This window comes from Coffea eugenioides, chromosome 2 (genome assembly GCF_003713205.1).
Source record: "Coffea eugenioides isolate CCC68of chromosome 2, Ceug_1.0, whole genome shotgun sequence".
In the NCBI taxonomy this organism is placed as follows: domain Eukaryota; kingdom Viridiplantae; phylum Streptophyta; class Magnoliopsida; order Gentianales; family Rubiaceae; genus Coffea; species Coffea eugenioides.
Window position 1 is genome coordinate 63,177,689 of NC_040036.1, and position 72,089 is coordinate 63,249,777.

Genomic DNA, 72,089 nt, shown 5'->3' on the forward strand with positions numbered 1-72,089 from the left:
AATTGGTGCCCAAATATGAGCTAGCCGTAGACAGATTGTGGAAAAGGTTTCTTCTAAGAAATTATAGCTTTATGAATCTAGTTTTCAACGCCACCAACCACGCTCAATTTCGAGTTGAATTGAGTGATTGATGACCAGATTTCGAAACCAACTTTGTGGGAGAAAACCCTCATGTTGGACAGATTTGTAACCAATCTTGATTTGAGAGTTTCTATTCGAAATTCTTGGATTAAATAACCTATCAAATGTATCTTGGATCTTTATTAGACCTGGTTAGCATAAATGAGACATGTTTTAAGCATTTTATTGGCCAAAGGTTTGAGAAAAAGAAAACTAGAGGTGCAAGGCAGCTTTGCCTTGGAGATTTAGAAACTTTGATGGTTTTGTTAACCAAATTCCCGAATGAATTTTCCTATGAAATTTGGTATAGGAATAGCCCTTATATGGTAGGATAATAATACCAAACTTGGTGCCATTCTGAGTCCAATTCGATGTTCAACCAACGTCTCAAAGTCTGCGATTTAAATCTGGAAAATTGACCCAACGGTCTCATTTTTCAGCAACTTTGAGCCGTCATATCTTGGTGCTCAGAACTCCAATTCTTGTTCCGCTTGTTTTGTTTTAAACTTTGATTTAACTCTATTTGAGTTTCAAATCTGAGAGGTTAGTTCAAATTCTGTGAATTTTGCAGAATTTCCAAATTTGGTGAAAAATCAACCTCAAAACTGTCTTGCAAGCCTAAAACAGTGACTTTGAGCCAATTTTTGAATGCCTTCCGTTGGGAATCATGGGAAAGTGTATTCTAGGAACTTTTAGTATTTTGGTAGTAATTTTCAACGGTACCGAATTTTCCAATTTTGGACTTGTAGAGAGTGAGATACAATTTTTCAAAATAAGTGTAGCAAATCTGAAAATTCATAACGTAAAGGAAATGGAGTTTTTTTTCAAACTCTCTCTTTTCCTTTGATATCACTTGATTGTTTTACACTCGATTTCAAAGATGGAAATCAGATTTCACTTGTGTTTTAAAACCTCACTTTTGAGTCTCGATTTACGAATAATTAAGGCTCATTTTCGTGAAATTTTCTTAGATTGCACAAGTGTGCAATCTTCCTTAATAATTGGGGTTTATAAGTAAAAGTTTATTATTAAATGCTCAGGCACTCAAGAGGACCCTCAAGAGGATCACACGGGAGACGCCTAAACCCTCGTTTGTACTTGCTGCTTGAATCACTCGGTGAGTGTCAAGTGTGTAAAGATGTGTTAATTGTTTTGATAAATGAATATTTTAGAAATGCTGGATCGAGTGTGTACTTTATCGCACTCGTTCTCATTTAAGTGGATTGTACTTGAATTTCGTGACATGAAATACTTGATAGCTTGAAGTGACTTGTTAAGTGAATTTAAGTGAAGTGTTTAAATGATTATTTATGCTATGGCTGCATAAGTCGATAGGAGTGAATCTCCTCGACCCTTAAGTGTTAAGTGGGGGACGCCCAAATCTCACTGGCAAACCCTGGACTCGAGCCGGCATGGGCTTGGTCGAACGCCTTGGTGAACTATGAGATCATATAAGCTTGACCTATTGAGAGGTTTTACTTGGCATACTCGTGGAGTATCGCCTTATAAATGAATTGCGGGCCCGGTGTGGTATGTAAGGTGAAAAGGGGAAGTATAAGTGAAGTTCTACGGACTAAACCTACCCGATTGACGGAGTGTCAATTCGTGGAGGTTCGTGATCATGCAAGTGAAAAATAACTCTTGAGAGCTCCTATATCCTTGAACTGTTTCTGGTTACTTTTCTAGCTTGAATTGTCATTTATTGAAATATTATCGCTCTACTTGTTAAATTGGGAGTGTTACTTGAACAACGTGCCTGCATGTGTGTTCTTGGCCTCACGAGCATTTTGCTCACCCTATAGATTTGTTTTCCTTAACAGGAAAGGATCTGGAATGATCGTCAGAGAAATCCCTTTTGAATGTACTTTTGTATTAGGGTTTCAATGTAATTGACTAGACATCTTGGTTGTTGTATATTTTGGGAAATGATGTATCTTTTGAGAACCCGATGTAAGAATTGAATGATTGTTATATTTTGTTAAGTTCGAACAATCCGCATTTTCTAACCTTACGTCGTGATATTGGCTAGTGTTGTATTAAGATCGATTGGATTTTGTACCGAGTCCTGGCGAGAGTTGGGCAGGCGTCCCGTGGATACCATTTGGTTCACCTTAGGGAGAAGTGGGGGCGTCACAGTTATGGCCGAAATTGTTAGTTTGCTTGACAGGTACTTCTTGATTAACTATCTATTCACTTTTAGAAGTATCTCATCTTTGCAAGTATTAACCATTATGCTTCCTATCAAAAGGGCCAAATGATGATATCAATTTCTAAATACTACTAACTAATACTACAGGAACCTCACGATCCGTGTCAAGTCTTGACTGATTTGCTATAGATTTTTTTTTATGCAGGAGAAGTAACATTAAAACCTTACAAATAATAAACAATAAGAAAGCCACAAGAGGAAACAAAATATTTTCTTCAATGCGTTAATTTTCCTCAACTATAAACCTAGGATTTCAAGTGCTTAAATAGAGAAATATAATCACAAATTCTATTTTAATTATAACACAAAAAATATGACTCAACTTATTTCCTAAACCAACGGTGACACCAAGCCTAATATAGTTACCAAATAAAAAATATAATTCTGAAATTACTAAATTTTCAAATATTGCTTAGTTTAAAATATGTCAACAATGCCTTCCTTCAACCAAGCTCTTGATCTTGTCATCTCCAATGCTATCACGAGTTTTAATCGCCTTTTGCAATCTTTATAGCAGTGTAACTCAAATGCAACTTCAATTTGCAACTGATAACCATCTACACATTTACGCATGGAAGTGGACTATCTACATACGATTTTGCTGCAAATTCTCCACGATCAAAAAAATTATCTATATTGACCCTTTCGCAATTAGAGCTACCATATTTTCTTGAATAACAATCCACATAACTTTTAACAAATAAATCATGCCTTTCATAATCTTCTTTATGGTAATAATTTTCACTATTGACATATTCTCTCTCCATGGCAACTCAAAATAATTTACGTACCTTCACAAAACTTTTCTTCCCTGCTTGAATTTATTGGTCACCCTAGCTTCAGATTTGATCAAACACCATTGTGACAATCAATAATTTGGCAGGACCTTTTTTCCTTGACCACTACACAACACCAAAACCTCAATAGAATCCCTTTTTTTTAGACCTTTTTCCAATTAAGGTCACTTTTTCCTAATTCCAATCGACAAATGAGTACTCTAAAACTAATTCTCGTGGTCCAATTTATAATGTACGAGTATTCTACCACAACCTCTACATCTTTCTATGGTGCAGGCTTCTCTATCACAAACTCTGCATACCCATCAAACACCATAGATACCCTAGGATCAAACTCTTCAATCTAGAACTTTGGTACTACTTGTTAGCACAAAAAATTATGCAGCGGAAGTAACATTATAACCTTACAAATAATAAATAATAAGAAATGTACGGGAGGAAACAAAATATTCTACTTCAATTCAATTATTTCCCTCAACTACAAATCTAGGACTCCAAGTGCTTAAGTGGAGAAACATAACCACAAATCTTATTCTAATTATAACACAAAAATATAACTCAACTTATTTTCTAAACCAACTATGACACCAAACCTAATATAGTTATGAAATAAAAATTATAATTCTAAAACTACTAAATTTTGAAATATTGCCTGGTTTAAAATATATCAACAATTTTGAGTTGTATGTAAAACACAAGAACATTCAAAATTACTTCAGGGAGAAAACTCTTGATGCTTAAGTCAGAAACAAGTTATGTTGTGGCCGAGTTTAATTTACACTTCGTCAAGTTAAATAATAGAGAGAGTAGAGAGAGTGAGAGAAAAGATCACTTATCAAATGAAGGTAATGAATATTTACAGTTTTTTGAGCAAAGACATTGTCCAATTTTAACTAGTAATACAGCTGTTCTCAATTAATTAGCTATTAAATGATAGGTTAAGATCAAGACATATAATTTAATAGACTGAGTTGCGTGTAATTTTAGAGTAGCTTGTGATAAAATGACGAGGTGGAATGACCATTATCAGTTAACAACCTAAATATGAATCCAATTGTATATTTGTATTCATTGGTACTCTTCTTAGCCTGAGTCTAGTAGAACCAACTATGACATCAAATCCATGCAATTTAGAACCAACAAACCAATTTTGACTTTACATACATTTGTTGCCACCTAAGTACCTCAAGGACTATATTGCGTATATGTATATCTCACAATATCCATCACTATGATCCATCATTTAAACTTGCAATGGACCTCTCATTAGTAATTGTGCTATTATTATCTTTAGTTTCTCCAGCTATTTCCAGCTATCCTCTTGTAGCAATAAAACCATGGTGTGACCAAAGTCTCTACCCAGAGCTATGTAAATATTTCTTCACTCACACCTCAAAATTTGGCAATAATCCAATCCACAGCAAGTCTGATTTTCTTAAAATGTCCCTACAGCTTGTTTTTCATCGTGCCATCAATGCAACAGGAAATGCTTTACAAATGGGACCAAAATGTCAGAACAATGGAGAAAAAGGCTGCATGGATAGATTGTGTGAATTTTTAGAGAGAAACAATGGGTAATTCCAAAAAATGCACTCCATCTAATATACAAACATGGCTCAGCACAACTCTAACCAAACTTCAAACTTGCGAACAAGGGTTTATTGAATCTGGGATCAAAGATCATGTGATGCCTTCGATTGTAGGCATTGTGTTAATGAATTTGATTATCAATACCTTAGCGTTGAATTATGGCCTTGACGCATGAGGTGGAAATAGTAAGACTAGTTAACATCAGCATGAATTTCCAGCTTGGGTCTTGCCTAGTGAGCGCAAACTCTTGCAATCTACAAATCCAACTAGATGGATCAGGGGACTCTACAATAGTAAAAGATGCAATTGAAGAAGCATCACATAGACTAGGACTGATAGGTTTATAATTTACCTAAAAAGGGTCCACACAAAGAGTGTATTCGAATAGAGCCATGCAATATTGCCTTGGTGGGAGATGGCAATGGGAAGACGATTATCACCGGAGATAAGTACGGTGATCAAGATGGCAAAACTATTGCAACAACATCAGCCACAATTAGTCAGTCCAATGAATACTCTGTTGGTAAAAACTCTCTGTCCATTTACTAATCGAATTTCTCCAAACGGCCCAAACTGGTTTGGAAGAAGAGGAGTTTGGCATCAAGTTGGATATCATAAATTAATGCAACCATCACTCTTCAATAACCAAAGTTAGTATGTTGAAGTGTATAAGATGATTTGAATATATAAATTATTTCATACCTTGTCAAAACCAGAATTTAGCACCTAGAATTTACGTTAAAAAACTTTTTGGGTGAACCATACGATATATATGGACCTACCTATGAACCAAACCATCATCAAACATCCAAAATTTCTGGCTTCTTAAATCCAGTAGGTACCATAGCGCACCAGTTTAATTCGAAGATAGTTTAATGCATTCTGATTTCCAATGATTCCGTTCCTGTCCCCTTCTCTCATAATATAGGACTAGTTGTAGATTGTTGCTATCGAACAAGGAAAAAAAAGTAACGAGTATTTCTTCTATTACCATAATCTGAAAATAAAGTTCAATTACAGTTAATATTCACCTTTTAGTTATTTTAAATGTTGACTAAATAGAAATTGTAGTTCAACATAAAAAGAAAAACAAACCAAGCTAATAAGCTTGAACATACTTTGGAATTCCAATTCTTTCCTATTTGAACCCATGTTTACAATATGAAGAATACTGAATTGAATTCTTTTCTCATGGTTTCAATTTCAATTGTTTAAGGGGAACTTTTTGTTGCTTATAACATTAAAAAAATGCAGCTGGGTTTGAAAAGGATCCGGCAGTAGCTTTTTTATCAGATCCCAAATTTTTGACATTTTATCAATGCAGCTTTGAGGGGTATCAAGACACTCTTTTGTCCGGGATGGTAAGCAAGTTTTTAGGGCATGTCATATCTGTGGTACAGTAGATTCTATAATGGAAGATGCTACTATTGTATTCCAAAAAATACACTATTCATGCCAGAAGATCTAGTGGCATCATAAAGGATCACAACCCAGAGTAGAGATCATTTTCTCAAATGCAGTCGAATGTCATTCCACAACTGCCAGGTTATAGTAGCTCCTGATTTGGAAAGGGAACAAATTCAATCAAGACATATCTCGGAAGGCCATGGAAGGCTTATGCTCAAGTTGTATTCTTGACCACATTTCTTGGAAGTCTAATTCACCCAGAAGGTTGGTTACCTTGGAATACCCCTCTAGACGCCATATACTACGGGTAATACCATAAGAAAGGCCCTGGTTCACCAATGGGTTAAAGGTATGGTTCAAAGACTCGGCCAAGACCAACACGACTCGACCGAGTCATCACCGGAACGGGACTCCCTGTTTCGATACCGTGACGCGATAACGGCGGGATATCTAGACCGCAGAAAATTCGGCCGAGTCACCAAGAAATCGGCCGAGACGTCACCGATAAGAATAGAAATCACCGAATCACACCAAGTCGCCCCAGTTATCACAAGTCAATTCGAATCCAACTAAAAAACAATAAAAAACAAAGCAAGAGAAAACAAAGGATGAAATTGTTGGGTGATCTTGACTCTTGGTTTGAACCATCACAAAAACAAGTCCGAGAATCTAAAAGAAATATCAGGAAACATGTTATTCAAATAATAGACAATAAGCAAAGTGTGGTTATCATCTGTGTGTTGATAGGTGTCGAGCCTGTACAATAATAATTACCTACTCAAGAAAAATATAAATTTTTGAATATAGCAGTGAGCAAGGTCGAATCTACAGGGATTGGAAATAATTCATTTCTTCTAGAGTCCTGAATAGGGGAAATTTTAGAAAATATAAAAACAACTAATAAAACAACTAACGAAAATAAATAGGAATTAATCAACAGTAGATACGACTCTAGTCAAAGGTGCAGCTTTTTATATACGGTCCATTCAACTGATCATCGATATAAAGATAATTTAATTACTCATTAATAGATTAGTTATAGCCATGAACAAGCTCTGACAACCAACTTTTTCTTACTTTATCGATAATCAAAGTACAACCGTTGACTATTTTTCTAACCAAGAAACAACCCTAGGTACGACCTTAAGATTTAATTCCTCGATTGTATTAAGAATTACAAAAGCCCAACCCTAACCAACAAAATACGCTACGAGGGTTTATTTAATTTAGATCATATGTTTTCCTACCATAGGACCAGTCACGCTAGTCGCCACTGGCATTAACCAATCAAACAATTACGGATTCAACCGATTAATCTGGCAGTAGACTATTAGGTTAATTTGAATATCGGGCCATTGACATTCAAATAACAAAACAATCACAAGAAATTAAACTAGAAAAATTATGGATACTAATAAATAAAAGAAATAGATGAAAATAATTCGATCTCATAGATTTTGGCACCGCGTCTTCAAGTTGACCTTCGACTAGAAAAGAAGATTAATGACTCATCATTGGGAAAAATTCCAATGCCAAAGCTTTTACAATGTCGCAAAATATTCGGCCACAGCGAAAGCAAAAGAACAAGGAGGCTGTTGTCTCCTTCAAGGAGAAAAAACTACACCACTTTTGTTTTTTGCCTCAGATATATAAAGTCACGATACTATTATGTTACCTTTTAAGAAGTACTAATCACTCGAGAAACTAGCCGATCACTCCAATTTTGTAGATTCTTAAATAAAATAAACTTCCTACTAGATAAAAAGATTGTTTCAAAAAGTCAAGATAGCTAACTATACTAGTGTCCTAATAGGAATAGGAGACTAGTCTTGCGGTGTAGAGCCTGACTTCCATGACTTCAAACCAACTCCAATTCAAAATTGAAAATCACTTGCCAAATCCCGAGTTCTCGGACATGCAAAGTGGACCTTGACGCGCCCTTGTCGAATTGCATAAAAGTCTAGTTAAAATCGCGTTTTTAACTGCTTTTCGCTCCGAATCCCTACAACCAATGATAATTACCAAAAATAAGTAGAATCCACAAATTAACGCAATATTTAGTAAAATAAAAGAGGAAAATAATCATAAAATTAATGAAAAAAATGCAACTTATCAATTTCTCCCACACCTAAACCATACTTATCCTTAAGCATGAGAATAACTAATCAAACAATTGAGTTCAAACAATGGCTATTATTCAAGTCATCTATTACCAAAATATAATTAAAATACATGTCAAGCATTAATGGCTAATTTTCAAGAAATATATCTCCGATTAACTTTTAAAAGCAAAGACTTTTCCAATTCTTAACTAACTAATCTAGGAATATAAAATATTCAATCAGCATTTTTCAACAAATGGTTCGACTATTAAGCAAAATCTTGACATTAAAACTCATGGATCAGCGGGCCAGCAATTCATTCACACACTTTTCACTTTTTCACCATTAGCACAATTTTTTTTCTTTTCTAAGATGTTCCCCACACCTGAATTTTTTTTTTCCAAGGGAAAATGCTGAGTCCTTAGCAATTTAAGCCTTTTGACGCGAATTCCAACATCTACCAAATGAAGGAGCCTAGTTACTCAGTTTTCATCACTTAAAAACTACATATTCATAACTATCGCCACTTATTGACGCGAAAGTTGACATTTTCGGTGAGAACCCCTGGTTACTAGGTACCGATAATTATTAGAGTATAGCCAAATACTATTCATAAATAAGTATCAAATTACAATTAAAAACCACATAAATCCGGTTCATTTCTTAAACATGGAGAACTAAAATTAATAGTTGAACCAATTTGCACAAAAAATGTTAGACAAATATTTACAATACTTAGAGAAATTAACCAAAAAGTGCAAAAGTCACAAAATTTCAAATATTCATGAAAAGACATTATTAGATTTAACCAAGTTATACTTAACACCTTAGAGTATAAAGCTTAGCAATAGAAAATTTTGAAAATTTAACCATCGTTTATTAGAGATAACCATAAATATGCACAAAAATAGGCAAAAAGTGGATAAATTTGAAAAAAAAATTGAACAAAAAATTCCTACAAAAAATGCCTACACTTGCACTTTTCCAATATACTACTCCTCCCATACCTAAATCTTATATTGTTCCTAATGTAAGTGATAAAGAATCAAAAGAGAAGGAAAGCAGACAGCGAAACTTCCCTGATCAATGAGGGGGCATGGACGAGTATGAGTCAGGAGCAAAAGATGGGTTGAATCTTACGTGATGAAAGAACGCTGCCAGATTTTGCGTCATCTTGAAAATATAGAGTTCGTGCGGCAGAGAAGAGTAAAGAAAGAAAGAAAGAAAAAGAAAGGAAAGAAAGAAGGGAGAAAGAAAGAAAAAGGAAAAGAGAAGAAAGAAAGAAAAAGAAAGAGAGAAAAAGAAAAGGAAAACGAAACTGAAACAAGATGCGGGCACGTCAAAAAGTGGAAGAGTCTTCTGATTATGATTTTGGGAAATTTCTTCCTAGCACGTGACTAGAAGGCGCGGGCATGTCATAAAGACTGGGAGTCTTCTGACCTTGTATCGTGAAATTTTTTTTCTAGCGTGCGATCAGAAAGCAGGGGCATGTCATAAAGTGGAGGAGTCCTCTGACCATCATTTTTGGATGTCTTGAAGTGAAGCGTGCCCTACCAGCGTAGGCACGTGATCTGCTCTTGAAGTCTTCTGGAAAATTGTGATGGACACAGCAATATTCAACATTCAATTTTGACTTGAGCACATCTTTTAGTGAACTACTTCCTGACACAAAAAAAATTACTTAAATTGCACCTAAAAATTAAACAAGAAATATTAAATGACTAAAATTAAAATTTCTTGGGTTGCCTCGCAAGCAGCGCCTTTCTTTAATATTTTTTGCTAGATATTGCTATGTTTGTTTAAGGAGGATAAAATCTTGTGACTCGTTTTAGTGATTCATCTTCTATATAATTCTAATAGCCCTCGTAAATAAAGTGATCTTTAAATACACGAGGTACTTTCTTCCATTGACTAGTAAATCGCCCAAAACAAGTAAACAATATTTTTAATTCTTCACTCACTCCACCATCACGAGCGCTTACCAGTTCAAAATATTTCACCATAGCAACTCCTAACTTATTCCTGCCATGAGATTCAAAAATTTCTGGTATAACAAAATCAATCGCACTAGCAAAAATTATAGAATAAGAGTCAGGGTAATGTTGGCTAGAGAATGGAGGTGTCACCATATTTGGGAATTATTTACTATTCATTCACTTGAACTTTTAGAGATTGGGGTTTTATTTCTTCATTCTCAACTCTGTTTTCAACTGTCTCTGTAGGTCCTTCTCCTTGGAACTCTTGCAACTCCTCGTCACATGTCAGGGTAATTGCACTCTTATCTTCTTCAAGGTCGATAATAGTCTGTGAGGGTCATGTTTCACAAATTTGAGAAGTCAATTGTGTTATTCTAGATATCAATGGACGTATTTGATCCGTCAAGTCACGAATGCTTATTGTAGATTCAAACAGACGCGTTTGATCCTCCATCCTTATAATTCTCATTTGTGTCTCCTGTCGAAAATGATATATCATTTCTTCAAGAGACATATCCGATATAGATAATGGTTGTTGACGCATTCCATCCTCAGTCCCTCTATTTCTCATTTGTGTCTCCTGTTCAAATCGATATGTATTAGCAGTTGGTAATTCCATCATTTCTTCAAAAGACATACCTAACATGGATGATGGTTCTTGAGACTCTTGCTATTGATATTGATGTTGAAAATTGATTGGCTCTGTTGCATAATTAAAGTTTGAGTTGTCCCACCATCTTTGATCATACCCGTTTAAATAAGGGTTATACCACGTTCGAGATTGGGGTGAAAATTTTTCAAAAGTATTGATTGGAACATTCAAGTCATTTTGAAATACGGTGCATATGTCGGTTGAATGATCTGAGGCATAATAAGTTTCACAAGTTGCAACAGCCAATTGATTATTAGAAAAAACACGAACCTCATTAACCCTTCTAGAAATAAAATCCAGTCTATCACAAAAATACGGAATATTAATAGTCATAAACTAGTAAAAAAATAAGAGAAAAAAATAAAAACAAGATGAACTCAAAAAGAAACAAATTAATTAGACACCAATTTCTGACGACGGTGCCGAAAATTGACAGATGTCGAGCCTGTGCAATAATAATTACGTACTTAAGAAAAATACAATTTTTTGTATATAGTGGTGAGCAATATCGAATCTACAGAGATTGGGGATAATTCGTTTCTTCTAAAATCCTGAATAGGGGGAATTTTAGAAATTATAAAAATAACTAAATAACCAATTAATGAAAATAAATAGAAATTAATCAACAGTCGATACGACTCTAGTCAAAGGTGCAACTTTTCAAACACGGTCTATTCAACTAATCAACGATGGAAAGATAATTCAATTACTCATTAATAGATTGGTTATAGCCATGAACAAGTTCTGACAACCAACTTTTCCTTACTTTATCGATAGTCAAGGTACGACCGTTGACTATTTCTCTAACCAAGAAATAATCTTAGGTACGAACCTAGGATTTAATTCTTCGATTGCATTAAGAATTAGAAAAACCCAACCCTAACCAACTAATGCGCTATGAGGGTTTATTTAAATTAGATCATACGTTTCCCTAACATGGGACCAATTACGTTAGTCACCATTGGCATTAACCAATCAAACAATTACGGATTTAACCGGTTAATCTGGCAATAGATTATTAGGTTAATTCAAATATCAGGCCATTAACATTCAAATAACAAAACAATCACAAGAAGTTAAACTAGGAAACATACTAATATTAATAAATAAAAGAAATAGATGAAAATAATTTGATCTCACAGATGTTTGGCATCGCGTCTTCAAGTTGACCTTCAACTAGAAAAGAAGATTAATGGCTCATCGTTGGAAAAAATTCCAACGCCAAAGCTTTTACAATTTCTCAAAATATTCGGCCACGACAAAAGCAAAAGAACAAGGAGGTTGTTGTCTTCTTCAAGGAGAAAAGACCACACCACTTTTGTTTCTTGCCTCAGATATATAAAGTCACGATGCTATTGTGTTACCTTTTCAGAAGTACTAATCACTCGAGAAACTAGCTGATCACTCCTCTTTTGTAGATTCCTAAATAAAATAAACTTCCTACTAGATAAAAAGTTTGTTTCAAAAAGTCAAGAGAGTTAACTATACTAGTGTCCTAATAGGAATAGGAAACTAGTCTTGCGGTGTAGAGCCTGACTTCCATGACTTCAAACCAACTCCAATTCAAGATTAAAAATCACGTGTCAAATCTCGAGTTCCTGGACATGCAAAATGGACCTTGATGCGCTCTCGCCGAATTGCATAAAAGTCTAGTTAAAACCACATTCTTAACTCTTTTCCGCTCCGAATCCCTACAACCAATGATAATTACCAAAAATAAGTAGAATCCACCAATTAACGCAATATTTAGTAAAATAAAAGAGGGAAATAATCATAAAATTAATGACAAAAATTAACATATCATGTGTGCAATGCATGCTAAGGCAAAATAGCGAAAGGTTTCACAACCCAGGGTTGTGACTAGGGAAATTTGGATTTTCTCTTTTAATTCTACTACACAAATTATGAAGGGACTTGCCATTAATAATTTCAACATCACGGGTAATGGGACATATACATATCCTTCAATCTGGGGAAGAGATGTAGCCAACTACACTGGTGGTTAGGGTCCACTGTATGGAAGCTATTGCTTATTTGGTACCATGAATGTTGAGAAGGAAAGATTGTCTTCTACAGTGTCTTCGTTGATGGTTCTGGCATTCTGCTTGCTAATGGTGTGGGTGCCATATTGATGGATTGTAAATCATCCAATGTTGAGTTCAGTTTCCTATTGCCAACATCAGCAATCAGTCCAAAAGGTGATGTTAAAGTTTTGGATTATATAAAAATACAATGTACGAAATTAACATCTTTATACATATGCAATTACCATTTTGACTTGATATTTAATTCTTTTCTTGGGTCCAAACTTACTTAAAATGTTTGTAGAAATCCACTTGCAACTATCTTGGTTACAGAAAACCATTTTACATCATCATTCTACTTGGTATTAGCAGGTACGAAAATATAAAGTAATAATATATCTTTTTAGATATTTGCCTATTGTTTAATATGTTTCATTTTTATTTTTGGCAGGAGATTGATCATTAAATTAGCAAAGTTATTCCAACTTTATGTTGTAAATAAATCCTTATTTGGTATTGTTAGTGGTTAATATTACTTTTGCAATTATTAGTTTTAAAATTGTGTTATGTGTTATCTTGATTTTATTTGTGATGCCATTATATTAAATGATTAAGGATACTTATTGTGTTTAATATGTATAAAAATAGTACATTTTACAGATTTTATTTTGCTAATCTTTTATTATTTTTGTTTAGCACATTTCTTTTATATTATTCATGATTTTTAAAATATTAAATATTTCAAAATTTGTGTCTTGCTGAAACCAGAATTAATATGTCGAAATTGATGTGAAACAGTCCAAGCCACGACCACAACTTTCAACCATAGTTAAAGGGTTCAATGGCCTGTGTTTCATAATATTACTGACGACGCTACAACATTTAGCATTAGACAGTTCATTAATGGTGAGTATTGGCTGCCAGAGGCCCAAGTACCTTATGATCTTGACATTTGATTTTACTTCAGGGCAAGAATTTTGCATTATCTGAAAACTTGATTGTATTATCAAAATAACCTTTGTCGTTCAAGACGAATTCATTATTAAGGATCCGTTTGGTTCATGGGATGATATAAGATTAGATTAATTATCCTATGTCATCCTATATTTGGTTGTATTTTACATATAGGATGATACATTCCAACTAACTGAATTAGAGCCCGTTTGGGATTTAATAACTTATTGAAAAGTACTTTTCTAATAGAGCTTTTTAATAAAAGTGCTTATTATGTGCTTAAATGTTTTTTAAGTATATTGTTTGGAAACATAATTCAATAAATATTTATTGTATTGAATAATATGCAATTTGAAATTTCTTAAATGTATTTATCTCTTTATTTAGTTGATAATATAGGATAAAATGATTAAATTTAATAGTTTATTTTTTTTAGTCAATTCAAACCGATTAACACATAACACAATTATTAAAACCATTAACATATAACACAATTTTACAAAATAAGGATTTACTAAAAAAACTAATATTTTTTTACTTTGTTAATGGTTAATTTTTTTTTTTAATCGGGTCGATCCCACAAAGAGCAAAAATTGCAAGAACTAGATCCTTACTCTAGACAAGTTCTTCGATTGTTGGCGGCTAGGGTTGGCTAGGGTTGCATGGATGCCATGGTCGCTCTCCGGCAACCATTCGGAGGGCAATCTGATATAGCTTCTCCTACCTTTAACAAAAAATCATTCTCTGAGCTATTTGATAATATGGTAACGTCGAGACCTACGTTCAAAGTCAATGCCAAGGTGCCGTCTCATAGAGGTGAACCAGCGATTTTGTTTGCACAAGTAGGTCTGGAGATGTTAGCTACGCCATATAAGTTTGCTTTGGTGGGGAAATTCTTGAAGGGAAGGCCTAAGATAGAGGATTTGAGGAAGTTTTTCCACTCGCTTGATCTAAAAGAGGAAGCTTCGGCTGGTTTGATGGATTCCAGACATGTTTTAATAAGGTTGGGCACAGAGATAGATTTTCATAGAATATGGGCAAGAGGTATCTGGTATGTTTTTGGGATGCCAATGAGGGTTTTCCGGTGGTCGCCAGAGTTTCATGTTGACCGTGAGCCATCAGTAGTTCCAGTATAGTTCCAATTGCCAAAGCTACCAATTCATTACTTTAACAAGGAATGCTTGTTTCAAATTGTTTGCTGTGTGGGCAAGCCACTATTTGTTGATGCAGCCACGGCTTCTAGCTCTTGTCCAAGTGTGGCGAGAGTCTGTGTGGAGATTGATTCGCTTAAGTCGTTTCCAAGTAGAGTATGGATTGGCAATGGGGATCATGGGGGTTTTTGGCAGCACTTGGTTCCAGAAAATATCCCTAGGTATTGTTCCCATTGTTTTTGGCAAGGACATGATCAGGTTGACTGTCGTTTCCTCCACCCAGCATCTCGAACAGAAAAGGGACAGTTGAAGGAAGCTTCATAGCCTAAGACGATGGTTGAAAGGCCTGATGAAGCGCAAAGGCAGGTTCCTGCTAAGGAGCTTACAGATGTGCCAAGTTCGGCTGTGCCTGATGATGCGATGGAACAGATTGCAGTTGTGGGTGAAGGTTTGAGATTTAGCCCGATGGTGAAAGAGGGAAGTGTAGAGGTAGATGGTAAGGCAGGGCAGAGGTCGAGTGCAATTGCAGGAGCATCTGATGAAGGGACAGCTACGGACTTGCCTATCCAGAATATGCAGAAAGGGTGTGGCACTGCTATCTTAGCTACGTCAATACCTCTTGATAGTCGCGCACCAGGTATGGTAACTACTTTGCCTTCTTCTCCCCTGAAGGACACGCCTGTTGTCCCTGAGGTGGGAGGAGAGGGGAATAATATATGCGAAGGCCTTATCACAGCGGAGTTGAGTGCAGCGTGGAAAAGGAGGTGGTGGTTACTGCAGAACAAAGCGCTGAAAATCTGTCGTTGCGGGGTGCGATTGGAGCTGTGCCGAGGGATGTTGGCTCTTTGGTGGTGGAAATTTTTAATTTAGATCCTATTATCCAGCAAGTTCAAGAAAAAGTGCAAGGAGGACAGGAGGGATGTAAAGTGATTGCTCAATCCAAGCGCAGAGGTACGCGTATACCATTTCCTACTGATCGATCTTTACGTTCTAAAGCAAAACTGTCCAATAACTCTTTTGCTGCATTGTCTGATGATTAATTTCTCATTTTGGAATATTCAGGGTATCGCATGCCCCAAATTTTCATAGATTAAAAAGCTTAATTGCTAAGTTCTCAATTCAATTAGTTGCTATATGTGAACCTAAGCTGTCTTTGGGAGAGATTCATTGGATACGGTTAAAGTTGAGAATGGATAAATGCATTGCCAATAGTGAGGGGTCTCTATGTGTGTTCTATCAAAACTCACTTATACGTGATCAAATGGGTGAGTCTAGTCAACATTTGTCTTTTAAAATACAGTCACAAATGGTATATGGCCCTATGGTCTTTTCATTTGTGCATGCAAAGTGTAATGAGCAGGAAAGAAGGTCGCTATGGTCTTTACTGTTGCTCAATAATCCGGTGGATGCACCATGGTTTCTAGTAGGGGATTTCAATGTTATAGTCAGTAAGGAGGAAAAATGAGGTGGTTTACCTTTTCGTCTGGGGAAGGGTTTGGATTTTATATCTTTATGGCTACGGCTAGAATGCAAGACGCTGGATTCTCGGGTTCAAAGTTCACATGGTGTAATAATAAAGGGGGGAGAGCGCATATCTGGAAGAGGCTAGACAGAATGTTATACAATTAGCATGCTTCTTCTTTAGATTATAATTTTACGGTGCAACATTTGGGGCGGGACCTCTCGGATTATGCTCCCTTGTTACTGATGGCAATGTCTAGGCCGCACAATAAGCCAAGGTCCTTTCGATTCTTAAATGTGTGAACGTCTAAACCGGAATTATTGGATATTATTCGACGATGTTGGGTGGTTCCTTTTTAGGCCCTCCTTTGCAGAGACTGGCTCTCAAACTACTGGAGGTAAAAAGGAAAATGCCATTGTGGTCTAGAGAATCGTTTGGAGATATTTTTGAGAGGGTAAGAAAGGCTGGAGGGGAGGTGCTAAGGCTGGAGGTCTTTTTGATAATGATCTGTCGGAGCCAAATCTAATTGCACTTCAAGAAGAGTAGGCGGTTTTGAAGAATGCGTTAATGATAGAGGAAGGATATTGGAGGCAAAAAACAAGGGTTAAATGGATTCGTGAGGGTGATAAAAACTCTAAATATTTTCACTCTATAGTTGCGGAGCGTAGGGCGAAGGCGGTTATTCATCGGATCAAAGGTGCAAATGGGGATTGGATAGTAAATGATAATCAGATTGTAGCAGAGGCGGTTGATTATTTTAAAGCTTTATTTTCGGCTGAGAACTCTTCAGCATCATGGAATACACTGGATGTGATTCTCCACATGATTTCTCACATACAGAATGAGGAACTAGTGAGGGTTCCGGAGATGGAGAAGATTAGAGAGGTGGTGTTTGGGATGGATAGGCAGAGTGTAGCGGGACCAGATGGTTTCACTGGGAGGTTTTTCACCTTTGCATGGGAGGTGGTGGCAAAAGATGTATGTGAGCCGGTGGTTAGTTTCTTTTGTGGTCAAGAGTTGCCCAAGAGTTTCACGGCAATATGGGTAGTACTTATTCCCAAGGTTAGATCTCCTCAAGATTTTAGTCAATTCAGACCGATTAGCCTGTACAATTTTCTTAATAAAGTGATCTCCAAAGTTTTAGCGATTAGATTGGCCAAGGTGTTACCTACCATCATTTCACCTCAGCCAAGCGATTTTGTGAAGGATATGCAGATTTTTGAAAATGTTCTGTTAGCTATAACGGATATTGGGAAAGCTAGTAGAGGGGGTAATATTGTGTTAAAGATCGACATGGCCAAAGCCTACGACAGGGTTTCATGGCCATTTTTTATTCAGGTGCTGAGAAGGTTTAGTTTTTGTGAAGATTGGATTGATATGATTTGAAGGCTGATTTCGAATGTCTGGTTCTCAATTATTGTGAATGGGTCGCCCCAAGGCTTCTTTAAGTCTAGTCGGGGGATTCGTCAAGGAAATCCAATTTCACCAGGCCTTTTGTTTTGTGTGTTGAGGTTCTCTTCCGTTGTCTAAATTCCTTGAGTGAGCGGCAGGGCTTTGTGCCATTCAAGGTTCCGAAGTGATGCCCGGTTGTCACGCACTTAGCTTATGCAGACGATATCATTATCTTTTTGAGTGGCATGAAAAGATCGCTACAGTGGATTATGCAGGTGTTGGAGGATTATACGTCGATATCGAGGCAAAAGGTGAACTAGCATAAGAGTGGTTTCTTGTCCCATGTTACACTGTCGGATTTGCGGAAGCGTATTATGGCACAAGTCACTAGGTTTTGACCCCAGTCCTTCCCGGTGACGTATTTAGGTTGCCCACTATACTCGGGAAGACAGAAAAAGAGCTATTTTTCAGCGATTTGTACTTCAGTTGTAAGTAGGATTTTGTCGTGGAAGAAGAGACTATTGTCATCAGGTGGGAAGTTAGTGCTGATACGGAGTGTGCTGGCGTCCATGCCGATCCATATTCTTGCTGTTTCCAACCCTCCTAGAGGGATATTTGGCGTGTTGGAGCATATTTTGCTGAATTCTTATGGGGTGCTTCGGAGTTTGGACCGTGGCTTCATTGGATTAAATGGAGTCAGCTATGCAAACTTTAGATCTTTACAACATGTGTTTGATGCCTTTTCTTTGAAATTATGGTGAAATTTTAGGTCGTGACAATCTTTATGGGCTGGGTTTATGCACCTGAAGTATTGTCCAGATGTGCATCCTTGTTATTTGGATTTCTCTCCAGGGCAATCACACACTTGGAAAAGGATGTTGAACGCTCAAGTGGAAGCGGAAAAGCTTATACGATGGTCGCTGGGCAGTGGCTCCTCAAGTTTTTGGCATGACAATTGGTTGGGGACAGGGCCGTTGTGTAGGCAAGTGGAATCTTTTCAAGAGCACTCGGTTGCAAATTTTGTCATGGAAGGCAAGTGGGATCTGCAGCGCTTGAATAGGGTGTTGCCGTCGGGATGGGTGCAGCAGGTGATGGGTGTGGCTTCTTCTACTGCGTCGAAGAGGGATGAAATGGTCTAGGCCTCCAATAATTCAGGTGAGTTTACTATCTTCTCGGCATATCAGATAGTGCGTAAAGGAGGTAATGGTTCCAGACTGTTTGCTTCTTTGTGGCATCAGGCTTTGCCATAAAAAATTTCCTTTTTTATGTTGCGTTTGATGTGAGGTAGGTTGCCGTTGATGGATGTGTTACACAAGTTTGGGGTACTGGGCCCCTCTAGATGCTTTTGTTGTAGCTTGAACCCGTCCCCAGAAACTATTAATCATATTTTCAGTACGAGGGAGGTGGCTAAACAGGTTTGGGAGTGCTTTGAGGGTCTCATCGGCAGGATTAGAGAGGCTTTCACGGTTAGACATAAAGTGATGAGTTAGTTGGTCAAACCTACTTCTAATTCTTACCTTGGTTTTGTTCTACGCACTTTGCCATCGTTAATTTGCTGGAATTTATGGAAGATGCGAAATATGCGAATTTTCGATGGTAAGCTAGACTCGGTAATGCATGTTTGCGATCGAATTTTCTTGGAGTTGAGAGAATGTTTTTGTCTTCAGTTTTGGGAGATATCACTGACTTGTAACTCACTAATTGGTTTTTTCGATATGATAGCGAGGCTGCGCAGCAAGGTTACCATACTGGAGGTTTGTTGGAAATGCCCGAGTCAGTCGGTGGTGGCCGATGGTTGTTTAAGGGGTAATCCGGGGAGGAGTGGCGGTGGGGGAGTGTTCAGGGATTATTTTGGGAGATTTCTTCTTGGTTTTTCATGTTGTTTTGGGGAGATTACAAGCCTTCATGCGGAGCTGAAAGCTCTTCATTTTGGTACTCAATTAAGTGTATCTCGTGGATTAGTTAAGTTGCATCTAGAGTCTGATTCACTGGTTTTGGCCTGTATTATTCAGGGGAAGGTTAGGTGTCCATGGCAGTTGCAGAGGGAGTTACAAGATCTGCTGCAATATGAGCGGTATTTTGAAGCCGTTACTCATTGTTTTCGAGAGGCAAACAAGCTAATGGACAGATTGTCTAATGCTGGAGTGGAGGCTGGGTGTACTGCAATTTATGAGGCATATAGTGAATTACCTAGGCTGGTGAGGGGAGATATTACTTTAGATGCATCTGGTTTTCCAAATTTTCGTAGATGCAGGCGGTAAGGGTTGGCTAGAGGTGGTCAAGGGGGTCGATCTTGTAATCCTATGGAAGGGTTGGTTCCGGACTTTGTAATTTTCTTTGGTTACATTAATAATATTGCTATTGAAAAAAAAAATAGTTTATTTTTTAAATCACAAAATCTACTTTAAAAGCACCAAATTCAAGTTTTTGCTATAAGTGTTTTTAACACTAAAAGTTCTACTTCTAATTTTATGGAATGATATTCATTAAACGCTTCAAAAGTACTTTTAACAGCTAAATTTTTTTTTTTTTATCAAAAGCACCACAATCCCAAATGGGGCCTTAATCTCCTATTAATGGGATAAAATAATCCCAAGGGGAGGTGGCATTAGTCATCTCAAAATGATTAAGAGATATGATGATGAAATTTTAAACTAATTTATCCTTACAAATAATATAAATTTAGACTCTCATAATTAAATAATCTTACCCACACACGATAATATAACATGAATTGACTAATTTGCCCCCACTAATTAATTTAAAATTTTTTGACTAATTTACCCCTACTACCAACATAACATTATTTAGACTAATTTGCACTTGCGAATGATACAAATTCATACTGAATATTATATAACCATACTTTCATATAATAATATGATAATAAATGAACTAATCTGCCCCTACTAATTATATTAAAATTTTTGACTAATTTGTCCCCTTTATTATTTTAAATTTTTTGACAAATTTACCCCTATTAATTAATTTAAATTTTTTGACTAATTTGCCCCTACTTACATTATAATAAAAGAACTATATTATCCTTTGACTATATTGCCCTTAGTAACCTTATTTTATCAACTAAATTCTATATAAATATATAACCTTATCAATTGGGTTATATGAATGAGGACTTCAATAACTTCAAACTCGACACATAAAAAATCTTCTATGTTGGTTTGAGCTTGGCTTATTTAAGACTCTTAAATGGGTTGAATTTTATTCAATTTAATCCTAATATAGCCAAAACTTGGACCATTATTTAATTAAATTTCAAATTTAAATTCTAAAACTATGTTAAAACCTATTCTTAAGGGCTTGAATGGGCTGAATTTGAGTGAATGTAAATTTTATATATCAAAACCATTTATTTACTTTATAATTCTAAAGTTTCAAATAACTTTATTTTAATAAAATTTATAAATTACTAAATTATTTTATTAAAATGATCCTACAAATTAAAGAGTTCTCTGGTCATTAAAATAGTAATCCTATCTCATCTAATCTCCAACCAAACACAGGATAGGATGATTTCCCAATATATCCTATCCAACTTAGAACCAAGCAAACACTATATAATGTAGATTATTAACCTGAGAATGATTCAACCGAGGATTGATAATCCTTGGATGAGTCATGTCATCTCATCCAATCTATGAACTAAATGAACCCTAAGAGTATGATAATCCAAGCATTAATTGCTATAATGACTTCACATATTAGGAGAATTTTTTTTTTGTTATCTCAACAAAGGTGAAAGTAATGCTTAAACAGAGCTGAAATTAATCAAGCTATTAGGTAATCAAGTTTTTGTTCTTCCTAAAATTTTTCCAACACTGTAATTATTTTTAACTTTTTTTAGCAGGGAAGGAGTGCAATTTAAAAAGTGTGGGGGGCAAGGAGATTTTTCCAACATTGTAAATTTGTTAAGCTTCTAATTTAATCATTTGAATTAAACTTACTAGTCCCCGTATAGGCATTTCTTAATTTACAATATAAAGCCATTTGTGCCAAATATCTAGCGTAAGCTTGTGCACATCTGCGGGAAATAATACACTACGTCCAAACGAAAAGTTAAAACTTGGAAAAGAATTCATTTTAATCCTCTTAAGAAATACTATCATATCTGCTGAAAGCGGAACTGAATTTTCGTTCCACGATAATCAACAGAACATGGTGAACTTATATAAAGATAAAACAAGAACATACTGAAATACGTGAAGATTAGATAATAATGATCTAATATGCAGAAATTCGTTTTCTTAAAGAAAATTACAACTGCCTACTTTGATCGTATCTTTGATCAAAAGCCGATCAGGAGGCATGAGCAAAACATACATCCTTGTTGTCCTCGGCCAAAGTTTTGAAGTCAGGGTATAAAAAATTGTGCATATCATTCAGGGAAATTCTATAGTCCCTTCAGAGGACTATTATCCCAATGTGTATCCCTCAATGTCGATATTGTTTCATATTTTAAATATTTAAAATTGTTATAATCTAGAAGTTTAAAACACTTATTTCACCATCTAACGCAAAAAAATTGTAAAATCTCCCGTTCATTCATTCCTATTTTACATGAAAACTTATGCATAGGCCCCGATAAAATTGGGAAGAGAGAAAGGGGAGAGGATGGGAGGAAATGGGAAAATGAACAAGGGAAGAAGGATATTAGAGGGGAAAAGGGATGATTTCATAAACTTACCATGAGATTTCTAACAATTGACTTTCCTTAAGGTTTAAAAATTACACCTATCTCACTTAATTTGACACTTTTGTAGTCAGACCTCAAACTTGCTCAACAATTTAAATGAATACCACAAAATACCCTCAACTTATAAAGTTTAATTATTTTATAAAGCAATCGCTAACACAAATATAAGGAAAGAGTGTCAAGTTTTTAATACCATATTTATTTTTTGATAATGATTATGAAGATAGTTCTACTTTATGATAGAATGCTTTTAATGGTATTTTATAGGGGATACATATTCTTTCTAAATTGGAGAGGCAAGTATGATCATACTGCTTTTTTTAGAGTTTGTGAATTTTTGGATTGCTGGAATTACTATAATTTGGTTGTAGTTTTGACCATTTCTTTTTGAGTTAGTGTTCCTTTTGATTTAAAAAAAAAAGATCGACAAATAAAAATTGGATTGCATTCAAAGTTATTTAAAAAATCACTAATTCAACATTTAGGGTCAGTGGTTATAGTTTTCTATGGCTTCGCTAGCAAAAATATAAAAAGAAGGAATAAGAAGAGAAAAAGAAAAGAAAAAATAATTATAAATCCCATTTTTTGCACACCAAACAAGAGAGTTCAATTAAAATGCTAAAGCTAATATTGTCATTTTATGTGGACAAGGGAGGTAAGTGTAATTTTTAAAATCATGAGGGAACTCAATGAAATTGTTAGAAACTTAAGGAAGGTTAGTGAAATTATCCCAAAAAAAGAGAAGAAAAAAGATAGACAATTTTTTTTGACGAGAGAGAGAGAGAATTAGATGAGATACTTCTTAGGGATAATCTCAGAAGCCTACTTTGAGGTTTCTAACAATTTCACTGCCCTCCTCTGAAATTTTGGAAATATCACTTACCTCCCTTATAAGTCATTTGGGGCCAAATGCTTGCCTCATGGATGGTCAAATGACTTTATTATCCTTACAACTTAGGAAATATTATGTATTTATAGGGAGATAAACAATTGAGTCACTTATACTAAATTAACCATGATTTGGAAATAAAAAATTTAAAAATCTTGAATACTGAATTTTATAATGATAATTGTTAACATTTTAATATTCTTTTTCTATATTTTAGTACTAGTTCTTGCAATTTCTTTCTCCTAAAAAAGATTAAAATTCCTATTAAGATATTATTGTTTCATAAATTTTTCATAAGAATAACAAGATGTATATGAAAATACACAAAAATATGGTAAAGTATTAAAATATGTTTACAATTAGATTTTACTAAGTTATAGATAAAATGCAACTGCACATAATCTATTATTTCCTTTCTTTTTCAAAATATTGGTGTTTTTTTTCTTTTCTTTGTATACGTGATCCAAACAAGATGGTTAGAGACAAAATTTCCCATTGATTTATCTGCTTTTCCCATTAAAATCAAACCCTTTCTATTAATCCAAACATTGCTTGAGAGTTGTTAATTTTTTCAAATACAAATGATGGAAATTTCTTGTTAATAATGTGAAATAATGGACCCCATAATTTAAAGAAATAATTCAAAAAATATAACATATATTTAGCATATTTTATATTTTTTTATCATTAGCAATCTGTCGTGATGTTTTTTTCTTGAAAAGCCCATACTTTGTCTTGTTCAAAATCTTTCAAATTCTAATACTAAGAGTTTAGAAATTTTATGTGTAAATCTTGACTCCAAATTAACAAGTTTTCCTCTCCAATACTTTGATTTTGCTATTTTATGCAACTCTATGAAAAGTGTCATTGTTATTAAACTTTATTGTGCTCATGCTAGAGTTTAGTTTTTATTTCTATTTTTAACTAATATTTCCTTTTGATTCTAAATCAATCAACTAGTAATAAGTTGAGGGGTACTTTTGGTATGAAATATTCTTTTCACTCTTGAAATCTTTTTGATTTTTTTTTTGAATTGGGCTAATTTGTTACATGAACATTAGTTTTAAGTGAGGTTAATGAAATTTTTAAAATCTTAGGAAAGGGCAGTGAAATTGTCAGAAACCTCAGGGACGGTTTCTGAAATTATCCCTACTTCTTAACTTCCATTTCAATGCTTCTAAAGTTGTGAAAAATGCAAATGTTTTTCTGTCTCTGTTTTCCTCCAAAAATTGGAGATCAAAACTGTATGTTTGTTTTCTTTTGGTTAAATAAAGGAAGCTAACTAGGTGGCCACTATTACCTGCTATATGACTACTGTTGTGAATCTCTGAACTTACCAGCAGCATAAAAACACAAATCAATTACTGTTCAATTATTTCTAATATATAACAATTCGCACAAGAAGATTTTTCAGTGCATCCATGACACCACATTAGCACATTTGTGCCACCATTTTCTTTTTTTTTTTTTTTTTTAAATACATGTGCATTTAAGGCTTCCAATGGATCATGTAAGGTACTTTAGTGTTCATGTTTTTGTCAAGAATTTCCATTACATCTCAAGTCATCTAACATTTGTCATACTGTTTCATGATATGTTTGTCAAAGGATTAATAGGAGCAACCTATTTGACCGGTTTAATTCATTACGTCACGTATACTAACACATTTTACACACTTAACCTAAGTCACCTTAAGGGCCTACAATTCCAGTCTAATTAAATCAACCTAAATCATTAGAAAAATGCTCATGGCCCTGTTTGATAATTCAATATACCAATTAAACGGATTCAGATTTTAGTATATTTAGACGCGTTTGATAACAAAAAATATAGCATTTGAATTAATTAAGTGACGCTGAATTTGTCAGGCAAAATTTACTCCAAAACATAAGTGATAAACTATTCACTAATCACTTAATGTAATATAGACATACTCAAATGTATCAAAATTAGTAATTAATAATTCAATAATTTAATAAATTTAGATTTCAGATTTTAGTTTTCAAACTTTAATTTATCAAATGTAGATATGTTTTGGAATAAGCAATAAAAAATGTAAAATAATTGATGTAGTACTTTTACTGTTTTACTAGTCAACAATCATTGCATACAGGCCAAACTAAAATTTTAAAATAGACGAAAGTTGGTTGCTGTCACACCTACTTTCTCAACCATAACAAAACAAAACATTAATTTAGAATATTTTATGGAATAAGCAACACGTAATAATGTAAACTAATAAGTAATATGCTGTAGAACAAACCAATAATCCAATATTTCAAAAGAGGCCAATTTCAAATAGTAATATTTTCTTTTTCCAGCACATTTTACTGCATTGGGCCTAATAGAAAAGGACAGTGGATCCTTGCGTGACGAAATTTCTTGGAAAAGGTTCAATTGGACCAATTGGAATTTAATGTTATCCTTTTAACGTTGAATCTTCTTCCACGAACCTTCCCTTTGAAACGCATAATTTTGGACCCACACACTTTCAAATTCTCCACACATACTCCAAAAGTGATTACTCCATTTGGATTGCGTTTTATTGAATTTTTTTTTTTAGAAATGTCCACACAATTTTAAAAATGTACTCAAAAAGATTTATAAAATTTTAACTCATTTGATGTCCAAAAAAATGGTCATCCAAATATACTCAATGGAAAAAATAGTAACATGCACCAAAAAAGTAAATAAATAAATAAACAAGTACACAAAAGAATGTAAAAACTGATACATAAGAAACAAATAGACTTGGAATATGAGTTTGTAAAAAAAAGCTTTGGTGCATATAAAAAAGTGACAACAATTAAATAAATTCATATTTTACTCAAAAAATTAAATAGTTAGTTATGTATATAAATGGTAGATTGAGTAAAATGTAAGCGTGTTATGAACACCCGATAGAAAAAAATTCAAAGATACAAAGCATTAACCTCTCTTGAGGTTCGTAATATTGTACAATATTTTCTTGTGTTTGGTGTTTTGAATTAGCCAGACTTTCTTTTTCAATTAATTTAATACAAAACCATATTCATTATTCTTTCTTTAGGTGGAGAATAGTGCAATTTCGACAATTTCCTTTGAAAACGTTATAAAGATAAACCATTTAAATTATTTTCTACTTCTGTGGGAAGGTAGTGGCCAAAACACAAGATTACAAGAATGCATAGGCATATGGGTTATAGTTAATATTGAGAAAACTTGGTTAGGGAGGCTGTAAAAAACCTAGAAATGCCTAATGTAAAACTAATTTTTGATGACTATGTGTGCAATTTCTTTCTACTTTTTATTTTAAATTTTTTTAGCTAGAGGGGGCGTGAGGTTTAAGAAACTAAAGGGAAAAGAGATTCGGGTTTATTTGAATTGAGGATTATTTGTCAAAATTTATTTGCTTATATCATCATTACAATTTTTAACACACCTTTTTATTTTCCCAATTACCTTTTTATCTCACATACATCACATCACAAAAAGTGCTACAGTAAAAATATTTCAAATAATTTACAATCCAAACAGAGCCTCAACAAGATCTCTAATTACTTTTATTTTGTTACTCTCTAAAAACAATCATTTAGATAAAATTTTTTCAGGATTTTTTTTACAAAAATTTTTGTTTTTAACATATTTTTGAGAAATTTATTTATGAAATAAAAGCATGATCCTGAAAATAATCTAACATATATTTTAGCATCTTTTTGAGAAAAAGAAAATGAAAGCAAAATAAAAACAAAATACTACTGGTACAACGGGGAATCTATGGATGACGAGAATCTTCCTCACTTTTTTCTTACCACACTCTGTTCCTCCTACTGGTGAGTTTTTATGACCGTCGTTCTTTACCAAATACAGTGGCTTCTTCTCCTTGATTTCTGGGCTCTATAAGTAGCTATTGCCAATGAACTTTACAGCCATTCAACTCTCTCTCTCTCCCCTATCTCAGCTTAGTGTACTCTGCCCCCTCTTCTTGTGGAAACTCTTCCCCTCTGCGAAATTTAAGGTAAAGATCCAATCCCAGATTTTCTTTTCTTCATTTGATACTCTGCTTATTATGAATCTTGAAAAAATGACTCATTCTTGGTGCAGATTCTTTTCTGCATTTGATACTCTTCTTATTATGAGTCTTGAAAAAATGACTCATTCTTGATGCAGATCTTTGCACATTTGTGCACACGAGCACCAGTAGCTTCATCCCTTTAGAAATGGCATTTTTTTTCATGGTTGAAATTCTTGGCAAATGTGAAATGTTTCTCATGATGTAGGCACTTTATTGACATGTTATTTCTAAGTTAAAGTTTCAATCTTTTTCGTTTTTCTGTACTCTTTAGAGGATTCTTGGAAATGAGATGTTTGAATTTCTTGCTGTTCTGTGTTATTTCTTTGAATTTCTTGCTTTTCTGTGCTTGAAAACTACTATTTTTTGCCTAGTTAAGTTCTTGATGTACGTGAGTGATTTAATTTTCGTAGATCAGATTTTCTGTAGAGGACCTTTAGTTTTTCACTGAGCTGTTATGCATTCAATCTTTTTAGCCCTATCTGCTAAGAAGGGAACTTACCCTGCTTGCATTGTTTATTTGGTATATAGACTCAGATTCTGTCCTGCTAATCATCTTGGTTTTTGCTGCTAATCATATAAGTTTTTTTGGGATTACCGCTTCTTATTTATATGCTTCACTAATTCGATAAGAAATGCAGAATGGGAAGCGCAAGCGCAGGAGAAACTAATTATGGTGCATACACATATGAAAGACTCGAGAGAGAACCTTACTGGCCCTCAGGAAAGCTAAGGATATGTATCACTGGGGCTGGTGGTTTCATTGCTTCCCACATTGCCCGTCGTTTGAAAACTGAGGGACACTATATTGTTGCTTCTGACTGGAAGAAAAATGAGCACATGACAGAGGATATGTTCTGTCATGAGTTTCATCTTGTTGATCTCAGGGTCATGGAAAATTGCTTGATGGTCACTAAAGCAGTTGATCATGTCTTCAATCTTGCTGCTGATATGGGTGGAATGGGCTTTATTCAGTCCAATCACTCTGTTATTATGTATAATAACACAATGATCAGCTTTAACATGATTGAGGCTGCCAGGATTAATGGAGTAAAGAGGTGAGATGGCTCATTTATCTGCATCCTATCTATTGATACATGTTCTGTTAAAACTAGAATTATGGAGCTGGAAGAAATTATAAAACTAGCCTGAAGAAATTATAAAACTTTGTGAAAAATAAAATTGAGTTCATAGATAGTTGGTAGAACATCATTTATTTGGTTTACTGGCATACATATACTGCCACAGAATGTTTTTTGTCTAATAAGTGGTTGTATCAGGTTCTTCTATGCTTCCAGTGCTTGCATTTATCCTGAATTTAAGCAATTGGACACAAATGTAAGCCTGAAGGAATCTGATGCATGGCCTGCAGAGGTTTGTCAATTTTATAGCTTTAGAAGTAGAAAGATGATATGCTTTGTGTTGTTCTTAATGCTTTCAAAGTTGTTGAAAGTTCTCTTTCTTCTTTGGATTTTAGCCTCAAGATGCATATGGCCTGGAGAAACTTGCAACCGAAGAGTTGTGCAAGCACTATAACAAAGACTTTGGCATTGAGTGTCGTATTGGAAGGTTCCATAACATATATGGTCCATTTGGAACATGGAAAGGTATATTCTTAAACATTGTAGTAAATTCAATATAGTTGTTATGCCATTAAAAAGTATAGTACGTTGATATTCTTACTTTGCTTCCAATGTTTATAGGTGGGAGGGAAAAGGCTCCAGCTGCTTTCTGTAGAAAAGCAATTACTTCAACAGATAAGTTTGAGATGTGGGGAGATGGACTACAAACACGTTCATTCACTTTCATCGATGAATGCGTTGAAGGTGTTCTTAGGTGAGAACAATATTGAAAAGCATAAAAAGTAATTTTTTGGCTCTCTTAGTTCATTATTGTGGCAATTTTGATCTATATTTTCCTACTTTTGTGCAAATTTTGTTGCTCTAAATATAGGTAGCCTTTTAAAGGAATGCCTCCTAATTTTCTATGCTTCTTGAAGTACGACATCAAGGAAATAGAAACACTCTTTACATACGTCCATATGTCATGGTTTATTAATTTTCATGTTGTACAAGCATCAATATTTTTGCCTCCCTGATAGTGTATAGTACCAACTTTATTGACAGTTTTATGTTATGAGTAAGAATGGAATCTTCATGAATATTTCAAGGGTTGAAGAGCAAAGGTAGAAAGGATAACGAGTCTTTTGTCTGGGGTGGAGGTTAATGAGAGCATTGCATTCTTTATCTAGACTGGAGATGTTATATTATGCTGATAACTCGGCGTCTTTGTCTTTTTATTGTGCTTCTGATGCATAAATTAGAAATGTATTTACTGTCTTATGAGCACTCCTATTTGAGCGTGATATTGCTGCTTCCATTGTAGAGGGAATATCTGAGTGTCTTGTCTGTCTCTTTGCTGTTGCAAGACATGAATCATTCAGGCCCCAACACAAAGGATTTAAATGTACTCTACGATGTATCAGCAACACATTCATTGACTAACAATCGTTTATAATTTTCTTTGTGTAGACTGACAAAGTCTGACTTCCGTGAGCCAGTAAATATTGGTAGTGATGAAATGGTAAGCATGAATGAAATGGCTGAGATTGTTCTTAGCTTTGAGGACAAGAAGCTGCCCATCCACCACATTCCTGGCCCTGAAGGTGTTCGTGGTCGTAATTCCGATAACACTCTAATCAAGGAAAAACTTGGTTGGGCTCCCAGTATGAGACTCAAGGTACTTATATCATCTTCGCACTAGAGAATTATAAGCTTAGATTTGGTAAATATGAAAAGCTACCTCCGTTTGCGTTAAAACTTTGACTAAATATTTTGCATTACAAATCATGTTTGTAGTGTTCTTTGTTTTTCACTTGTATGAATTGGAGAATGATAATTGTTTGTAATGCAATTTAATAGGATGGGCTGAGAATTACATACTTTTGGATTAAAAAGCAAATTGAAAAGGAGAAAGGTCACGGTGTGGATTTATCAATCTATGGGACTTCTAAGGTTGTGGGAACACAGGCTCCAGTGCAGCTTGGGTCACTTCGCGCTGCTGATGGCAAGGAGTGAAACTCATTGTTTTGCTGTTTGTGCTTAATAAAGTGAATCTCTTTTTCACGTACTAGCTACATTATAGTGGCAAAATAGAGAAATGTAGCATAATTATCTTCTCTTCAGCTGCTAGTTGGGCAAACTATATGCTCCTGTGTGTAAGGGATGCCGTTTTGCTCCTGCCTAGGTATCTAGCTATCAGTTTTCTCCTGCCTAGGTATCTAGCTATCAGTTTTCTCCTGCCTAGGTATCTAGCTCTCAGTTTGTGATGTTGTAAGCCAATATAGCAGTTTGTGCAATGCTTGTCATTTGCTCCTGCTGTAGGCATCTAATGAAGCTATCCACATTCTTCTGCATTTGCTTGTTCATGGACCAAGAGCTATGAGATGTAAATGGATTACTTAAAGTTGTGTAGTATCATAAATAATATCCTTGGATGAGCCTGATTACCAAAAGAGCATAACAGCAGAATGAAGACAAGGTCATGTTTCTTCATTCTTGAAGAAAATAGAAGGGATTTTTATGGCTATATGAATAATTGCAAAAATGCTGAAAGGAGAAAAAAGGATAGACATGGCTAGATTGTCTCTATCCGACTTGCACATTGCAGTATGACAAGATAAGATCTCAATTGAAGGTTAGTGGTCAGTGTCAGGTGAAGAACACCTTCAATTGGGCAAGATTAGGGGCAAAACAAATACTAGATGCGATCATTTGAAACAGTGGATGGTCAAACGTTTTGTTTATTGTGCTCAAACGAAGATCGAGTCATCCAAATTTGTCTAATTGACAAATTCAAGGAGCCTTCAGTAGTTGATGAGAACAAATGAAAGTATTTTATGACATGAGAAAGACTGCTAAGCTGTGGATATGCTTCAGCCAAGCTATAGAAAGACAAAGGTGTACGGATGTTCTACCACATGAGGTCTTTGTATGCATTTAATAAGGCGCATGGTTACATCTCCCTATCTTTAATTTGTGGACCGTAAAATTCTAGTTATCCATATCACCAAATTAATGCTTCTCCTGCTGGCATTTTTACCCAAATTTAGTTTGAGACTTGGGAATATGCCAACTATGGTCTTGGCCAATTCTTCTCATAAAATTAGTTAGTATAAACGTTCAAAGAAGATGAGTATGGTACCTATAATTTTATGTTAATAAATCAGGATAGAGATTGATGAAATATGTATATTTACACACGTCATCCATGAAAGTAATATATCTAATCAACTATTTTTTTTATGACACCTTATTAACGAGAATTGATAGGTTAATTGAATACGTGCGTTTAATAAATTTGAAATTTAAAATTTAAAATTTAAAATATAAATCTGTTTAAGTTACTGAATTGTTAAATACTGCATCTGTATCTTATTTGTTACCGCATTAGTTGAATACTCATTATTCTAGGCAACCTCTAGAGTTTGTTTATTTTGTCGCATACATAGGACCTCGCCTGTTTTTTGTTTTCAACTTTTCATTCATAATACAAAACGCCACCGCAACCACATAATTCCTGCCCCTGGTCCCCAATGAACAAGCAGTAGTAGATTGGTCATCAATGTTCCAAAACTGCTAATGGCTTGATGTTCCCAAAAGTGCACTTGGATGCTGATATTGCCTTTCTATTTTGCATTTTTGTTATCCTTTGTTTTCATGGAAAGGTTAGTTCCAATTTGATATGTGGGCCAAACTGATAAATGAATAATATGCAAGAAATCACTATACAATTTTAGTTTTTTTTTTCAAGATGTACAATTTCAAACTTTTTTTTCTTGGTCCATTTGACATACTACTATATACCATTTCCAATGCAATCAATTATACATCTTTATGTATGACTGAACTTCCCTAAAGTCTGAAATAATGTCAAAGAGCTACTAAGTAGTTGGTAAAGTTTGAATTATTGCCCTTATCAGCTCTCCTTGTTATATATATTTATAGAGAGAGATAATTTCAAAAACCTCCCTTGAGATTTTTTCTAATCACACCTAATGCCCCTCAAGTTTCTAAAATCACACTTAACATCCTTAGAATGGCAGCCTTCATAACATGTTAGCCCTTTTATGCAAAATAATATTAAAAAATATATTTAGTAGAGGGACTATAGTATTCTTCCAATTTTGCCCTTTTGTAAGTTGATTTTTGAATTTTAGAAGATGAAAATGAAAACAAATAGGGCTATACAATATTTACATAGAAATTGAGGGGGTGTAAGTACAATAACTGCTGAATTGTATAATTTTTGTTGATTCATATGATCATTATAAGATTTGTGCCAAAGTTTTGGATAGGAAGGAAATAAAATTTTTTGAATACTGTTTGTTAACCAATTTTTCAAAAATTTTGTTTTTGATAATTGAACACCATTATAGGTATATTTAATATGCATTTTGTCATGATTTCAATTGCATCCTAGCTTTTTTCTTCACCAAATGAATGATTTTAATCCATTTTCTCTCACCTCTTACTGATTAAACTAGATAACAAGATAAAATCGTAGTTAAAAAAAAAAGATTTTCTATATTTAGATTGTCTAAATACCTCAAAACTAGGGATGACAACGGAGGCGGGTGCCCGTGCAGGGGTCTATTGGGGCGGGGGTTGGGGTGGCGGCGGGGGGGAATTTGTTCCCCCCGCTTAGAAACGGGGCGGGGGGCGGGGGTATACTCCCCCGCCACACCCCCCCGTCCCGCCACCCGTTTGAAAAAAAAAAGGATACATGTATATGTGCATCATTATATATATAATGATATTATCAATTACACTACTAATTATACATGTCTGTTAATAAAAATTATTAATTATTTATATTAAATTTATTAATACATTTATATTAAATTCCTAACTACACTTAATACAATAACACTTTTTTCTAAGAAAACACAATAATAATTTAGTGATTGTATTTGTATCAAAAGTAAAAGCTTGATTATTTTAGTTATATTTGTTTTATCATATCAGATTATATTCAAATAACTTTTGTTTAATTATTTTTATGAGTTTCAATTGTGAAGTTACAATGAATAATAATTTAGAGATATGTTGATATTTTAGTATTTGATTATTTGCTCAAATTTAATTATAATGAAATTATATAATAATTTTTTTTAACCCCACGGGTGCCCTCGCGGGGGAAACGGGGCGGGGCGGGGGCTGGGCGGGGCAAACAGGGGGCAAGGGACGGGGCAGGAGCGGGGGGAATTAATAGGCAACGGAGCGGGGGGTGGGGGAGGGATCCCTCGCCACCCCCGCCCCATTGCCACCCCTACTCAAAACCTATCTTCGGTTGCATATGTAAAAAAAAAAAAAAACAATGCCCAAAATATGCCCCAATTTTATGACATTTTTGTTATTTTATTTTTACATAAACAAAAACATAAATGTTTTTTGTTGTTTGTTCTTGCCTTTTCCTGCATAAGAAATATGAAAAGGGCAGAAAAAGAATCAACTTATTTTTATTTTCATCTTCTAGTTTTCGAAAATCAACTTGCAAAAGGGCAAACATGGAAGAATATTATAGTCTCTCTCCTAAATACATTTTTAATACTATTTTTACCTAAAGGAGTTGATATGTTACAAAAGTTGTCATTCTAAGGGCGTAGTGTGATTTCAAAAACTTTGGGGGTGCTCGGTGTGATTAGAAAAAACCTCAAGGGAGGTTTCTGAAATTATCCCATATATATATATATATATATCAGGCTATATGTTACACCAACGTTTCAAAGGGTCCCTATCAGGCTATATGTAAGGATGCCTATAATGCATGCATTATACAAGACGTTTCATAGGGGTCCCTATCAAGGATGCCCATAATGCCTACATTATACAAGATAGTTCAAAGGGTCTTAAAGTCTCACTGAAGCAATTTGCAGGAATGGTTCCTATCATAATGTGGGCACGTGCTTGGTGATTTAAATTACCTTCACAAGTCACAGGCTAGATTATCACTCCCAGGGAGTGGGACATATTCAGGTGCTTATCATTTTTGGCAGCAATAATGTATACGTTAATGAAATTATCGCCACTAGAATAGAGTGGAAAGGTACCAGAGGAAACACATAGGGAAAATTTCAGAATCCTCCCCTGAGGTTTTTGACATTTTCACTGACATCCCCTGAGGTTCTCAAAATTTCACTGACCTCCCTTGATAGAAAATTGGGTCCCTTTGCTAACATCATGAAGGCCAAAATTACAAATATGTCCCATGAAGTTGGGGTTTATTACTACCGTTTAGTTGGAGAAAAAGGCATCTAAAGTGATTAATTAAGCTTAACAGCAATAACACAAACTTGATGGCTAATACATGAATTAAAGTTGGATTAAGGAGTAAGGCGCCAATTGAGCTGCTACACTGGTGCCATTTTTGTGCTTGTTGTGATTTGACAAGAAGATACCATATCACCTATATGTGATCTTATATGACATTCTATATATAGGAGAAGAAACAGAGGAAATAAGAAGAACAAAACTTTGGAGGAAATTGTGATCAAACCTGTGGTCCTGATATGCATTGGAATAGCAGCAGCAAAGTGAAGAATTTTGTTGTTTTGAAATAGTTGCAAACACAGTAGTATAGGTACAAATTACTTTGTTACTTTAACTTATCTTTACTGGTGTTGCTTGATTCCACCTCTGATGTATGGGTACACATTTTTTCGTTCCTTTAACTTTCCTTTACTCGTATTGCTCCTTTAACTTTCCTTTACTGGTGTTGCTCAATTCCACCTCTAATTGTTTTCTAAATCTTGATATTGAACATTCAATTTGTTTGTTAAGTGGATTTTTGAGTTAATTATTGACACTTAATGTCACGCTCCGAACCCGCACGCGCCCGTCACGTGACATCCACCGTATTCTCAAGGCCCGCCCAAGAATACAAGGCACATTTAACTAGACTAAACTTCAAAAGTATGAAACAATATAACTAAATAAAGTGCAGTACAAATGTCTATAAAAGATAGTCTACGAATATCCAATAAATTCATACCATTATTCTCGGATTGAAACAACAGAAAACGGATGCAAATAAACTAACAACTAGAAGTAACTAGCCTGTCAACTTCTATTCATCTAAAGTTAATAAAAGTCATCCTCAGGGTCTTCTACGTAAACCAACTCATACTCTTCAGAATCAGCAAGAATGGTAAAAAGTGGATTGAGCGACAAATCGCTCAGTAGGTAATATCTACCCCTCTGTTGGATCATGTACTCGTAACTTTACAGATACATATATATAGATACAAATCAAATCATTTGCGCATCGATCACATCCATAAATTTGAAAGTAATGTCGTTTATAAAACAATCAGTAGTAACAAGTGGCAAGCAATTTAAAAACATCTTATTGATAAATGAACATGGAAAATCATAAAGTCATAAATCATTTCGTCTCAATTCACAAGTCTCTTCATATCTATTCATAAATCAATTCATAAGTCTCATTTCAGATCAGTTCATAAATCATTCTATATAACTCATAAATCATTTCATATTAACTCATAACAAGTACATGTGATGACCGGCTACTAGTACTCAGTCTAGAGATTAAACCTCTTCTAGGTGGGTGACCAATAGGTTTCATGACTACCTATTGGCCTCTTTTCATACATGGGTCAATCAGTCTGACTTTATACCAGACTACCATGACTTTGTCGATCGGCCGGACTCTATACCAGGCTACCATGACTTTGTCAATCGGCCGGACTTTATACTAGGTTACCATGACAATTAGACAGGACTATAGCCCTACCGTCTATTCCATGACTGTTTTGAGTTTTACTTGTCAAAAGTTTATTCCACATGTCACATACATAGATCTATGATTTCATAAAAGATTCAGCTCGTTTGGTATATAATAACGTATCAAAATATTTCAAATAAGTCACATGGTCCACTTTTGTATAGGAAAATATAACTTTCATAAATACCCAAGTAAAGCATTTAATCAAATACATTCTGAGTCAACACAACAAAATAGGATTGAAAATAAAAATTTCATTTTTGCACCTTTGAAATCTCAGAAGGGTAAATACCACCTACCTTTACTTGGCTGCTTGCGTGGGGCTACCTTAAATCTTTTAAACTTGTGTCGTACCTATCAATTGCATAGGTTTCCTAATTAGTTGATATTTCCTATAGATGCATAAATATACAAACTCTAAATGAGTCGAAGATTCATGTCTAAACCATAATATGAACCCTAACAGCCTTTTCCTACATTGAATGATTTCTATTTTTGAAAAGTTTCCTAAATTGGAAAGTTTCTATTTTTAGAAAGTTTCTTAATTCGGAAAGTTCTTCTTTTTGTAAAGTTTTCTGATTTAAAAGAAAATAATTATTCATAAACATATTTATTATCTTACTATACATATTTATAATTATTCATATTATTATTATCGTCCTCGTGGTCGCTACTTTATTTTATTACCATTTATATATATTTGTTAATTAGTTGCTATTATCTTTCGCTTTATTTCCACTTTTATGCGTGTGTAGGTGTTATTATTATTTAGGTATACATGTACATATATAAATATATATTGACTTATTATAGTTATTGTCTTAGTTTGTTCCACTCGTATTTATATTTTTATTTTCGTTTATATCATTAATTTATTTTCTCCCTGTCCATATTGTTATTATTCTTACTATCATTGTTTCATTAATTATTAATTATTATTATTATTAGTGTTATTGTTAGCATTATTATTATTATGATTTTGAGCGTTTCGTTTAACAATCTAGAACTTATTTTACATTGTCTAAATTAATCTAATAAGGTTAGATTAAAATGTTTTAAATTTCTATTTAAGTATCTTAGACTTAATCAATTAAGTATAATTTTGCATGACTAAATCTTCAATTCTAACAACTACTATAAGTTGGGTCCTGAATTTTAATACCCATGATAAACTATAAATATGACTAGTTATTTCTAAATTTACTCACTGCATATTTACTAAACCCATACTATATTTTTAACCCAGACATACTCGCCAATATATATATCTCTATATGTTTACTTATTTATTATTTTCATTACTTATTTATCATTTTTTTATCTCTTTTTTTTTCATTGGGTTACTCCACTAACGCTGCCAAAGTTTTGTCAAGCTTTGGCAGCCGCCATTCTTGACTTCTACCTCTTTTGTTGTTGTTTTTTTTTTGTTTCTCTTTGGTCTTGTGTTGGCCGAAAGGCCAACCTTTGCAAATTCCTCTCTGTCGCCGGTGATAGCGGCCCCCCTCTTTTTTTCTTTTTTCTTTTTTTCATTGAAGCAACGCCGTTTAGCAACAACAGAGCAGCGGCGGCTTCCCCTCTCTCTTCCCTTTTTTTTTTTTTAAATAACTTTCCAACAATTTGGTAAACCCAATTCATCCTATGCTTAAAATTTGATATCCTACTCTTACTAATCCAAATCTAAATCTTCCTAAATTTCTCATACAGGCATAAATATATCCCAATTTACATATACATGAAATTTCCAAAATACTTCATGAAATTCATAAAACTTAAGAGAAAAGAATTTTAACGTGTTTCCGAACTTACAAGTTAGACGCCTAATTGCCTGCTTGTTCGACGGCGACGTCTTCTTCTTCTCCTCTATTCTTAGTCGATTCTTACTCTACGGGGAGGCAGACGAAAGAAAGGTAAGGCTGGTGTTATTTTCTCTTTATGGTTTCGATAAAATCCTAAACCCTAGCACTAACCACTAGTAGGTGGCTTGGATAAGAATTTAAGTTTATTACGAACTCTTATCCCATCCTATAGTTATTTTATTTTATTTTATTTTTCTTTTACCATAGTAATTTTTTTTACCTTTTTAATTAATTGGAATAACAAACTAATAAAAAACAAGTGCTAAAAAAATGTGGGTTTTACATTCTACCCCCCTTACAAAAAGTTTCGTCTTCGAAACTGACGTACCTTGATAAAAAAGATAGGGATATCTATTCCGCATATCTTCTTCTAACTCCTACGTTGCCTCTCGCGGTGTATGGTTCGTCTATTGCACCTTCACGTAGGGTATGGTCATTCTCCTTAGAATTTGATCCTTTCGATCTACGATTCTCAAAGGAACTTCCTCCACTAACAAGTTCTACCTCACCTCAATGGATTGATCTTCCAAAATACGGTTCGGGTCAGATACGTACTTCCTCAGTTGGGAGACATGAAAAGACATTATGTATCCTTGCCAAAGCAGGCGGGAGAGCCAATCGATACGCTAGAGGTCCAATTCTATCTAATATTTCGTAAAGCCCTACATACCTCGGACTTAACTTGCCACTTCTTTCAAATCTCATCACTCCCTTGGTAGGGGATACCTTCAAATATACCTTTTCTCCCTATTGAAACTCTAAAGGTTTCTTTTTTGAATCCGCCCAACTTTTGTTTCGGTCTTGAACTACTTTTAATATTTTCCGAATAATCTTAATATTCTACCCCTCTGTTGGACCATGTACTCGTAACTTTATAGATACATATATAGATACAAATCAAATCATTTGCGCATCGATCACATCCATAATCTTGAAAGTAACGTCGTTTATAAAACAATCAGTAGTAAGAAGTGGCAAACAATTTAAAAGCATCTTATTGATAAATGTACATGAAAAATCATAAAGCCATAAATCATTTCGTCTCAATTCACAAGTCTCTTCATATCCGTTAATAAATCAATTCATATCAGTTCATAAGTCTCATTTCAGATCAATTCATAAATCGTTCTATATCAACTCATAACAGGTGCATGTAATGACCGGCTACTGAGTACTCAGCCTAGAGATCAAGCCCCTTCTAGGTGGGTGACCAATAGATTTCATGACTACCGATTGGTCTCATTTCATACATGGATCAATCGGCCGGACATTATATCAGACTACCATGTCCTTGCCAATCGGCCAGACTTCATACCAGGCTACCGTGGCTATTCTCAATCAGCCGGACTCTATACTAGGCTACCATGATCTTGTCAATCGGCCGGAATTTATACCAGACTACCATAACAATTAGACAGGACTATAGCCCCTACCGTCTATTCCATGACTGTTTTGAGCTTTACTTGTCAAAAATTCATTCCACATGTCACATACATAGATCTTTGATTTCATAAAAGATTCAGCTCGTTTGGTATATATCACATATCAAAACATTTCAAATAAGTCACATGGTCCATTTTTGTATAGTAAAAATATAACTTTCATAAATATCCAAGTAAAGCATTTAATCAAATACATTTCGAGTCAACATAACAAAATAGGATTGACAACAAAAATTTCATTTTGCACCTTTGAAATCTCAGAAGAGTAAGTACCACCTACCTTTGTCTGGCTGCTCGAGTGGGGCTACCTTGGGTCCTTTAAACTTGTGTCGTAGCTATCAAACACATAGGTTTCTTAATTAGTTGATATTTCCTATAGATGCATAAATATACAAACTCTAAACGAGTCGAAGATTCCTGTCTATACCGTTATATGAACCCTAGCAGTACTTTCCTAAATTGGACGATTTCCATTTTGGAAAGTTTCCTAAATTGGAAAGTTTCTTAATTTGGAAAGTTCTCCTTTTTGTAAAGTTTGGAAAAAAAAAAGATGATGTCGCCAGCACTTGCTGGCGACAATAGGCAAAGCAAATGGTTGGCCTTTGCGGCCAACCAATGGAAGTCGACCATGGTCAAAATGGTTGGGCTTTCGGCCAACCATGGGTTCAACGAGAGAAAGAAAAAAAAATTCAGAATTAGAAAAATGTGTATAAGTATATAGTAGAGGTTTAATTAGTGCCTAATAGTTGAAGGTTAGATAAAACTAGCCCACCTTTTGAGACTAACATAGGAACTAGATTTCGAAACCCAACTTAAAGACAATTTTCGAAGTAAAGATTAGTTATTTAAGCTTATACTTAATTAAGTACATCTAAGATATTTAAATGAAAATATAAAACATCTTAATCTAGCCTTATTAAGTTAAATTAGACAATGTAAAATAAGTTCGAGATTGTTAAACGAAACGCTCTAAATCATAATAATAATAATTCTAACAATAACACTAATAATAATAATAATAATAGTAAATAATAATTAATGAAACAATGATAGTAAGAATAATAACAATATGAACATGGAGGAAATAAATTAAGGATATAAACGAAAATAAAAATATAAATACGAGTGGAACAAACTAAGACAATAACTATAATAAGGCAATATATTTATATATGTACAAGTATACATAAATAATAATAACATCTACACAAGCATAAAAGTAGAAATAAAGTGAAAGGTAATAGTAACTGATTAACATATATATATATATATAAGTGGTAATAAAATCAAGTAGCGACGCCAAGGACGATAATAATAATGAATAATTATAAATTATAAATATGTGTGGTAAGATAATAGTCAAGATAATAAACATGACTATGAATAATTACTTTCTTTTAAATTAGGGAACTTTACAAAAAGGGAAACTTTCCAAAAATGGGAAACTTTCTAAAAATAGAAAATTTTAAAAATTAGGAAACTTTCCAAAAATAGGAATCATCCAATTTAGGGAAAATGCTGTTAGGGTTCATATAATGGTCTAAACATGAATCTTCGACTTACTCCGAGTTTGTATATTTATGCATTTATAGGAAATATCAACTAATTAGGAAACCTATGCATTTGGTAGGTATGACACAAGTTTAAAGGACCTATGATAGCCCCACTCGAGTAGCCAGACAAAGGTAGGTGGTACTTACCCTTCTGAGATTTCAAAGGTGTAGAAAGTTCCCACTTTTGGAAAGTTTCTTAATTGGGACGGTTCTCAATTTGTAAAGTCTCCTAATTTAAAAGATAATAATTATTCATCATCATGTTTATTATCTTGAGTATCATCTTACTATACATATTTATAATTTATAATTATTCATTATTATCATTATCGTCCTTGTCGTTGCTACTTTATTTTATTACCCCTTATATATTTGTTAATTAGTCACTATTACCTTTCACTTTATTTCTACTCTCATGCGTGTGTAGTTGTTATTATTATTTATGTTTACGTGTACCTATATGTATATAAATTGACTTATTATAGTTATTATCTTAGTTTGTTCCACTCGTATTTATATTTATATTTTTCGTTTATATCCTTAATTTATTTCTTCCAAGTCCATATTGTTATTATTCTTACTATAATTGTTAAATTAATTAATTATTCTTTACTGTTATTATTATTATGATTTTAAGCATTTCGTTTTACAATTTAAAACTTATCTTACATTGTCTAAATTGACTTAATAAGGCTAGATTGCAATGTTTTAGATTTTTGTTTAAGTATCTTATATGTAATTAATTAAATATAATTTTACATGACCACCCTTCAATTCTAACAATTACTTTAAATTGGGTCCTGCATTTTAATATCGACGATAAACTATAAAAATGGACTAGTTATATCTAAAATTTATTTATTAGACATTTATTAATTTTATATTACATTTTGGTCCACATCTAAATTGCCCCATTCTTTTTCTTTTTTCTCTACCTCGGGTGGGACCCATGGTTGTCCAAAAAGGCCAACCATCTCTGACCATGGTTGCCAGAACGTCTGGCAACCCCTTTTCCTTCACTGGTTGGCCGAAAAGGCCAACCAAGTCCTTGCTTACTTGTTGGCGACATCATCTCTATTGGTATTTTTTTTTTCGGTCTCGGCCAACCTTTGCCATTCTTTCCTCTGCCGCCAGTGACGACGGCCCTCGCTTGTCCCCTTTCTCTTTTTTTTTTTCGTTGCGTTGCGGAAAGAAGAGAGCAGCGGCAGCCCCTGCTGCTCTTCCCCCCCCCCCCCCTTTTTTTTCTTTTTCCTTCAACAAACTTAGCCAACCTCTTCATCCCAAGATCAAAATCCACCACCCTATTCCTACTAGTCCAAATATGAATCCTCCCAAATCTCTTATCGAAACATATATATCTATATACATACAAGTAATACATATCCGTAAAATCTCTAGGACAATTAATGCAGCTATTAGAACTTAAAAGAGGAATTTTGCGTGAATTTGGGACTGACAGGTTTAGGTGCGTAGTCGTTGGATCGGTTGACGTTGTCGCCTGCTTCTCCTTCTCTACTCTCTGACGGCTCTAGCTCTAGGGGAGGCAGACGAAAGAAAAGTAGGGTTTGTGTTATTTTCTTCCTATGCTTTCGATAAAATCCTAAACCTTGGCACTAACCACTAGTAGGTGGCTTGGATAAGAATTTAAGTTTATTACGAACTCTTATCCTATCCTATAGTTATTTTATTTTATTTTATTTTTCTTTTACCATAGTAATTTTTTTAAATTTTTAATTAATTGGAACAACAAACTAATAAAAAACAAGTGTGAAAAAAACGTGGGTTTTAGATTCTACCCCCTTTACAAAAAGTTTTGTCCTCGAAACTGACGTACCTTGATAAAAAAGATGGGGATATCTATTCCGCATGTCTTCTTCTAACTCCTATGTTGCCTCTCGTGGTGTGTGGTTCGTCCATTACACCTTCACGTAGGGTATGGTCATTCTCCTTAGAATTTGATCCTTTTGATCTACGATTCTCAAAGAAACTTCCTCCACTGACAAGTTCTCCCTCAACTCAATGGGTTGATCTTCCAAAATATGGTTCGGGTCAGATACGTACTTCCTCAGTTGGGAGACATGAAAAAACATTATGTATCCTTGCCAAAGCAGGCGGGAGAGCCAATCGATACGTTAGAGGTCCAACTCTATCTAATATTTCGTAAAGCCCTACATACCTCAGATTTAACTTGCCACTTATTCCAAATCTCATCACTCCCTTGGTAGGGGATACCTTCAAATATACCTTTTCTCCCAATTGAAACTCTAAAGGTATCCTTTTTGAATCCGCCCAACTCTTGTTTCGGTCCTGAGCTACTTTTAATCTTTCTCGAATAATCTTAATTTTCTCCAAAGTTCGTTCCACCAAATCGGGGCCAGTGATCAGCTTCTCATCTATTTCATCCCAATATAAGGGGGATCTATATTTTAGTCCATACAACGATTGAAACGGTGCCATACCTATACCGCTATGATAGCTATTATTGTACGAGAACTCCATTAGTTTCACCAACCTATCCCAATTATCCGAGAAGTCTAGAGAACAAGTTCTGAGCATGCCCTCCAGTGTGTGTAGGGTCCTTTCTGACTATCTATCCTTTTGGGGGTGGAAGATGGTATTTAGTCACAGATCAGTTCTCATAACCTCTTAATAGATCGACCAAAATCTAGACGTGAATCTAGAATCCCAATCTAACACTACTTTTGCAATTCAATTTTAGACTAGATATCATATTCTCTCCCCCTATAAAGGTTTCATCCTCGAAACCTAAAAGACATAAACATCAAAAGAAGTTAACAAAATTCCCAATGTTCTTGCAATACATTTTGGGAATTATTCCTATAATGTCTAAATTGGATTTCCTTATTTAATTTCATCAAGCTTCTGCTGCGCACTCTTATTTTCAGCAATACCTCCCATCTTCATATTTATATAGCGCAGACGAACATAATATCTCTCTTGTCGCGCCCCATTTTTGATAAAATGAATAAATGATTTAAAAATGTATTTTTTAATTCAATTTGTGATTGGAAAATGAATTGTGATTTAAAAGAAAAATGGGTCTAAATGGGGGTTTGAGAATGCGACGATTTGACCCAAAATTATAGTTTAAAAAGGGTTTTTAAAACTAAATACGGAGTCGCCACTTGGTAATGAGTTAAGGTGTACCAAGTCACCTAAAAAATGTATTTTTTTAAAAAAAATAGGAAAAAGTAGTGAGAAACCCTTTTTAAACGACTCCTAGTCTACGTAAACCAAAGAAAAAGGTTCGGGAGTCACATTTGACAAAGGGGAAGGCAAGGATAAAATCCAAGGCACCCCTTTGACCTAGCCAAGGCTAGTTGCATGATTTAATCAAAGATTTTCTTGTTTTAACCAAAGAATTTATTACATTTGGATGCACTACATGAATGCAAACCCTAGACCTAGGGGTATTGGGGGAAATTTCTCTTCAAAGGTTGAGTGGTACCAATCACATTAATTGTGAAGCCCAATAACGATCCTTTGAAGAAGTCACGAATAATGCGAGTGGGATGCAAATGAATGGAATGCATGTATGCAATGTGAGGACATGAGTTTGAAAAAGTAATAATAAACAATAAAAATGTAAAGGAAAATGTGCACGTGAGTGGGCAAGGTACGGTATGTGAAATGATAATATGAAGTGCATGTGTGCAAGTGATGATAAAAGTGTTCGTGTGCAAGTGAAGAAACACAAAGGTGCTCGTGTGCAAAATGGGAGGAAAAATGAAAGTGTGATGAGGGTATAAAATGGTAGAGTGGATTTAAAAATGCATGAGCCTAGAGAATTCATGCACATTGGGTACGGGGAGACCTAAATCGTGACTCAATTTGCCCTTTTATAGAGGGAATACAAGCGTGCTAAGGCTTATAAAAAGCCACACTCGTCTATATCCCATATTTAAGGGGACTCTCAAGCAAATGAACCCCTATAAACTAGCATGAAATGCAAAACCTAAATTGAGAGGGAAGGGATTAGAGGGGCATGCGAAATGATAAAACTAAGAAAAATGCATGACATGTAATGAACATGCAAACATGTACTAACGAGGGGAAATTCCTAAGAGTCTAGCGTTGGACTAGCCCATTCTATGAATTCCGACTAGCGTTGGACTAGTGGAAACGTTCATTCATTCATCACATTCTTTCATGGCCATGGAAAGCGAGTAGACATGCCAAACACTCGTAAACACATAGCACATAACACTTAGCATGCTCGACTAGATGCAAGGCCCTAATAAAGCAAATTATCACGTAACAACTAAGCATGCAAGACACATAAGACAATTAAAGCCCTAACTATTACATTTGCTAGCTAGGCACACGTCTTCGATAGGTCTTCATTGAATGCTCCTCCAAGCCCTATCTATTACAAGCCAAGAGGTGTACACATACCCCATAAAGAATAACTTAAGTAAAAAGCAAAAGTAAATGACATAAATAAAAGGAATCAAGGAAAGGCTAAGAAAGCAAAGTAGACATGCAATTTACTTAACACGTTGGATCACGTAGGAGATGCAAGAGGATAAAAGAAATTATACCGCCCCCTTGGAATGGTGTCCAAATGAAAGGAATCACTTATTAATCCTCCAAAATAAAAGAAAAGGTCAAGGGACCAATTTATTTGAGAAATAATTAAAAATTAAAAATATGCAAACACAAACTCACTTGGTCATAAAAACCAAAATATGCAAACACAACTCACTTGGTCATAAAGACCTTAAAATCATGATTTAAGTGCAAATTAAACAAAGCATGGAGGTTAATTGAAGCAAACAAGCAATGAAATTGAAAAAATAAAGTTTCCAAGGACCAAATTGCAAATATTAACAAAGCACTCAAACCCAATTTAAACATTTTAGGAACTTCAAGGGGCCAAAAGTAAAGAAAGAACCAAGAAATGGTTCAAATTGTACTTACTCCATGACTCAATTGTAAGAGAATGGAATGTAATTGGGCCTTTGTAACATTACTAGAGACTAGAGGGAGCAAAATGCTAAATTCAGAAATTACTTTCATGCAAAAACATGCAGCCACGTAAAAGCTTAGACTTCTGCAACAAAACAAACGAAACATGCTTCCTTTTGTTTTCCAAGTTTGCTGCAATTTCCAGCCGCAGCTTTCTATTCATGCGAACCAGATTTTTGATTCAAATGCACAACCTTGATCAAATATTTTTTAGCCCAGCATCACGACTCTAAACCCAGCAACAAACTACCTAGTGACCACAATTCAAATGACCAGAAAAACTTGGGAAGACATCATACAAGATTCTGGAAAATGCATGCAAAAACAATTCGACAACCTGATCATTTATTTTTCCAGCAAGCATTCAATCGTAACTCAAATGTTTCTAGACCCAAACACCTAATCCCAACATCACAAATTAAGACTAACCCACTTCATAGTTATCACCATACGAATAAACAGGAAACTTAGCAAGATCTAGTGCAAAAATCTGAAAAAAAAAAAACATACAACATGATTCGGCAAAACTGAAGTGATTTTCCTTCTACCATTTGTGTTGAAATTTTTCATCCGTAAGCCTCTGCAACTTAACGTGATCTCAGCACACAAGATTCATATCACAGCTTTGAAACAACTCCAAACAAAAACATGGCTGAACACCTCTAAATAATACAATTGCTAGAAAAGTTTCATGCGAGCTTACAAAGAAAATGAGCTCCTACAACTAAAAGAGAAGTTTGCTATGTTTTTGTTTCCATGATTTGCTGCAACATTATATGACAAATAGCTAGCAACAAAGTCTGATCTCCAAGCTCTCATTCAGTGTTTCAAACTCATTCTCAAGATATCATGCAAGGGGAAGGAAAATCTGGGCAGAGAAGGGCCATAAGATTAGATTTCTGCTGGAAATTTTACAACTTATTTTCAAGATAGCAGCAGGTAACAAAATTCAAACAAACAGCAGTCTTTTCAAGCCAAAACAAACTTTATACATCTCATCATCTAAAACCATCCTTATGCACCCCTCCAGGATTTCCAAACCAGATTATGTACAAAGGAAATCAAAAGAGCATTCATGAACTTTTACAGATTTCTGGGTTTCATGTCAAACAGGGGGGACCAAGCTCCAAGCAAGCATCAAACTCTATTCTAGCAATCAAAACGCAGGAATTCGACATCCAAACATGAATAAGAACCCAGAATTCGCAAAAGCAAACTGGAAAATTCTTTTCTTCTTCACTCGGCTACACTGGAAAAATTCCAGCAGCTTTAGTCCATCTTTAAACCGAATTTCCTCGGCTGAAACACTAAATTATGTACCCAAACTAACATGCAAGACTAATAAATGAAGTCATTATCAATTCCAGTTCAAAACAGGGTCGGTCACCAACAAAATGTATCCAAAATTCCAGAATTTGTTCAACTAGTTATGGATGACATGCATGCAGCAGCTTTTTGGTTTCATTCAAATCTCTGGTTTACACACAGCTAATTAATCATCCAGTATTTAGTTAGCTAAACACACAACCAAGTGAGGATCAAATGCTTTCCGGTAGATTTCGTACTAAAATACCATACAATTTTCAAAACAGCTCCATCGGCTAAGCTGGAAAATTGGTTTAGCAATCCAGCAACTTCCAATAAAATTTTCCAGCCATGCAACCGAATTCCTAGCCATAAAGATCACATGCAACACCAAATAAAGAGCTATCTATCAGATTGGGTCCAAAATCAAGTTCAAATGTCATCAAAAATCACCATTTAACCAGAAATTCATCCAAACTTCTCTCGGTTGACATGCATGCAACCAGGTTTTATAATCCTTCAATTTTCTTGCTTAAACAAGGTTGATTAACCTCATGCAAGGCTCAATCATCCAGCTATTAATTAGCTAAACATACAATTAAGCTCAGATCATCACAACTTAGTAAGTTAAAGCTGAAATTTCCAGCTCAAGCAATCGGACAGTTCCAATTCCTTCAAAATCAGATTTTCTTGTAACTTAGTTCATCATCCAACCGTACAACCCCACATGCATGCTTATAAACAGCTTCATCAACCCATAAACAACTCATCTAAGTCCAGAAATTACCTCAGCTTGAAGCTTAATACACACGACTAGCAGCTGCAACAAACCTCCACTCTCGGCTGTCCAGAAATTGCAGACCGCTAGCTCTCTCTCTCTCCCTTGCTCTGGCTTGCGGCTGGATTAAGGAAATTTGGTTCTCAGCCTTCACCAACTCACGGATGGAAGGAGGAATGAACCGCAGGTCTCTCTCTTCCCTCTCTAGTTTACGGACAGAAAGAAAGGAAACCAAAGGCTCGGCTCTCTCTCTCGGTCGTTAACTCCAAGGAAGCCGCTCCCTCACAGCTCACGGCAGCAAAATGAAAAATGGAAGTCTGATATTGTGGTGAATTGGAAATGGTATCTAGTGGAATGTGTGGTTGGTGGAATGTATATGTTTTTGTATTGTGAGTGGAGTTGGGGGCTGAAATGAAGATGAATCGCGGATGGAGGAGGTTGAGTGTTTTAGAGGGGAAAGGAAATGTGATCCGGCAGAAATGGAATTGTGATTTTTTGATTTTTTGATTTTTTTTTGAAATTAATTAAATAAAACTGATAATAACAACAAAAACAACAAAAAAAAATAATTTAATTAACATTGGATAGAAACTAAATAAACTAAATCAACAAAGCACAATTTTCCATTTTTCATCAATTTCCTCTTTTTTCTTTTTTTTTCACAAATTTTACGTTAAAACTTAAAACTAAAACTAAAACTAAAACGTGAACAAAATTAATATGACAAATAATTAGCAAATAAAAGACAAATAAAAAAGGTAACAACTAAAATGCAGACAATCTAAAACAAAAATCATGAATTAGATGCAACATACAAATTATTTAAAAATTTGGTGTCTACATCTCTCAAATCCAACATTCTAAATATCGGCTTATAACGCTCTATAGAGATCAACCTATAGAAGGGATGCCATAAACATGAACAGTACCATTTTTTTTTGTCACATATTCTATCACAACTTACTTATCCACTATCGCATAAAAAAAAAGTAATGATTATCTCGATATGGGTTCCTGCCCACTATGTTTGTAATTGGTAATAGAAATCTCTCATTTCCCTCAAATTTCATATATGAAATAGCATTACACCTATTTCCAGATCCTATAACCTGAGTTATTATACCACTAAATGCCATGGGAATCTTACTTTTTTTTTTCTAACCTAGCTTAATTCAATTTCCAAAAACATTAATACCTCAAATATCATTTCACAAACTTCTTGATCATACAAAAATTATCACCAATTTCTCATATTGAAATATAATAACTTTATCATAACTTTGGTAAAATATTTATCTATGTGTAGAATTTAGAACTCATACAGGTTTAGAAACCGAAAGTGTTTTGAAATACATAAGTCAACTAACTATACTTCTTACAGCATTAGAATTTAGAGTACAAAGAGAATTTATCAAGAATTATTGTTAAATTTTTCTATACGATAAGAAATTTTTTTTTTTTTTTTGTAGAATACATATATCTAGAGCTCTTTTGAGATTGGGTGAGTATAAAAAAAACATTTTGCACAAGATTGTAGGATATAATTATTCAATGTATTTATTCTTTTCTCTCTTTTTTTTTGTATAGATATATACATATATATTTAGAAACTATATTTACCAAGCAACTGTAAGGTAAAGGTACATATTTAAAAATTCTGATTAAAAACTATTTGTGCAAATAAAATTTTGGTTTCACCATTTATTCATTTTTAGGTAAAAAGTATGTAAAATTATATATTGTAAGAAATTTATAAAATATTTATTGCCTGATCATGATGCAATAATACTAGCACTAATAATATCAGCTAGTTTAATAAATGTCTTGAGCATTAGATCTAATTATCGTAAACCTCAAAATAAGTCAACAAAATTCCAAGATCCAACGTGTGTTGCTTGCGTTCGATGACATCATATTGTTGATCATTCATACTTTCGTTGTGCACTCTAAATTCCTCAATATTTTCAGTTTTTCCTATACCGGACTTCAACTAGACATAAGATTATCCATAAATCTGATATCCTAAATGATAAACTTGAAATGTACTATAGAGATCAAAACTTACAAAAAGAACACGCTAAATACCCTTTTATTATTTTTTTTTGTAAGTGTCAATCATATCTGGCAGGTGGGCTTGGTTACCTTTTCAACTTAACATATACATATAGTCACCACTTACTTACTAAAAGTAATCACCATCTCAATACCTGAGGTCATTCTAGTAAATTCATAACCTAAAATTCTAATACCATTAAATGTTATCGAGTCACTTATTTTGTTTTAATCCCTTATCCATTTCATTCCAATTCTCAAAATCACAAATATCTTCAGTATCTTTACACCTACTTCCAACTATCACAATGGCACATTTAACTAGACTAAACTTCAAAAGTACGAAATAATATAATTAAATAAAGTGTGGTACAAATGTCTATAAAAGATAGTCTACGAATATCCAATAAATTCATACCATTATTCTCGGATTCAAACAACAGAAAATGGATGCAAATAAACTAACAACTAGAAGTAGCTAGCCTGTCAACTTCTATTCATCTAAAGCTAATAAAAGTCGTCCTCAGGGTCTTCTACGTAAACCAACTCATACTCTTCAGAATCTGCAAGAATGGTAAAAAGTGGGTTGAGCGACAAATCGCTCAGTAGGTAATATCTACCCCTCTGTTGGACCATGTACTCGTAACCTTACAGATACATATATATAGATACAAATCAAAACATTTGCACATCGATCACATCCGTAAATTTGAAAGTAACGTCGTTTATAAAACAATCAGTAGTAACAAGTGGCAAGCAATTTAAAAGCATCTTATTGATAAATGAACATGGAAAATCATAAAGTCATAAATCATTTTGTCTCAATTCACAAGTCTCTTCATATCCATTCACAAATCAATTCATAAGTCTCATTTCAGATCAATTCATAAATCATTCTATATAACTCATAAATCATTTCATATTAGCTCATAACAAGTACATGTGATGACTGGCTACTGAGTACTTAGCCTAGAGATTAAATCCTTTCTAGGTGGGCGACCAATAGGTTTCATGACTACCGATTGGCCTCTTTCATACATGAGTCAATCGGCCGGACATTATACCAGGCTATTATGACCTTGTCAATCGGCCGGACTTTATACCAGGCTACCATGATTTTGTCAATCGGCGAGACTCTATACAAGGCCTTGTCAATTGGTTGGACTTTATACCAGACTGTCATGATAATTAGACAGGATTATAGCCCCTACCATCTCTTCCACGAAAAAAAAGAGAAAGGGGACAAGCGGGGGCCTCCGTCACTGGCGGCAGAGGAAAGAATGGCAAAGGTTGGCCGAAAGACCGAAAAAAAATACAAATAGAGATGATGTCGCCAGCACTTGCTGGCGACAATAAGCAAGGACTTGGTTGGCCTTTTTCGGCCAACCAATGAAGAAAAAGGGGTCGCCAGAACGTGGTCAGAGATGGTTGGCCTTTTTGGCCAACCACGGGTCCCACCTGAGGTAGAGAAAAAAAAAAAGAAGAAAGGGGCAATTTAGATGTGGACCAAAATGTAATATAAAATTAATAAATGTCTAATAAATAAATTTTAGATATAACTAGTCCATTTTTATAGTTTATTGTCGGTATTAAAATGCAGGACCCAATTTAAAGTAATTGTTAGAATTGAAGTGTTAGTCATGTAAAATTATACTTAATTAATTACATCTAAGATACTTAAACGAAAATCTAAAACATCACAATCTAGCCTTATTAAGTCAATTTAGACAATGTAAGATAAGTTCTAAATTGTAAAACGAAATGCTTAAAATCATAATAATAAAATTACTAATAATAATAACAGTAAAGAATAATTAATTAATTTAAAAATTATAATAAGAATAATAACAATATGGACTTGGAAGAAATAAATTAAGGATATAAATGAAAAATAAAAATGTAAATACGAGTGGAACAAACTAAGACAATAACTATAATAAGTCAATTTATATACATATAGGTACACGTAAACATAAATAATAATAACACCTACACACGCATGAGAGTAGAAATAAAGTGAAAGGTAACAGTGACTAATTAACAAATATATAAGGGATAAAAAAATAAAGTAGCAATGACAAGGACGATAATGATTATAATGAATAATTATAAATTATAAATATGTATAATAAGACGATACTCAAGATAATAAACATGATGATGAATAATTATTATCTTTTAAATTAGGAGACTTTACAAATTGAGAACCGTTCCAATTAAGAAACTTTCCAAAAGTAGGAACTTTCTAAAAATAGAAACTTTCCAAATTAGGAAACTTTCTAAAAATAGGAATCATCCAATTTAGGGAAAATGCTGTTAGGGTTCATATAATGGTCTAGACATGAATCTTTGACTCATTTAGAGTTTGTATATTTATGCATCTATAGGAAATATCAACTAATTAGGAAACCTATGCGTTTGATAGGTACGACACAAGTTTAAAGGACCTAAGGTAGCTCCACTCGAGCAGCCAGACAAAGGTAGGTGGTACTTACCCTTCTGAGATTTCAAAGGTGCAGAATGAAATTTTGTTGTCAATCCTATTTTGTTGTGTTGACTCAAAATGTATTTGATTAAATGCTTTACTTGGATATTTATGAAAGTCATATTTTTACTTTCTGGCGACCCCTTTTCCTTCGGCCAACCAAGTCCTTGCTTATTGTCGCCAGCAAGTGTTGGGGACATCATCTCTATTTGTATTTTTTTTTCGGTCTTGTTTCGGCCAACCTTTGCCATTCTTTCCTCTGCCGCCAGTGACGGCGGCCCCCGCTTGTCCCCTTTCTCTTTTTTTTTTTTCCGTTGCATTGCGTATATAGAAGAGAGCAGCGCCTTTTTTTTTTCTTTTTCCTTCAACAAATTTAGCCAACCTCTTCATCCCAAGATCAAAATCCACCACCCTATTCCTACTAGTCCAAATATGAATCCTCCCAAATCTCTTATCGAAACATATATATCTATATACATACAAGTAATACATAGCTATAAAATCTCTAGGTATCAATTTTGGTAGTACATTCTAAATTTAATATGTCAAACATGTGGAAAATATTATATATATTCGAAGTATTGTGTGCAGGAAATTGAAAGTATCAAGGAATTAAAAGTACGTAGCAAGTGTGATGGATTAAAAAAAAAAGATCTAGCTTAAGTTGTGTAGGATTAATTGCACGATGGGTGACAATGATATTGGATGTTATATCGACTTATCTTGACCTGGGATTAGGCTTCACAGATGAAGCCATTTCAAAGGATGAAGAATGAAATGTTGCAAACCTTTTCTTTTCATAATAGAGCTTTATATATAGCGCTCTTACCTGGATAAAAGTACTACTGATGTTGCTACTATTTTACTCTAGTTGAACTATTACCACTACTGGTGACAACTAATAGGTGTATGGCCTTATCCCATGCAAATTGATATAGTCTAACAGTAGTATTCCTTCGGTGGGAGATGTGGTCAAGAGTGAATAAACTTGTCTCTTTTGAGGTTTACAACGATTAGATCTAATGCCTCAGACAATTATTGAACTAGCTTATTGGCATTATTACATCGTGCTTAGTCAATAAATATGTTAAAAATTTCTTAGAATACATAATCTTACATAGCTCTTGTCTTAAAAAAAAATTATTTCGCGAACAAATGTTAATCAAGATTTTTGAATAGGAATCTTTATCAAATAAGTATAATTTCTATAAATATGTATACACCAAGATGTATAAATTAACAATAAAAGATGAATAAACACCATAAATAATTATATTCTATAACTCTGTGCAAAATGTTTTTATGATACTCATTCAATCTCAAAAAGAGCTATCGATAAATGTGTTCCACAAAAAAAATCATATCATATAGAAAGAATGTAACAATAATTCTTGATAAATTCTCTTCATACTCTAAGTTCTAATAGTGTAAGAAGTACAATTAACTAACTTATGTGTTTCAAACACTTCCAGATTTCTAAACTTGTATGAGTTCGAAATTCTACACGTAGATAAATACTTTACCAAAGTTATGATAAAGTTATTATATTCAAATATGAGAATTTGACGATAATTTTTGTATAAAAGTTTGTGTGTTTTGGTATGTTTTGCCGTAATATGAATATGTGTTTTGGAAATTGAATTGAGGTTAAAAAAAAATCAAAGAAACTAAGATTTCCATGGCATTTAGTGGTATAACAACTCAGGTTATAGGATCTGGAAATAGGTGTGATGCTATTTGAGGTATTATTGATTTTTTTTAATTTGAAATGAGATAGATATGAGATTTGAGGGAAAAAAAGATTTCTATTACCAATTACACACAATGGACAAGAACCCATATATCGAGATGATGACTACTTTTTGTGATAGTGGATAAGCAAGTTGTGATAAAATGTGTGACAAAAGAAGAAATGGTACTGTTAGTGTTTATGGCATCCCTTCTATAAGTTGATCTCTATGGAGCATTATAAGCTAATATTTAGAATGCCGGATTTGTGAGAGATATTATATCCATCTGAGCTATATAAATATGAAGATGGGAGGTATTGAGGAAAATAAAAGTGCGCAGCAGAAGCTTGATGGAATTAAATAAGAAAATCCAATTTAGATATTGTAAGAATAATTCGCAAGATGTATTGCAAGAACATTGGAAATTTTGTTAACTTATTTTGATGTTTATATCTTGTAGGTTTCGAGGACGAAACTTTTAAAAGGGGGAAAGAATGTGATATCTTGTCTAAAATGAATTGTGAAAATAGTGTCGGATTAGGACCCTAAATTCACGTCTAGATTTTGGTCGACCTACCGAGAGATTATAGGGATTGATACCTAAGACTAAACACCGCCTTCCACCCCCAAATGAATGGATACTCAGAAAGGATCGTACAGACATTGGAGGACATGCTAAGAACTTGTGTTCTAGACTTCCCGATAGTTGAGATAGATTGGTGAAACTAATGGAGTTTTTGTACAATAATAACTATAATAACGGGATAGGTATGGCGAAGCGTTGTATAGGCGAAAGTGTAGATCTCTCTTATATTGGGATGAAGTAGGTGAGAAGCTGATCACTGGCCCCAATTTGGTGGAAAGAACCTTGGAAAGAATTAAGGTTATTTGAGAAAGACTAAAAGTAGTTCAAGACCGAAACAAGAGTTGGGCGGATTTAAAGAGAAGACCTTTAGAATTGCAACCAGGAAAAAAATGTATATTTGAAAGTATCCCCCACCAAGGGAGTAATGAGATTTGGAAGAAGTGATAAGTTAAGTTCAAGGTATGTAGGACCTTACGAAATACTGGATAGAGTTGGACCCCTACCGTATTGACTGACCCTTCCACCTGCTTTGTCGAGGATACATAATATTTTTCATATCTCCCAACTGAGAAAGTATGTATTAGACCTGAACCATATTTTGGAAGATCAACCCATTGAGGTAAGGGAGAACTTGTCGGTGGAGGAAGTTCCTTCGAGAATCGTAGATCGAAAAGATCAAATTCTAAGGAGAAGGACCATACCCTACGTGAAGGTGCAATGGACGAACCATACACCACGAGAGGCAATGTAGGAGTTAGAAGAAGACATGCGGAATAGATATCCCTAATTTTTTTTATCAAGGTACGTCAGTTTCGAGAACGAAACTTTTTGTAAAGGGGGTAGAATGTAAAACCCACGTTTTTTTGGCACCTATTTTTTATTAGTTTGTTATTCCAATTAATTAAAAAGGTAAAAAAATTACTATGATAAAAGAAAAATAAAATAAAATAAAATAAGTATAGGATGGGATAAGAGTTCGTAATAAACTTAAATTCTTATCCAAGCCACCTACTAGTGGTTAGTGCCAGTGTTTAGGATTTTATCGAAAGCATAGGAAGAAAATAACACAAACCCTACCTTTCTTTCGTCTGCCTCCCCTAGAGCCAGAGCCGTCAGAGAGTAGAGAAGGAGAAGCAGGCGACAACGTCAACCGATCCAACGACTACGCACCTAAACCTATAAGTCCCAAATTCACACAAACTCCTCTTTTAAGTTCTAATAGCTGCATTAATTGTCCGAGAGATTTTACAGATATGTATTACTTGTATGTATATAGATATATATGTTTCGATAAGAGATTAGGGAGGATTTATATTTGGACTAGTAGGAATAGGGTGATGGATTTTGATCTTGGGATGAAGAGGTTGGCTAAATTTGTTGAAGGAAAAAGAAAAAAAAAAGGGGGAAGAGCAGCGATAGCCGCCGCTCTCTTCTGTTAGGCGTTACAGAAGCAATGTAACGAAAAAAAAAAAGAGAAAGGGGACAAGCGGGGGCCGCCGTCACTGGCGGCAGAGGAAAGAATGGCAAAGGTTGGCCAAAACCGAAAAAAAAAAATACAAATAGAGATGATGTCGCCAGCACTTGCTGGCGACAATAAGCAAGAACTTGGTTGGCCTTTTCGGCCAACCAATGAAGGAAAAGGGGTCGCCAGACGTTCTGGCGACCATGGTCAGAGATGGTTGGCCTTTTTGGCCAACCATGGGTCCCACCCGAGGTAGAGAAAAAAAAAGAAAGGGGCAATTTAGATGTGGACCAAAATGTAATATAAAATTAATAAAGTCTAATAAATAAATTTTAGATATAACTAGTCCATTTTTAATGTTTATTGTCGGTATTAAAATGCAGGACCCAATTTAAAGTAATTGTTAGAATTGAAGTGTTAGTCATGTAAAATTATACTTAATTAATTACATTTAAGAGACTTAAACGAAAATCTAAAACATCGCAATCTACCCTTATTAAGTCAATTTAGACAATGTAAAATAAGTTCTAAATTGTAAAACGAAATGCTTAAAATCATAATAATAAAATTACTAATAATAATAACAGTAAAGAATAATTAATTAATTTAACAATTATGGTAAGAATAATAACAATATGGACTTGGAAGAAATAAATTAAGGATATAAACAAAAAATAAAAATGTAAATACGAGTGGAACAAACTAAGACAATAACTATAATAAGTCAATTTATATACATATAGGTACACGTAAACATAAATAATAATAACACCTACACATGCATGAGAATAGAAATAGAGTGAAAGGTAATAGTGACTAATTAACAAATATATAAGGGGTAATAAAATAAAGTAGCAACGAAAAGGACGATAATGATAATAATGAATAATTATAAATTATAAATATGTATAGTAAGACGATACTCAAGATAATAAACATGACGATGAATAATTATTATCTTTTAAATTAGGAGACTTTACAAATTGAGAACCATCCCAATTAAGAAACTTTCCAAAAGTCGGAACTTTCTAAAAATAGAAAATTTCCGAATTACGAAACTTTCCAAAAATAGGAATCATCCAATTTAGGGAAAATGCTGTTAGGGTTCATATAATGGTCTAGACATGAATCTTCGACTTAATCCAAGTTTGTATATTTATGCATTTATAGGAAATAACAACTAATTAGGAAACCTATGCATTTGATAGGTACGGTACCAGTTTAAAAGATCTAAGGTAGTTCCACTCGAGCAGCCAAACAAAGGTAGGTAGCACTTACCCTTCTGAGATTTCAAAGGTGCAAAAATGAAATTTTTATTTTCAATCCTATTTTGTTGTGTTGATTCGGAATGTATTTGATTAAATGCTTTGTTTAGATATTTATGAAAGTTATATTTTCCTATACAAAAGTGGACCATGTGACTTATTTGAAATATTTTGATACGTTATTATATACCAAACGAGCTGAATCTTTTATGAAATCACAGATCTATGTATGTGACATGTGGAATAAACTTTTGACAAGTAAAGCTCAAAACAGTCATGGAATAGACGGTAGGGGCTATAGTCCTGTCTAATTGTCATGGTAGCCAGGTATAAAGTCTAGCCGATTGATAAAGTCACGGTAGCCTGGTATAGAATCTGGCCGAATGACAAAGTCATGGTAGCCTGGTATAAAGTCCGGCCGTTTGACAAGGTCATGGTAGCCTGGTATAAAATCCGAGCGATTGACCCATGTATGAAAAGAGGCCAATCAGTAGTCATGAGACCTATTGGTCGCCCACCTAAAAGGGATTTAATCTCTAAGTTGAGTACTCAGTAACCGGTCATCATATGTACTAGTTATGAGCTAATATAAAATGATTATGAGTTATATAGAATGACTTATGAACTGATCTGAAATGAGACTTATGAATTGATTTATAAATGGATATGAAGAGATTTGTGAATTGAGACGAAATGATTTATGACTTTATGATTTTCCATGTTCATTTATCAATAAGATGCTTTTAAATTGCTGCCACTTGTTACTTGTGAGGACTCGAAAATTTGTCATATTTTTAATCATTATTTTCTTTCATGTATTTTCGTACTATACTTTATTATATTGAATTTCCATAGATTTTTATAAGCAAGTCTATATTTTAAATTATTTTTCCAGTATAAGATAGTTCATGATACGTTTGGCGTGTAGTAAGGACGTGGGACCCGCTAGTGCGGTAAGTGCGATATAATTTTGGTGACTAAGTGATTTTTGTGTAGGAATATTATTTTACAAGGTGTTAAGAGATGATTAGAGGTTAGCTAGATAGATGAACCATTAGGAGTGAGAAGATAAGTTTAAAACATTCAAGGTGCCACGTGTCGCAAACCGGTTGGAGGTTGAATTTGACCAAGACTTTTCTAACTTTACTAAAACCAATTTTGACCCAATTTTTCTCCCATTTTTCTTGTCATGGCCAGCTGTTAAGAGGAGCAAAATAAGAGAGAAAAAACTTCATTTTCTACTCCACTTGCTAGCTTCAATCTTAGGTTTTAACCAACCAAATCACAAACTACACCATACAAGTGCTCACTAAGGAAGCTTGAAGGTTTTGGTGGATTTGTTTTGGAGAAGGAAAGACTAAGCTACCATTTTTCTTGAGGTTATAAGGTATATTTGGCTAGCAACTTTTCCTTGCTTTTACTATGTGCAAACTAGAAGCTTATGGTTGAGATTTCGATAGTTTTATGCAATATTTCATGACTTGAGTTGGTGATGTGAAAATTTTCAGTTTTATGGTGTAATTTCTGCTCACATGTGAAGTGTAATGGTTGGACATGATTTACTAGTTTTGATTTATGGAAAATCTAGTGTTTTGGTGTTAGTTTCATTTGCCTAAAGAAATTTTCCAGCTTATGTGCACAATTCCAGCTTAGGTCCATTGGTAGTAATCTGTCCTGTTCTGCCCGTTTTTGTTTGGCCATGTTAGAGGCTGAAATAGCCTTAGCACAAAACATAAAAGTTGTAGGGAATGATGTTTTATAGTTGTCTACAAAATTTCAACTCAATCCAAGCACTGTATCATGTAAAATGACCGAAATACCCTTGACTGCCCATAACCCCTATTTTCGCGGACAGTTTTCTATTTTCGTGGGAATTTCAATTTTTGACTCTGAGAATGCATGATTTAGCTTTGGAGGTCTTCATAATAAATGTAGGTATATGTCTTGGCTTTGAAACTCCATAAGATACACCTCAATCGGACTTCGGTAGCCTGAGTTATTGTCATTGAATCATAAGGCGGTTAACAAGCCTGAATGTGAGATTCTGGTTCTGTTATTTGAGATTTTGACTTTGATACACTATAAACTGGACTGAGCAGTCTTCATCAAAGTTGTAGGCCTTTGTCTTAGCTTCGAAACGCTATAAATTTCACCCCAATCCGATAAGCGTATCTTCGGTTGTGTCCGTTACGTAAAACAACGTCAAATCTGTCTTTTGTTTTCAACTTAAACTTCATTTCCGCACATGTCCTTAGCTTGATTTTGTACTTGTATGACTTTGAACCTAGTGAACGGCTATAGAAATGAGATTATTTTGTGTGTAACTTTGGGGCTGATTGAGGAAAAGTACGAAGCCATAAATGGCTGGAAAATAGGTAAATACAAAGGGCGTGCTGCCCAAATTTACGCTCGAGGACTAGGTCGATAGACTTGCGACTTGAGTAAGACTTGAGAGCGAATACCACGTAAACCATCTAGGGTATTTACGTCATCTTTTATCGAAGTATATAAGTTAGAATTCGGCCGAAACTTTTACCCTTGAAAAAATGAAATTTACGACTAATAGAAATACGTTTTCTTTGCCACTTCGATTCAAATAGCGATTTTAAAGTTTTACAAGTGAGTATAAGTTTTACAAATATTTTACTTATGTCCTTTAGTTTAAATGTACTCATTTCACTACCAAAACCATATTTATACTTTGTGCTAGTACATATTCGAATTTTCTTTGAATCACTTACATCTTTGTTGGTTGAAACATAATGTGTTCTTTTGATTATATTAGGATTCCTTGGTGATTAAGGGTAATAACCGGAAGAACACTTTGGACGTTATTTTACGTAAATAGGTGAGTGATCCTTGTTGCTATATTTTCCTTGACTTCATGGCTTGTTTTTATTGTTTGGTAATGTGTTAATTGCTCTTAATAATTGCCAAAATGAGTTTTCTAGGCTAGTGTGTACTTTATCGCACTCAACCTAAATGATTGTGAAATTTTCAATGATTGAATGATTATATGCGCATGTATGTAAGCCTTTTGGCTGAACTGGGCCCTGCCCTTCGTTACCGATCGACTCGAGCCAGAAGCGGACTCGATCGGGCAATATGGTGACCCTGGGTGAATTTGGTATACTCGAGTATTACCTTGAATTCTGGTGGAGCTTGGCCAACGTCCAGGAAGGGGGTGAACGAAATGAATGAACGAACGAGGGTTTTACTTACGAAAATACATTTTCAAATGAGTGGAGGAATAAGGGGAAATGACAGGAGAACGAATGAACGAACAAATGAATGGCTCCCTATGAGCCCGTATCCTTTTAATGAATGTGTTTATCGCTTTATATTGTACATGTATCTTGAATTATTGGTGATATGTAGTGAATGCATTGGATTTGTTGTTTGCCTATGTGTTCGGAACCTCATTGAGTTTTTAGCTCACCCCTTTAGTTTTGTTTTCCTTAACAGGGGGATGCGAGCGAGGACGAGAGCCCAGTGTAGGTTAGCCTAGTCTAGTTTTTTGGTTTGTAATGGTTCTCGCCCTAGTGCTTGGCACGGGCTGGATGTATGACGAATTGAGAACCTTTGTATATTCGATATTTGTACTCCCTTTTGAGATAGTAATGTATATAAGTTTCGCTTTAAGCTTTGGATTGTTATTTCGTTTGATCTTGTGGTTTTATTTCGGATTTGATTGAGGTTCGACTGAATCCCGGCGAGAGTTAGGCAGGCGGTCCGCCGAACCCTTTGGTTCGCCTTAGGGTGAGGTGGGGCTGTCACATTACTACTAATTATTTTATAAATGACGTTAATTTCAAATTTACGGATGTGATCGATGCGCAAATGATTTGATTTGTATCTATATATATGTATCTATAAAGTTACGAGTACATGGTCCAACAGAGGGGTAGATATTACCTACTGAGCGATTTGTTTCTCAACCCACTTTTTACCATTTTGCAGATTCTGAAGAGTATGAGTTGGTTTACGTAGAAGACCCTGAGGACGACTTTTATTAGCTTTAGATGAATAGAAGTTGATAGGCTAGCAACTTCTAGTTGTTAGTTTATTTGCATCCGTTTTCTGTTGTTTCAATTCGAGAATAATGGTACAACTTATTGGATATTCGTAGACTATCTTTTTATAGACATTTGTACCGCACTTTATTTAGTTATATTATTTCATACTTTTGAAGTTTAGTCTAGTCAAATGTGCCTTGTATTCTTGGGCGGGACTTGAGAATACGCGGATGCCACGTGACGGGCGCGTGGATATTCGTAGACTATCTTTTATAGACATTTGTACTGCACTTTATTTAGTTATATTATTTCGTACTTTTGAAGTTTAGTCTAGTCAAATGTACCTTGTATTCTTGGGCGGGACTTGAGAATACGGTGAATGTCACGCGACGGGCGCGTGCGGGCATTCGCCGTATTCTCAAGTCCTGCCCAAGAATACAAGGCACATTTAACTAGACTAAATTTCAAAAGTACGAAATAATATAACTAAATAAAATACGGTACAAATGTCTATAAAAGATAGTCTACGAATATCCAATAAGTTCATACCATTATTCTCGGATTGAAACAACAGAAAACGGATGCAAATAAACTAACAACTAGAAGTAGCTAGTGGACTAACATAGGAATTAAATTGCAAAACCCAATCTAAATAATAATTTTTGGAGTTTAAAGATTTAGTCATTTAAGTTTATAGTTTATTAATTAAGTCTAAAGTACTTAAATAGAAATTTAAATAATTTTAACCTAGCATTATTAGATTAAGTTATACAATGTAAGATAAGCTCTAGATTGTTGAATGAAATGCTTAAAATAATAGTAATAATAATAATATGGATGAAACAAATTAAGGATATAAACGAAAATAAAAATATAAATACAAGTGGAATAATTTAAGACGATAATTATAATAATAAGTCAATATATATATACATGTACACATAAATAATAATAATATCTACACATGCATAAAAATGGGAGTAAAGCAAAAGATAATAGTAATTAATTAACAAGTATATATAAATGGTAATAAAATAAAAAAGTGATGACAAAGACGATAACAATAATAATGAATAACAATAAAATAATAATAAATATATATATGTATAGTAAGATAATAGTCAAGATAATAAACATGATTATGAATAACTATTTTCTTTTAAATTAGGAGACTTTACAAAAAGGAGAACTTTCCAAATTAAAAAACATTACAAAGGGAAACCTTCTAAAAATAGATACTTTCTGATTTAGGAAACTTTCCAAAAAAATAGAAATCATCCAATTTAGGAAAATGCTGCTAGGGTTCATATAAGGTTCTGATAAGGTTATTATATTCCAAAGTCTACCTAACGTCTATTCGCTTAAAGACTAATAAAAGTCGTCCTCAGGGTCTTCTACGTAAATCAACTCATACTCTTCAAAATCTGCAAAGATGATAAAAAATGGATTGAGCAACAAATTGCTCAGTAGGTAATATCTACCCCTCTGTTGGACCATGTACTCATAACTTTATTGATACATATATAGATATAAATCAAATCATTGGCACATCGTTCACATCCATAATCATGAAAGTAACGTTGTTTATAAAACAATCAGTGGTAACGAGTGACAAGCAATTTACAAGCATGTTAGTGATAAATGTACATGAAAAATCATTTCGTCGCAATTCACAAGTCTCTTCATATCCGTTCATAAATCAATTCATATCAGTTCATAAATCGTTCCATATTAACTCATAACAAGTACATGTAATGACCGGCTACTGAATATTCAGTCTAGAGATTAAACCCCTTCTAGGTGGGCGACCAATAGATTTCGCGACTATCGATTGGTCTCATTTTATACATGGGTCAATCGACCGGACTTTATACCAGACTACCATGACCTTGTCAATCAATCGGCCGGACTCTATACCAGGCTACCATAACTTTGTCAATCGGCCGGACTCTATACCAGGCTACCATGACCTTTTCAATTGGACGGACTTTATATCAGGCTACCATGACAATTAGATAGGACTGTAGCCCCTACCGTCTATTCCATGACTGTTTTGAGTTTTACTTGTCAAAAATTCATTCCACATGTCACATATATAGATCTTTGATTTCATAAAAGATTCAGCTCGTTTGGTATATAATTGACAAGGGTTTATTTTACGTATTTTTAGTGTGTTTTATTAGTTAATTTTGGTTTGATTATTTAGTTTAATAACTAAAATAACTAAGGTTTTGGTAAAAAAACTACATTTTATGTTAAAATGGCTAAACATTGCATTTTATGGATTTTTATGGTAAAAACTTCATATTTTGTAGGTTTAATGATTCAATCATCAAATGAAGTGCATTGAGAAGATATTTGGATGATTGAAGATGGATTAAAATGGTGAAAATAAAATATGAAGTGTAAAAAGGAAAAATGCAATTTGAATCAAGAAAAGTCAGGTTTTGACAACTCTGACACGTTTTGGTATTTTGACTGTATCTGGAGCTACACTGATCGGATCAAGGTGATCTTGGTACCATTTTGAAGCTAAGAGATATATCTACATTTGGTATGAAGACATCAAAGTCCAGTTCAGCCGTTTTCATAGTCCAAAAGTTGAAATACCGAAATTCAACTCAGCTGTCCAAAGTGGAAAACAGAGCTCTGACCAGTGTTTAGTATTTCGATCATATCTCAGGCTACAAAGCTCAGATTTGGATGATTCTTGAAGCATTGGAAAGCTAACTCAAAGGGCTACAACTTTGGTGTTTTACAAAAAATCCAGTTCAGCCTTTATGATAGAGAAAATCGCAGCTGAAGTAAGGACAAAGTGAATACGCGAGTACACAAAACGTGACTTGTAACCGCGTTTTGTGTAGGCGCGTTTTCCGGCCGCAATTCTGCAATTTTGCTCAGTCAATTCTCTTGTGTTCTGACTACTTTCCAGCTACAATCTGCAAGAGAATTCGGTGCACATGCTTTAGAAGACAAAAGGGCAAGAAAGTTGGCATATTTTCAAGTAAAAAACAATGGCTATTGACTATCTTAACAATTTCAGATTTGGAAATCAAATGCAGCAAGTTTGGACCAATGGAAAAGGAGCTTTTGGAGCAGTTTATATAGGGAGCAACCAGGACATGCAGGGGAGAATACGGGAGAAGCTTGGAAGTGCAGAAATGTAGTTTTTCCATTCTCTTAGTATTAGATTAGTGTAGTATAGTTTAGCTAGTTAGTTCATCCACTCTTGTACATTATCTAGATTAGGATGAAAATGGAGATGAAGAAGGCAAGGTGATGAGCTCAAGTGACATGGGTTACATTCCTTTCCAACTCTTTATCTTTTGTATTTGATTCCAAGTTTAGCTAATATACAAGTTCTGGATTTTATATTTAATATGTGTTTTTAAAGTTTATACCTTGGGTTTGGTTGAACTTCCTATGATTGTTAGTGTTTATTATTTGGCTATTTGATTGCTAGTATTTGAGCAAGTTATTTAGCACTTTGGCTCTTGAAATCATGATTAATCTGGTACCATTAATTCTGATTATCTAAGGTGTTGTTTCTGCAATGGAAATTGAGATTTAACACTAGTTCAAGAAGTGCTAAACATAGGGAGTACACTCACGAAAGTAGAGGTGCACCTATGTGGTTTTTAGTGATTCATTTCATGTAATTTCACTGAAGAAATAAACTTGTAGCTAATTTCATAACCATGAGAATAGGTATGGATTAGTTATAAGTATAATTGATTCACTACGAAAGTAGGATTCAAATGCATAAGGAAATTACACCATAACTAGCCTAGATGTAGTATTCAATGATCCAAATATAACACTTGCATGAGTAGTTAGGGATACCACAACCTAAGGAGCTTTTACTTGTTAATTTCTTGTATAAGTGCAGTAGGTTAAATTTCTTATTATTCATTGATAGTCTAAATAATAAAGAAACTTTAGTAATACCGGTAATTGTTCACTCTTCCTTGTGGGATCGACCCGATATATACCCTAAACTACTAGTTGATCTGTATACTTGCAGTGAACGGGTGTAATTCGGTATTTTTTAGCTTGCACGTATGTAAAATACCCGTCAAGTTTTTGGCGCCGCTGCCGGGGAAGATTTGGCAATATCGGTGTGAAGAGCAACTTTATTAGTTTAGACATAATATTAGTTATAATGTGAATGTTATTTTCTGTTATTTTTGTATTTTATGTGTGTATGTTTCATTACCTATTTTTCTTACTAATTTTGCTTTTGAGGTTGTTTAAAAGCAATTTTAGGTAATGAGAAGGGTAGGTCAATTTGGAGGACAATGCTTGAGAAGTGGAAGATTGGTAATGGATGATTACCAAGTGCAAAGCTCCTTTAATAGAGGTAACCAAGAATTTACTGAATGTATGTCTTTTGAAGATGGTTTAAGGTGCTTAAAGGCAAAATTTGATGTAATTAAGTTACAAGTTCAAATGGACACCATGATGCATGAAATTGAGCAGAGGAGGAATGTTAATGTTTTTAATTCTTATCATGTGATTTGTGACTTGTGTGGAGGTTATCATGCTACTAACACATGTATGCAAGCACAAAATGTGGATTATTATGATGAATTAGAGCATTACAATCCCTGTTTTGATCGATATAGTGCTAATGCTTATGGTTGGGATAATCAATGTGTATATAGTGATTCTCCATATTCTTATGATTACCAACCTGAAAGTGTCCAATATGAATCAAAACCATCTTGGGAGTTAGCTATAGAAAAATTAGCTAATGTGACTTTCGACCGTTTTGATAGGATTGAGGAAAGGATAGATGAATTGGCTTCTCACTTTGGTAGAATACAAGATCAATTACATGTATTGTGTGAAGTTATTTCTTCTAATAATTTGCAAAATGATCCTAGCATGAATGGTGGGAATGTTGTATGTAAAAATGGGTTACATTTTGATGAAAATGATGAATTTCAATTGTGTTTCAATGAGCAAATGTCCATTTCACATAATAATATCTTTGGAACTAACTTTGAACCTCAAGAGGTAAGTTTTAATGACTCATTTTTCACCCCTCTTGAGGAGTGTATAAAAAGTACAGGTTTTAAAGATATTCCTGCCCAAGATACTTTCATGACATTTCCTTTGGTAAGTTCTCAAGTGGTGCATATTCAAGGTAATATCTATGAAACACTTGGAATATGTAAGTCACTTCCATCTCTCATATCATTAGATCATGTGGCTTTGGCTATAAAGTCACCATTTAATGATCCACCACGGCCTAAAATGGTGGATTATTCGCTAACAAAGCCTCCTTGAAAAATGAGGTGAAATAGTCAAGCTATTGACTATAAAGAAGCGCTTATTGGGAGGCAACCCAATGTTTGTTTAAGTTTATGTTATTTTGGGGTGATTTTATGTTTAAAGTATATGTTTGAGTTATTTTGTTATTTTTCATTTATAGGTATTGGAAATGAAAGCAAAAGTGACCAAATGAGGTGAAAAAGGCGAAGTTTGATCAAGGAACTCAACCCCTCGATTTGAGTAATTGTTGTTTTTGATTCGTTACAAGGGGTTAAAATGCATGTTTTGATCATTTTACATGTGCATGCATTGAATATTTTAGCAAACAAATGATCTATGATGCATTTTGAATAATTAGGGTACCTTTTGTAATTTTGCAAAAGTTGAATTTCTGCTAAAATTCGCAGCAGAAAACGCGTTTCTCAAGAAAACGCGCCTCTGAATCGCGTTTTCATTGAATCGCGTTTTCAATTCTGTGCCTATAATGAAGAAAACGCGCCTTCAAAACGCGACAGGAAGTCGCGTTTTCTACCAATTCGCGTTTTCCAGCCTGTTCAGAAACCAAAAACGCGACTTCAAATACGCGACTCAAAGTCGCGTTTTTAAGCATAGTCGCGTTTTCGATCCTGCAAGATATGTGAAGAAACGCGACTTCATAAAACGCGGCTTGGTGGCGCGTTTTGATGAGTCGCGTTTTCGGAGAAAAAAAAATGCAGATTCCTTGATTCTCTTTTTTCTTCTTTTCCTCATATATTTTCTTGTACCTTGAGTTGCTTATTGTATATTGTATATAGGTACATCACCAAAACAAAGGTTTGAAATTACGGATCGCCGTTTTGTTTTATTAAGCCTTTGTTATCACTTTTGTTTCTTATTTTCTATGTTTCGATTATTATTACTAATGGTTATTCAATGGAACTTATGAAGCGTTGGAGATAAACGGACAATGGATTTTGAAGCTTCATATTCAATCACATCATAGGGGAGTATTACTTTCTTTATCTTGATTTTCCTTTTTACACATTGAGGACAATGTGTATGTTAAGTGTGGGGGGAGAATTGAGATTATATACATTGTATGTGATTGAATTATTAGTTGCAAATATTGGGCTTGTGTTAAAATTCAAAATTTTTCTAAAATCTTGTCCAAAATTGCAAACTTGCCTCAACAATTTTTAAATTTTTTCGATTTTATCCAAGGGGTAACAAGTTTCATACCATTAGTAGTTCAAATTCCTTCTACATTTGAGATAAATATATGTGATTTGGAAACTTCTTTTCTCATTTAACTTGGAAATGACTATTATGTGATTATAATTTTTGCATTTGTAGGAAAGTATATCTTTTAAAGTGGAGAAAATTATGCCTATATTTTTTTGCATATTTGATGAAATTTCTTCTCTTTATTGGATTTTATAAGTTAAGTGATAAATATGGTCAATAAGTGCAATACTCTTCTCATGATTATTTTTTTAGAAAATTATTATTCCCTTTGCTATTAAAAAAAAAAAAAAGAAAAAAATGATGAAAAATGAAAAAAATGAAGAAAAAGAGAAAAACAAAAAACAAAAGAAAAAAGAAAATAAATAAAAATTCTTCTACTCCAATGATTCTTGTACTTAGTAACCGGGAGTCTTCATCTACAAATGTCGACTTTCGCGTAAAACGGTACTTGAATTAAGAGTATGCAAAGCAACTTGAGTATGTAAAGTGTTGAGTAACCGGTGATCTTCATCTAAAAATGTCGATCCTCGCGTCAAAAGGCATTCTCACGTCTTAAGTAATATTTAGATATGTAATATTAATAAATATCTTTTTAAACAGAATTAAAAGATGATCATGAGTTTAGGAAGCATTATTATTGACCATATGAGTTGCTTGCTTGTAAAATCAGGTAAGGATGAAAAATCGATTTGAATTTGTTATAATGATGGTATAATTGGCTCTCCTTTACTTGATATTATGAGTACTTGAACTTAATTGAATAATTACATAATGGTTATTTACTCTGTTTTGAGGAAATGAAGTTGAAATGCTACATATATTTATTTTCAAATTTTGGATCATTGTTGGTTTGTATTTTTATTGCTTGAGGACAAGCAATGGTTTAAGTGTGGGGGTATTTGACAAGGGTTTATTTTACGTATTTTTAGTGTGTTTTATTAGTTAATTTTGGTTTGATTATTTAGTTTAATAACTAAAATAACTAAGGTTTTGGTAAAAAAACTACATTTTATGTTAAAATGGCTAAACATTGCATTTTATGGATTTTTATGGTAAAAACTTCATATTTTGTAGGTTTAATGATTCAATCATCAAATGAAGTGCATTGAGAAGATATTTGGATGATTGAAGATGGATTAAAGTGGTGAAAATAAAATATGAAGTGTAAAAAGGAAAAATGCAATTTGTATCAAGAAAAGTCAGGTTTTGACAACTCTGACACGTTTTGGTATTTTGACTGTATCTGGAGCTACACTGATCGGATCAAGGTGATCTTGGTACCATTTTGAAGCTAAGAGATATATCTACATTTGGTATGAAGACATCAAAGTCCAGTTCAGCCGTTTTCATAGTCCAAAAGTTGAAATACCGAATTCAACTCAGCTGTCCAAAGTGGAAAACAGAGCTCTACCAGTGTTTTAGTATTTCGATCATATCTCAGGGTTACAAAGCTCAGATTTGGATGATTCTTGAAGCATTGGAAAGCTAATCAAAGGGCTTACAACTTTGGTGTTTTACAAAAAATCCAGTTCAGCCTTTATGATAGAGAAAATCGCAGCTGAAGTAAGGACAAAGTGAATACGCGAGTACACAAAACGTGACTTGTAACCGCGTTTTGTGTAGGCGCGTTTTTCCGGCCCGCAATTCTGCAATTTTGCTCAGTCAATTCTCTTGTGTTCTGACTACTTTCCAGCTACAATCTGCAAGAGAATTCGGTGGCACATGCTTTAGAAGACAAAAGGGCAAGAAAGTTGGCATATTTTCAAGTCAAAAACAATGGCTATTGACTATCTTAACAATTTCAGATTTGGAAATCAAATGCAGCAAGTTGGACCAATGGAAAAGGAGCTTTTGGAGCAGTTTATATAGGGAGCAACCAGGACATGCAGGGGAGAATACGGGAGAAGCTTGGAAGGTGCAGAAATGTAGTTTTTCCATTCTCTTAGTATTAGATTAGTGTAGTATAGTTTAGCTAGTTAGTTCATCCACTCTTGTACATTATCTAGATTAGGATGAAAATGGAGATGAAGAAGGCAAGGTGATGAGCTCAAGTGGACATGGGTTACATTCCTTTCCAACTCTTTATCTTTTGTATTTGATTCCAAGTTTAGCTAATATACAAGTTCTGGATTTTATATTTAATATGTGTTTTTAAAGTTTAATACCTTGGGGTTTGGTTGAACTTCTATGATTGTTAGTGTTTTATTATTTGGCTATTTGATTGCTAGTATTTGAGCAAGTTATTTAGCACTTTGGCTCTTGAAATCAATGATTAATCTGGTACCATTAATTCTGATTATCTAAGGTGTTGTTTGGCAATGGAAATTGAGATTTAACAAACGTTCAAGAAGTGCTAAACATAGGGAGTAACACTCACGAAAGTAGAGGTGCACCTATGTGGTTTTTAGTGATTCATTTCATGTAATTTCACTGAAGAAATAAACTTGTAGCTAATTTCATAACCATGAGAATAGGTATGGATTAGTTATAAGTATAATTGATTCACTACGAAAGTAGGATTCAAATGCATAAGGAAATTACACCATAACTAGCCTAGATGTAGTATTCAATGATCCAAATATAACACTTGCATGAGTAGTTAGGGATACCACAACCTAAGGAGCTTTTACTTGTTAATTTCTTGTATAAGTGCAGTAGGTTAAATTTCTTATTATTCATTGATAGTCTAAATAATAAAGAAACTTTAGTAATACCGGTAATTGTTCACTCTTCCTTGTGGGATCGACCCGATATATACCCTAAACTACTAGTTGATCTGTATACTTGCAGTGAACGGGTGTAATTCGGTATTTTTTAGCTTGCACGTATGTAAAATACCCGTCAAGTTTTTGGCGCCGCTGCCGGGGAAGATTTGGCAATATCGGTGTGAAGAGCAACTTTATTAGTTTAGACATAATATTAGTTATAATGTGAATGTTATTTTCTGTTATTTTTGTATTTTATGTGTGTATGTTTCATTACCTATTTTTCTTACTAATTTTGCTTTTGAGGTTGTTTAAAAGCAATTTTAGGTAATGAGAAGGGTAGGTCAATTTGGAGGACAATGCTTGAGAAGTGGAAGATTGGTAATGGATGATTACCAAGTGCAAAGCTCCTTTAATAGAGGTAACCAAGAATTTACTGAATGTATGTCTTTTGAAGATGGTTTAAGGTGCTTAAAGGCAAAATTTGATGTAATTAAGTTTCAAGTTCAAATGGACACCATGATGCATGAAATTGAGCAGAGGAGGAATGTTAATGTTTTTAATTCTTATCATGTGATTTGTGACTTGTGTGGAGGTTATCATGCTACTAACACATGTATGCAAGCACAAAATGTGGATTATTATGATGAATTAGAGCATTACAATCCCTGTTTTGATCGATATAGTGCTAATGCTTATGGTTGGGATAATCAATGTGTATATAGTGATTCTCCATATTCTTATGATTACCAACCTGAAAGTGTCCAATATGAATCAAAACCATCTTGGGAGTTAGCTATAGAAAAATTAGCTAATGTGACTTTCGACCGTTTTGATAGGATTGAGGAAAGGATAGATGAATTGGCTTCTCACTTTGGTAGAATACAAGATCAATTACATGTATTGTGTGAAGTTATTTCTTCTAATAATTTGCAAAATGATCCTAGCATGAATGGTGGGAATGTTGTATGTGAAAATGTGTTACATTTTGATGAAAATGATGAATTTCAATTGTGTTTCAATGAGCAAATGTCCATTTCACATAATAATATCTTTGGAACTAACTTTG

At 34.2% G+C, this 72,089-nt stretch overlaps 1 protein-coding gene across 2 annotated transcripts; it reads left to right on the forward strand.

The window, feature by feature from the left end:
• The first annotated feature begins 27,326 nt into the window (after positions 1–27,326).
• LOC113762822 (GDP-mannose 3,5-epimerase 2) lies at positions 27,327–30,973 on the forward strand. Of its 2 annotated transcripts, XR_003467266.1 has the most exons (8): positions 27,327–27,436; positions 28,132–28,548; positions 28,771–28,864; positions 28,968–29,097; positions 29,194–29,326; positions 30,022–30,229; positions 30,412–30,736; positions 30,767–30,973. XR_003467266.1 is itself a non-coding variant. In XM_027306437.1 (7 exons), exons 2-7 carry the CDS (start codon positions 28,133–28,135, stop codon positions 30,565–30,567), a joined length of 1,137 nt encoding a protein of 378 aa, XP_027162238.1. In that variant the 5' UTR covers positions 27,327–27,436; position 28,132; the 3' UTR covers positions 30,568–30,973. The 2 variants fall into 2 exon arrangements, 1 of the variants encoding a protein (XP_027162238.1); XM_027306437.1 differs by having other exon boundaries at positions 30,412–30,973.
• The last annotated feature ends 41,116 nt before the right edge of the window (positions 30,974–72,089 follow it).

Bases quoted from the DNA above. Each gene is read 5' to 3' on its own strand.
- LOC113762822 (XM_027306437.1), top strand. From the start codon at position 28,133: ATGGGAAGCGCAAGCGCAGGAGAAACTAATTATGGTGCATACACATAT. The intron at 28,549-28,770 runs GTGAGATGGCTC...TGGTTGTATCAG, and splicing joins AGGATTAATGGAGTAAAGAG to GTTCTTCTATGCTTCCAGTG. The intron at 30,230-30,411 runs GTACTTATATCA...GCAATTTAATAG, and splicing joins CTCCCAGTATGAGACTCAAG to GATGGGCTGAGAATTACATA.